The sequence below is a fragment of the Hibiscus syriacus genome, unplaced genomic scaffold, assembly GCF_006381635.1.
Source record: "Hibiscus syriacus cultivar Baekdansim isolate YM2019G1 unplaced genomic scaffold, ASM638163v2 tig00019914_pilon, whole genome shotgun sequence".
Taxonomy (NCBI): domain Eukaryota; kingdom Viridiplantae; phylum Streptophyta; class Magnoliopsida; order Malvales; family Malvaceae; genus Hibiscus; species Hibiscus syriacus.
Window position 1 is genome coordinate 1 of NW_024062479.1, and position 52,500 is coordinate 52,500.

The window sequence follows — 52,500 nt, forward strand, 5'->3', positions numbered from 1 at the left end:
TTTAAGTCCCATAAAATTATATGCAGTAAATCTCTTTAAAAGCGTTACCCTAGGGAACATCTTAGGGCATGAGAGCCTACCCAAGATAGATATCGGGGCTGTGGGCCTACCTAAGAACACATCTTAGGGCCGCAGGGCCTACCCGAGAATGATCTCAGGGCCGCAGAGCCTACCTAAGAGTCACATTAGTCTGTAAAATTTTCCAGCTTGATCAGAGCTGTACTTTATAAATTTGTATTCCAAAAATTTAATTGCACCGTGTTATAAATTCCATAAATCCATAAACATGGTAATCTATACCATTTCAAAACAAATATCAGATAACAGTCATAATCCATAAATCATCACATTAAATCGGGCATCAACAATACGGTAACCAAAGAATTCAGTGTACCACATATTAAAACAAATAAACCGTTCAGTAATAAATAGGGAACACACCTCGATAGTAGTTTCAAATAGTAGATCTACTGATTGCTAGTTTCACCACGCTCTGCTATAGTTTTCGAACCTATTTTGTAGAAACACTATATTACTTATGGGTAACATAAATAAATCTCTAAAATCATAAAATTTACAGGTCTTAGGTGTGAATACTGGCATACATGGTTAATGATCTAGAAGAGCTGGGTCGAGCTGTTGAACGATCCGGTGAGTTCGTGTACCTTCAAATAATAATAATTTATCAGCCCCAATCTTATTAATTGTTCAAAGCAAAATTCTTAAGTATATAAGCATTTTTGAGTTGACTATCAATTTGGGGTATTTCGAGTCTGAATTTGGCCAAACGGATTGCGGAATCGTAATCAGGACGTCGAAAAACATAAAGTATGACTTTCCGAAAATTCAGATTCTGGTCAAAGTTAAAGTCAACCACTTTGACCATCGATTTGGAAGCCTTAGGGTTTGAATTTGACAAAACGGACAGCGGAAACGGATTCGGCACATCGAAAACTATCAGGATAGGTATACTCAGAAAAGATAAACGGTCATTTAATGCTCGGTCAAAGCCATTTAAGTTTTGGTCAAAGAAAGTCAACGGTCAACGGTCGGGTCGGGTCAACAGTCGGGTCAGGTAGTCGGGTCGAGTCAGACCGGTCCAGACCGGTCAAACCGGTTCGAACCGGTCAAACCGGTTCAAAACTGGTCAAACCGATTTTCCAGCAGCTCACTCTCCCTACGACGGCGCGTGCGGCGCGTGAACAGTGCCACGGTGTCGGAAAATTCCCGGAAAAATTTCTAAAAATTATTTTGAGCGATTTCGAGATACTTACAACGATCGGTTCAAATTTTGAACGGCGGAGAGCTCGTATTCCAACTCGGCCGAATCTTAGACTGCTCCACCTCCTCACGCGCCGCCGTCAACGGCGAACAAGGTTGACACCGGTGGACTCGCAACGACACAAGGAACACGATGGTGCAGGAGATGTTGTAAACGGAGCAACGATCGGCGGTGAATTTAAGATTTTCCCGGCGATAGAGCTAAAAAAAACGTCGATGCTTTGACTGTAAATTCCCGACGTTTGGCAGCGTTTCACTTCAATTAATTTGAAGGGTTTGTTCCTCGCTCGATGATGAACACAATGGTGTTTTCAAACGACGATCGAAATTCGAACGGCGCTGGAATCAAGGTCAGAAACTAACTTAGGGGAAAGGGAATTTGGGCGTGATTTTCTGTTCTGAACAGAAAATCACCCCACGCTTATAACATATAATACCCAGCTTACCTAATTATTTGGGTAATTCAGGGCTTAATCCCTGAATTTTCTTTAACTCTAAAACAAGCTCCAAATTTTAAAATCTTTCAATTTAGTCCCCAAAATTTCGCCAATTTTCTCAATTAACCTCTAATTTCAATTAAATATATTCTTTTAGTAAAAATTCGGGTTGTTACAATTCTCCCCCTCTACAAGAAATTTGTCCTCGAAATTTACCTTATGAGAATAGTTGAGGAAACTGAGCTTCCATTGACTCCAATGTCCCAAGTAGCTTCTGAGGGGCCTCGATTACTCCATTGAACTTTGACTATTGGAATACGCCTATTCCGAAGAACTCGCTCATCTCTTTCTAAGATATGGATGGGCTCCTCATATGACAAATCAGGTCTCAGCTCCACCTCATCAACTTGAATGATGTGATCTGGACCTGGATGATATCGCCTCAACATTGATACATGAAAGACATCATGAATACGACTAAGCTCAGAAGGCAACTCAAGCTGATATGTAACAGGTCCTACCCTCTTCAAGATACGAAATGGTCCAAAAATCTTGGACTCAATTACCCTTACGTCCGAATCTCAATACTTTCTTCCACGGTGAAACTTTTAAGAAGACCTGATCACCAACCTCAAATTGTATATCTTTCCTTCTCTGATCTGCATAAGACTTCTGCCTATCAAATGCCTCTTTCAAACGGTCACGTATCAATCTGACTGTGTCCTCCGTCTCTCGCACTAACTCAGGTCCCAACGTTTTCCTATCACGCAACTCAGTCCAACAGATCGGAGTGCGACATTTACGCCATAGAGTGCTTCATAGGGTTCCATACGAATGCTGGTCTGATAACTGTTATTGTAAAAATTCAGCCAAAGGCAAAAGTTCTCCCAGCTACCATGAAAATCGATTACGCAACCCCGCAACATATCCTCAAGAATCTGAATCACTCTCTCAGATTGACCATCAGTTTGTGGATGAAAGGATGTGCTATAATCCAATCTTGTTCCCAAAGCCGTATGTAGCGCCTTCCAAAATCTCAAAGTAAATATCGGATCTCGATCAGAAATTATAGACAATGGAACACCATACAATCTGACAATCTCTGAATATACAATTTTGCCAGCTTGTCCAAAGTATAATTTACTCGCACAGGAATGAAGTGAGCTGACTTTGTAAGTCTATCAACAATCACCCAAACTGAATCTTTTTTCAAAGGAGTCATAGGCAAGCCAGTAACAAATCCATAGTAATACGCTCCCATTTCCATTCAGGAATCTTGATAGGCTGTAACAAACCTGATGGATGTTGATTCTGCCTTAACTTGTTGACAAGTCAAACACCTAGCCACAAAATTAGATATGTCTTTCTTCATCCCAATCCAATGATACCTCTCTCAAATTCCGATACATCTTATCTCCGGGGTGCATAGCATATGGACTACTATGAGCCTCAGTAAGGATAGTCTGCCTCAACTCAGCATCATCAGGCACACAATATCTACCTTTAAAACATAAAACTTCATCCTGATCAATTGCGTAATCTGAGTTTGTCCCCTGCTCTACTTGCTCAAAGATGGAAAGCAAGGAGCTATCAAGGGGCTGTTTAGCCTTGATCTCATCAACCAAGGTCGGCTTAACTTGTAATTCTGCTAATAAAGTGCCATTGTCATATAAATTCATCCTGGCCATTAAAGATCTCAACTCCGATATCGTCTTTCGACTCAAAGCATCCGCTACAATGTTAGCTTTACCAGACTGATAATCAATCACACGATCATAATCCTTCAGAAGCTCTAGCCAGCGCCGTTATCTCAAATTAAGCTCCTTCTGGGTCAGGAGATACTTTAAGCTCTTATGATCCGTGAAAATATAACACTTTTCTCCATAAAGATAGTGTCTCCAATCTTCAAGGCAAAAATCACTGCTGCTAACTCCAAATTGTGAGTAGGATAATTACACTCATGCGGTCGCAGCTGACGGATGCATAAGCCACCAACTTACTTCCTACATTAAAACACAACCAAGTCCTGAATGTGAAGCATCACTATACACTGTAAAATCCTTCCCGGACTGTGGTTGAATCAACACCGGTGCTTGAGTCAAAACCACCTTTAATTTCTCAAAGCTCTCTTTTTGTGCCTCGCCCCAGTCAAACGACACATTCTTCCTTAACAACTTTGTCAAAGGAGAAGCAATGATCGAAAAGCCCTCAACAAAACGTCGATAATAACCAGCCAAGCCCAAGAAACTGCGGATCTCAAATACGTTCTTAGGTCGTTTCCAATTCATAATAGCCTCTATCTTGCTGGGATCGACCTGAACACCTCGCACAGAAATAATATGCCCCCAAAATGACACTTCTTGAAGCCAAAACTCACACTTGCTTAGTTTGGCATATAGACGATGCTCTCTCAAAGTCCGTAGAACGATTTTCAAATGCTCGTCATGCTCTACCTCAGTACGAGAATAGATCAGAATATCGTCAATGAAGACCACCACAAATGAATCCAAATATGGTCGGAACACCCGATTCATCAAATCCATGAAAGCTGCAGGAGCGTTCGTTAAACCAAAAGGCATCACTAAAATTCATAATGACCATGTCTAGTGCGAATGGCCGTTTTTGCAACATCAGATCCTTTAACTTTCAATTGATAATACCCGAACGAAGATCAATCTTAGAGAAAACAATAGCTCCTCGCAGTTGATCAAATAAGTCATCAATCCTAGGTAGTGGGTATTTATTCTTGACCGTCATCTTGTTCAACTTTCGATAATCAATGCATAGCCTTAAAGACACATCCTTCTTTTTCACGAACAAAACTGGAGCTCCTCATGGTGAAGTACTATGTCGGATAAATCCTCGATCGAATAATTCTTGCAATTGGACCTTCAACTCTTAAGTTTCTTTGGAGCCATGCGATAAGGTGCCATAGAAATAGGTGAAGATCCCGGATAAGTCTCAATCTCGAACTCTACCTCTCTATCAGGAGGTAACCCAGGCAACTCCTCAGGAAAACATCAGGAAACTCGCTAACTGTACGAATCTCCTCGATTGTGGACAATGCACCTTTAGTGTTCAAAATAGGCAATGAACGTCTCATATCCCTTTCGGATCATACGATCAATTTCCATCGCTGAAACTATATTGGAGAGATAGCCACGCCGTTCACCAATTAACATAACAGTCCGACCATCTAAAGTCTTCAGGGTAGCCCGCTTGTACTCGCAATCCAGATTTACCTTGTGTTTATTCAACCAATCCATCCCAAGAATTAGATCAAACTCCTCTAGAGGAAGCTCCATAAGATCAGCGAGAAAAATTTCTCCCTGCACCTCCAAAGGACAACGCCGAAATACCTTATTCACTAATACTGCTTGTCCTACTAGACTTTTAACTGTAACAGTATTTTTAGTGTTCTCGATCGGAATCTGAAGGTTTCGAGATACTGAGCTCGATACATAGGAGTGGGTGGAGCCATTGTCCAATAGTGCAAAGTATGGAATGGAATAAATAGTAAATGTACCTGCAATAACCTCAGGCTCATCTCTGTCATCACGATATCTAGTGGCATAAACCAAGGCTGGATGTCTAGCCTCAGAAACTGTTGGCCCTCTATTTTGCTGAGGTCGGGCTCTATTGTCTGTCCTGGACGCTGAACCACGAGCCTTTACTTGGCTACAATCTCTATTTGGAGTCTGTACTGTAGTCTGAGAACGCACAGGAGTCTGGGTAGCGGTCCGCTCAGACGAAGCTAGCTGAGGACAATCCCTCCGAAAATGTCCACTAGATCCACAATGAAAACATGCTCCGGTCTTCCTATAACACTCTCCTCTGTGTCGTTTCCCACAAAAGTCACACTGAGGCACTAGAACCGGAACCAAAGAACCACCTCTACTAACAGCTGAAGGTGATGATGTTATAGGCCTGAAGCGTGTATTGCTCCTCTGAGGGGCTGAAGTACGAGTCCTCTTACCAGACTGTGCGGACGATTCAGTAGGGCTAAAAGATTTCCTAGATCGCTTCTGATCAACACGCTCTCTACCAGAAGCTAACGCCTCCATCTCCTCAGCATCCTTGGCTCTGCTTACCAGCACATCAAAAATCTCATCTTGAAGGGCTACCACCTGCCTACGTAGCTCGTATCTGAGTCCGAGGGCGAATTTACGGCATCGATCTCTCTCGGTAGGCACCAGACTGATTCCATACTTTAACAATTTCAAGAACTCTATCTCATACTCTGAAACAGTCATGTCACCCTGAACCAAGTCCTGAAACTACTGTCGTCTCTGGACTAAGTAGCACTCACCCAAGAAAATACTCCGAAAGCGCTCCTTGAAGAAATCCCATGTCAAACGATCAGTAGGAACACTACCGGTCACTGACTCCCACCATGTGTGGGCTTTGCCATCTAACATCGCTACTGCCCCCAAATATCTCTTAGTTGAGTCCAAACCCAACTGATCTATACGTCTTTTTGTATCCTGTAGCCAATCTTCTGCTTCAGTAGGAATTCCTCCAAGCTGTCCTCCAAAAGTCCTGACCCCATTAGCAATTAGAGTCTGCATAATAGGAACCTCAGATACAACACCAGCAGCTCTGACTGCTCCCTGTATCAACTGCAGAAACTGTCTACCAAAAGTCTCGTCCAAAGCAACTCCGGTAGATTCTGGCTCAATATCGGTCGCTCCTATGATCGGTGTAGTCATGCCAATATCATCGGTAGGAGGCATATTCGTTGGGGTCGAAGGAGCAGGATCACCTATCGGAGGTGGGGGATCTACTGTATCTCATCGATCAGATCTGCAAATCTAGCCACTCGACCTCGTCCACGGCTAGTTCGACGACCACGTCTAGCACTCATTTTTGGTGGATCTCAAGTTTGCTACAGAAGATAAAACTTAGGGTTAGATAAGCACTTGGAGTCTCGAACACAGTTACAAATTTAATAACTTTGTGACATGACCTTAGTAACTCGTTTTGTAAATATTTCAAAATCGTATTTTCAATTTGGACTCATACACAGTCCGAGGTTTAAAAACCAAAAGCTCTGATACCAATAAATGTAAAATCACATTATGATTCTTTAAGACATTTTTCCGAAACCGTTATTCAATCAATGTAAAATCACATTATAAATGACATGAAATTATAATAAATCATACTATCAAAACCTAACTTGTAAATATAATACCAATAAGTAATAAATTAATTTAAAACATATCTTAAAAATCAAATCACGATAAACCGAATAGTAATAGTAAAAATGTCATCATATTAAAATCCCATACTTTAAAATAAGGTCCATGTTAACAAAATAAGTCAACTTGCAAAGTAAAACATTACAATCAGATATACTTCAAGAGATATGTTGATCCTCCAAGTGCTCAATCCAGGGTATCTAACCAACAGTATCTGAAAGGGGGAAACATTTTCGAAAGTGAGCTAGGCTCAGTGTGTCCCAACATTCCATAAAATTACAATAGGTACACTAAACAAATCATAGTCCATTAAGTCCCATAAAATTATACTGCAGTAAATCTCTTTAAAAAGCGTTACCCTAAGGGAACATCTTAGGGCATGAGAGCCTACCCAAGATAGATTTCGGGGCCGTGGGGCCTACCTAAGAACACATCTTAGGGCCGCAGGGCCTACCCGAGAATGATCTCAGGGCCGCAGAGCCTACCTAAGAGTCACATTAAGTCTGTAAAATTTTCCAGCTTGATCAGAGCTGTACTTTATAAATTCGTATTCCAAAAATTTAATTGCACCGTGTTATAAATTCCATAAATCCATAAACATGGTAATCATATACCATTTCAAAACAAATATCAGATAATAGTCATAATCCATAAATCATCACATTAAATCGGTGCATCAACAATACGGTAACCAAAGAATTCAGTGTACCACATATTAAAACAAATAAAACTGTTCAGTAATAAATAGGGAACACACCTCGGTAGTAGATCTACTGATTGCTGGTTTCACCACGCTCTGCTATAGTTTTCGAACCTATTTTGTAGTAACACTATATTACTTATGGGTAGCATAAATAAATCTTTAAAATCATAAAATTTACGGGTCTTACGGGTGAATACTGGTATACGTGGTTTAACTGATCTAGAAGAGCTGGGTCGAGCTGTTGAACGATCCGGTGAGTCTCGTGTACCTTCAAATAATAATAATTTATCAGCCCCAAATCTTACTTAATTGTTCAAAGCTAAAATTCTTAAGTATATAAGCATTTTCTGAGTTTGACTATCAATTTGGGGTATTTCGAGTCTGAATTTGGCTAAACGGATTGCGGAATCGGAATCAGGACGTCGAAAAACATAAGTATGACTTTCCGAAAATTCAGATTCTTGGTCAAAGTCAAAGTCAACCACTTTGACCATCGATTTGGAGGTCTTAGGGTTCGAATTTGACAAAACGGACAGAGAAACGGATTCGGCACATCGAAAACTATCAGGATAGGTATACTCGGAAAAGATAAACGGTCATTTAATGCTCGGTCAAAGCCATTTTAAGTTTTGGTCAAAGAAAGTCAACGGTCAACGGTCAATGGTCAACGGTCAACGGTCGGGTCAACAGTCGAGTCGGGTCGGGTCAGACCGGTTCGAACCGGTCAAACCGGTTTTCCAGCAGCTCACTCTCCCTGCGGCGGCGCGTGCGGCGCGTGAACAGTTCCACGGTGTCGGAAAATTCCCGGAAAAATTTCTAAAAATTATTTTGAGCGATTTCGAGATAATTACAACGATCGGTTCAAAATTTTGAACGGCGGAGAGCTCGTATTCCAACTCGGTCGAATCTTAGACTGCTCCACCTCCTCACGCGCCGCCGTCAACGGCGAACAAGGTTGACACCGGTGGACTCGAAACGACACAAGGAACACGATGGTTCAGGAGGTGTTGTAAACGGAGCAACGATCGGCGGTGAATTTAAGATTTTCCCGGCGATAGAGCTAAAAAAAACATCGATGCTTTGACTGTAAATTCCCAACGTTTGGCAGCGTTTCACTTCAATTAATTTGAAGGGTTTGTTCCTCGCTCGATGATGACACAACGGTGTTTTCAAAACGACGATCGAAATTCGAACGGCGCTGGAATCAAGGTCGGAAACTAACTTAGGGGAAAGGGAATTTGGGCGTGATTTTTCTGTTCTGAACAGAAAATCACCCCACGCTTATAACATATAATACCCAGCTTACCTAATTATTTTGGGTAAATTCAGGGCTTAATCCCTGAATTTTCTTTGACTCTAAAACAAGCTCCAAATTTTAAAATCTTTCAATTTAGTCCCCAAAATTTCGCCAATTTTCTCAATTACCTCCAATTTCAATTAAATATATTCTTTTAGTAAAAATTCGGGTTGTTACATTGAATGTGTACCGATGCACACTGGTCCAGAATTCCAATTTAAGCACGAAAATCACGCAACTTAGCTCAATATTGCCATAATTCAACCCATTTCATATCCTTAACTTACATACTCTTACTTAAACCAATTAATACCCATTTATCTCATCTTAAACCTCAAAATCCTATCCACCTCTGGGATTCAAAAATTAAACTCAATTTTTCAACATGTTCTAAATCCATTTCTAACACATCATATCTCTTAATTCAATCATTGACAAGTCAAATTCAACTTCAAAATATACTAACTCCCTATATTCCAATAAGTCACTTAAAAACTCTTAATATTTAATCCTTCATAACTCATCCATTTTGAAGTTTCAACATGCTTTAATCTCTAAATAATCTTTCTTATCACCCCAAGAATCAAAACTAAGCTTAAAACTCAAGAATTAACCAGTTGAAATTAAACTTACCTTTGCTATGGAGCTTACGGAAAGAGAAGAAGAAGAAGGTTGAACCAAGTCTCCAGACTTTTCTATTTTCTTTTCTCCCTTTTTCCACGTGACATCTCTTATATAAAGGAGGAATAAAATCTTTCTTATGCAATTCCTATTATACCCTTCAAAATTTCCATAATTACCATTTAATATACACTGAAATTTTCCATTTAAATCCTTGAACTTTTAACTTGTTTCAAATCGAGAACAAGTTTCCAAAAATTACTTTTTAGTCACTAACTCTGATTTGGGATGTTACACTTAGAGTCATAGATTTATGGTGGATACATTGTATCCAACATAATAAGAAAATTAATTTGCCACAAATTATCTTTGGTGAGCTTGTCGATACTGTAAACGTCATTCATTCCAAAAATGTAGAAACCTTAGTTTACGGTTGTCTTTTTTCTAATCTTTTTATCAAGTTAGGGCTTAAGGTCTTCGTTGACATTCCCATGCCTCTCCAAAACCAAATCAACCTAGCTTCCTTAAAGAAAGCCGGATGGAAACAAGATAAGGTAACGAGTCAATGGGAATATAGACCCACTAAGCAAACACCGAGAGCTAGTTCTTTACGAGCTCCTCCAACACCTAGCTCTTCTCGTGCTCTACCTCTTCCGGCACCGACTGCAGATGATTATCCCGAGTTTCAACAACTAATGCAAGATATTGACGATGTCGTATCTGATGATGAGCCAATACAACATGGAGAATAAGCTTAGTAAGAGGATCAAATACCTCCTTACTTTCGATCATTTATGGAAATATTTGATCTAAGGTTTGCATCCATTGAGTCTCATCTCACGGCTATGGGAGCTCAACAATGGGAGATGAACGAACGTTTAGATGCGCTCACACTCGAGATGTGAGCACGTTATCCTCATCCTCCTCCCGACCTCCTTTGGTTGACTAGACCTATCTTGCTTTAGTTTCCTTTGATTGAATTTAGAACTTGGATTGATAAACATTTTGATTTTTTGGATTGTTTTATTTTGGATGATTGGATGTTTGAACTTATTATATATTTGGTTTGGTTTGAATTTTCAATTTAAGCTTAATGTTTATTATTTTTGCATCATTTATATATTAGTTGCATTATGACCAATTTTACCATTTCACATTATGAATATTGAATTCTGAAACTAATGGCTAACCTTTATCTTGATTGTGATCTTAACAGCTTCAGCTATATTTATAAGTATTAATTGACTATGTTTCAAAACAAAAATTTTCTTTAAAATAGTTTTAATAGAGTCTTTTTTATTTAACAAAAAGGGGAGAAGATGTTTTATAGTAAGGGGGAGTAATTTCAAAATTGATTTCACAAATAATTTTCATAGAAAATCTTAAATTTTCTCAATATTTTGTTATATAAAAAAGGGGGAGATTGTTGAAAACATTTTGATGTTTCGATATAACAAACTAAGATAAATGAATTTTAAGATTTTTCAAATAATTTTCTAAGTATATTAAATACAATTATTCGAATATCAAAATATTACTCCAAGTCTTTCAAAGTTTAATTTCAATCCTTACTAAAGTGTAAAATTGTGTTTTATACTGAAAATATTTTTGAAACAATTTTCACAAAGTATTTCGAACCAAAACTAGCAAAAAAATTCAATTTTCAAAGGGATGTACCGATGCACTACTTCATACATCGATGCACTCCTAATTTAATTGAATTTCGAATGCATTTAGTGCACTGATGCACAAGCCATGCATCGATGCACCCCTGAATATTTTGAAACATCGAATGCATTTAGTGCACCGATGCACAAGACATGCATCGATGCACCCTGGTTATTTTGAAACATCGAAGCATATTTGTGCACCGATGCACTTAGACAACCAACGGTCAAAATATTTGAATTTTACACTTGATGCACCGATTCACCTTGACTATGCATCGATGCACACGCGTTCCCAACTGATTTTATTAATTGTTTTCACACATACAGCTATATTAAATCCACTAATGATCCCCAACGTTCAGAAATGATCCAAGGAGTATTTAAACAAGCTTAGAAGCCATTGATAAAAACAACAATTATCAAGAATCAAGAGAGAATCAAAGAAAATATCAAACCTCAAGTTTGAGCATTTTCAAGCCTATTTCATTCAATATTCATTTTTGCTTTCAAGAACACTTGTTATGCTCAATTGTATTATTCTTGAGTGTTCTTTCTTTGTTCTAGAATTGTGAAAACATATTTCCTTGTGAGGATTTTCCTGTAAGTTTGCAAAATTTGTATTGTTCTCTTTGGGAGAGAGTGTTATCAAGAATTTGGGGTATAATTCTTGAGGGATTTGTAAGGTTACTCTTTGTCCTCAAAAGAAAGACAAATTAATGAATTTGTGGAAAATCCTTAGTGTGGATAGCTAAGGTAGTGGACGTAGACTTTGGTTGAGAAAGTAGAACCACTCTAAATCGATGTGCAAATATTTTCAATTTTCTGCAAAAGCTTCCACCAAAATTTTTATTGCCAATTCACCCCCTCTTTGTCTATTCCATCGATCGATTAACTGAACAGTAGACCTCATTTATCACTTTCACCCTTATCATATTTTCACATCATTTTAACATTTGAAGTTGTTCAATTGTATCATTCTATACACTGTGCTTAACTTAAAACCTTAAATCGTAAAATATAATCACATAACCTCTAGACCCTAAACTCAAATTCGAGATTTATAATTTAGAGTTTTAAGTTAGAGTTAGATATAAACTGACGCATTTAAACAACTTTGAGGCCTAAATTGATGCGAAATATGACTGGGACAAAAATGATAAATTTGATCTATTACAAGGACAAAGATGACCCCCTAAACCTAATAAAAATATTAGATTTATAATAAAAATAATAGAAACTTTACTTATGTTTTATGTTATTACATAAGAGATTATAAAAGTAATAATCTTATTGTAAGATTGAAAACGGTAACAAATAAAGTTTACTTATCTTACTTGTAATAAAAATATTAGATTTATAATAAAATTAATAGAAAACAATTAAAACAAATGAAATAATATATTTATAATAAAATTAATAGAAAATAATTAAAAAAATGAAATAATATTAGATTTGTAATAAAAATAATATATAGTTTATTTATATTACGTCTAAAACTTAACAAATAAAATTATATAATATTTTTTAAAATTTAATAAAAATATTAAATTGAAAATTGAAAATATTTTTTTAATAAAAATATTATTTCTTTATCAAATAGATAAATTTTTCATACAAGATCAATATAAAATTTTGATAATAAACTCTAACACACATTATAGTATCGTATTTGTGTCAAATTATCGATTTATCATCTCTAAATGATGATTTAATTCAAAATATTGAACGATTGAGAATTAAAATTAAAATTAAATGAAGAGATTAACAAACAAGAAGACATTTTTTTTTGAGAATATATTAATAATTTTATATATACTTGATTAAACTTATAACCAATTCAACCAGAATTGACATTATCTAAAGGTTGATCCAAATTAAAAATCAATCGATTCGACAAACAAATGACAATCGAATGACGCATTCGCCACTCTACTCATGTGGTAGATAATATCGCCTTCCTTTCTTTTCAATCCCTCTCTACATTTGGGTCTGCACTACCACTTCAGCAGGAAGCAGAGAGAAAAAAAAATATAAAAGCGTCGTCGTTTAGTTGCTCCTTCTTCTTCTTCTCGGAACATCCTCATTCTTTTCTTATCCAGATAAATCTGCTATCTTTCCTTTCATTTTACTTTCAAGTACACTGATCTGTAGATTCTGATGTTTTCACGATGGTGGAATTGAGATCTAGAATTCTAAAGGTTTTTATAGACTTCGAGTTAGCTTAATCTGCTTCTCTTTGGATCTGGATTTTTACTTTTCTAGTTAGCTTGATGCCTTGATCTGCTTTCTATAGTTCTTGTGAGAACTTTTTTTTACTTTATTTTGAAATTGATCTTCCTATTTGTTCTTTATTATAGATTAATGCTTTTATTGTGTGAATTTAATGCTTCTCCAAAGCTTTAGCGTAAGAAAAGCCTCTAATCTTGATCTTTGTTTCAATATGTTGTTCATCGAGTCATAGAGTATAGCTCGCTTATATGCTCCTGAAATGAATGTTGCCTACCATTTGAATTGATTGTACTTGGTTGCGCAACTACGGTGTATTTTCTGTATTTGAAGAGATGAATGCTGGCGTAAGCGTTTCTGGCTCTTTTTTAAAAGAGAAAACATGACTTGATTTGCCGAAGACTTTAATTTTTAATTGTTTAGATTATTTGAAGGGCCTTAGATTCCCGGTTGACAAATTATTTTGTTATACTCACTATCTCAGTTATTTTTGTAGTATTGCAAAAGATGGCCGATACTGAGGATATTCAACCCCTCGTCTGTGACAATGGAACCGGAATGGTGAAGGTTAGTTGATTCATAGACCTGAGTTGTGTTCTCCGTTATTGCCTATTTCATTATGGAGATTCTGCTACTTTGTTGTGGTTGATATGACTATGTTTATCACGCAGGCTGGTTTTGCTGGTGATGATGCTCCCAGGGCAGTTTTTCCCAGTATTGTCGGTCCACCCCGACACATTGGGGTCATGGTTGGGATGGGTCAGATGCCTATGTAGGAGATGAAGCACAATCTAAAAGAGGTATTATTACTTTGAAATATCCCATTGAGCATGGTATTGTCAGCAAATGGGATGATATGGAAAAGATCTGGCATCATACATTCTACAATGAGCTTGTTGCTCCTGAGGAGCATCCTGCTTCTCACGGAGGCACCTCTCAATCCCAAAGCCAATAGAGAAAAGATGATTCAGATCATGTTTGAGACCTTCAATGTACCTGCCATGTATGTTGCTATCCAGGCTGTTCTCATTGTATGCCAGTGGTCGTACAACGGGTTGTTCAAATAGAGACCTTACTGAGTTTCACACTTTTTTTTTATTGATTATTCAATAATCAAGCTGAGACCTTGGAACAGGTAATGTGCTGGATTCTGGTGATGGTGTTTCTCACACTGTGCCAATCTATGAGGGGTATGCCCTTCCTCATGCCATCCTCCGTCTAGACCTTGATGGCCGTGATCTTACCGATGCATGGATGAAGATTCTTACTGAGAGAGGTTACATGTTCACCACCACTGCTGAACGGGAAATTGTCCGTGACATGAAGGAGAAGCTTGCATATATGGCCCTGGACTACGAGCAGGAACTGGAAACTGCCAAGAGCAGCTCTTCTGTTGAGAAGAACTATGAGTTGCCTGATGGACAAGTCATTACTATCGGAGCTGAGAGGTTTCGCTGTCCTGAAGTCCACTTCCAGCCATCTCTCATCGGGATGGAAGCTGCTGGAATCCATGAAACTACCTACAACTCCATCATGATGTGTGATGTGGATATCAGGAAGGATCTCTATGGCAACATTGTGCTTAGCGGCGGCTCGACTATGTTCCCAGGTATTGCAGACCGTATGAGCAAGGAGATCACTGCCCTTGTTCCAAGCAGCATGAAGATCAAGGTTGTTGCTCCACCAGAGAGGAAGTACAGTGTTTGGATTGGAGGATCTATCTTGGCATCACTCAGCACCTTCCAGCAGGTGAAATATTTTTGCTCATATTTGGTTCATGCTTTCCTTTTCCTGTAAGTTGGCTGTCCAAGACTGACATTCTTCCTTTACCTGTTGCATCAGATGTGGATTTCCAAGGGCGAGTATGATGAGTCTGGTCCATCCATTGTCAACAGGAAGTGCTTCTAAGTTGTCTGCAAGTGATTTGACGGTGAGTTACATTTAATGTTTAGTTGGTTTCTCGTGTCCTGTGTCAAGTGAGCTCAAAGTCTGGTTTATGTGGGGAAATGGATGTAAGCCGTTTGTCTGTTATGACTTGTGAATCCCGCTGGTGTCACTGTGATAGAGATGATGGCCTTCTGGGGGTGGTGGTGGGCAGGACAATTGGTGCTTTCTTTTCATCTTTTCAATGCATCTTTCAACCATGTTTGTAGCCGGAGAGTGAGTGTGATGCTTCTTTATTATATTTTCTCAAATTTTCATATTCAAATTAAAATTTAGAACATTAATGTTAATAGCTGTTGTATGAACAAAATTAAAAGTTGATGCAGAAATTATATTTGAACTCGGTTTTGAAGTCTTGATGTGAACCTTTTTCTCCTAATTGTGAAGAACGTGGTTTGTTTTAATGCATGCGTTAGAATGAGAATTATGTCAGCTTAGTTGTGATTAATTATTGTTATGGACATTGAAGCCAATGATTGAAAGATGGGTATGCCAGGCCTGAGTGACAGTTATTTAATGACAGCATGTTCCACATTGTAAGTGTATTGTATGGTTGAATATAGAAATGGTAATGGGTCAGAATATCTGTAAATTTTGAATTATTTGAATTCAAATTTATAAATTTATCAAAGTTTTTTAATCTACTTTTTATCTGCAAACCATTTGAATATTAGTATTTGAACTTGTATTAAAATTGAACATTGCTATCCGTCAAATATTAAAGTTCGGGGCAAAATGATAGAATATATAAATTTTGGAACTAAAATTATATAGATATTTTTGTTTCAATTTTAACGTGATAATATTTTAATGGTTAAGAGTCCCTGTACTTTTGAAAAAAAAATGTAACCATCATATTTTTTTTCTTAATGTAATCTTCCAACTCATAAAACAAACTAAATGTGACATTTAATCAATGTTTTTTGTCGTTGATTGTTACAATACTAACGTAACAGTTTACGATACTGATATTATAATCCATCTGTCATGTTTGAGGACTATATTGATTTTTTTGACCTTTGATACGTTTTTGCCTATTTTAGTTCATGGAATAAATTGTAACTTTTAGAGAAATAATAACCTGTTTGTAACCAAATTAGTAATATCATTTGTATAATGAGAACAACAAGAGTAATTTTTCCTAGGAAAATGAATCAAAAGATTAATTAATCAACAATCACGATCAGATGAGAAACTCCAACAAAATCAAAGGCTAACAAAGTCGATGATGATGCTATTGGAAACTTAAGCCATCATCAGCAAGCGATGTTCCTTGGGAAAGCTGAAGTCTAGAGATCAACAACTTCAACTGCATTGATGCTTATGTATATAGATGGGATGCTACATAAAATCAGAAATTGATGTGTAGAGCTAGACTGTCTTGTTCAGATCTTTGTAAAATGAAGAGGTTCCCTTTGTCATCTCTTCCTATCCTCATCGTATCATCTACATATCTGCAGTTTCAAACTCAAGGAACAACCACCTCTCTCAAGTTTTACAATATTAATGAACTGCACTAGGTAGAAGGATACGTTATCTCCAGCCACCCCTCTGGATTGAAGATTCCAAGCAGCAGATCGTAATTTTTTGGAAACACGTTCATCAGCTATGGTTTCTCAAACAAATCAAAGCTTCAAGTTAGGATCAACTATGTTACATCACTTGGTGTAATAAATATCCTCAGCTTACCTGATCAGGAGTGATGGTTGAATTATCATAACGTATATCCACTCTCTGCAGAATTCCAAACAAGAACATCATGATCATGGTTTTTTGTATTTTGTGGCATTCATGAAAGAAAGAAAGAAAGGATTTGGATGCAATCTCGAAGGAAGCTTCGATTGTGAGCTTCCCATTCAACAATTTCAACCCTCTGGCATTGAATTTTATCACGTTAACTGCTTTGCTCTCCATTTTCCCATCACCAAATGCTAAAAGTTAGTAAAACCCGAATCCCATTACAAACACAGTTTCATATACACAAACACAATACACCTGAAATTTCTCAAGTAATACCTTTTGAATATCAATGGTCTGGAAAAACTCTCCCAGGGTGATGAAATCCCTCAACCCAAGCATTGTTCTCTTTGAACCCAAGATTGTAATAGAACTGTAAACAAGCTTCCAGCAACCACCTACCTTCATTCCATTTATAGAAACAAAACTGTAACTACATACCCTTCAGTTTATTCCCACAAAAAGAAATATGATTCCACCTTTTCTAGATTCAGGGTAGGATCCGGAGTTGGATTCTGGGATTCAAGCAGCTTCACCAGTGCTTCAATATCAGATTTCTTAGAAGATGCTACTCCGAAAATCCCTCTATTGATTCCTTGGAATACATACACAAAAGAAAACAACCCACTTTCAATATTCTAAGCTAAAAAAGAATGGGATGAAAGTGGCCGTGGTTATACCTTGGAGTTGCTGTAAGAGTTGAGATTTGAGGTGGGAAAGCGTATCTTCGCCGACTAAGCCAGCGTTGTTATCGGCGACTTTGGTGATAAAACCGGGGCTGAATCTATTGGTCGTAACCATTGGATGTATGTTTGAGATGAGGGTGTGAGGTTTGATGTTTTGTTTGGATGTGGATAGCCGAGGAAACAAGTGGGGAGGATGGGTTGAGGTGTGGATAAGCTTGTTGGAAATGAATGCATGAGACATTGGAGCAAACCAGGTTTGTTTCCTTTGAGCTTTGGTAATAAAATGAAGCCCACATTCATGGGGGGTATATAGTTCCAGTTGAGCTGGGATGGGATCAGATCTCTTTATCCATTTAGTTAAGAGAAAATCGCCTCAGTGACCAAAAATGCCTTATAATATATGATTTTAATCAACTTTTTTTGGATTTGCCAAAATGACCAACAAAATCGCAACGCGATCCCCAGAATCGCAAATCAGTTTCCAAAATCGCAACGCGATTCTTGAAAATCGCAATGCGATAGTACAAATTCGCATTGCGATTTTCCAGAATCGCAACGCGAATATGAAAATCGCAACGCGAACACATAAATCGCAACGTGTATCCGTAAATAGCAACGCGTATCCGTAAATCGCAATGCGTATCCGTAAATCGCAACGCGTATCCGTAAATCGCAACGATAATCCGTAAATCGCAACGAGAATCTGTAAATCGCAACGATAATCCGTAAATCGCAACGAGAATCTGTAAATCACAACACTGAAATTTTGGGTATATAACTACGCAACAGCAGCAAATCATAAACTAAATCCCTAAATCGCAACTCATTCCATCTCCATCTATCACTCTCTCCGGCGACATCCGTTCCTATATCCAACGACATCCTTCCCAATCCGGCAACAGGTTTTAGTTTCGCAGCTCGTCTGTTTAGTAAATTAATTTACAACCATGAAATCATCTAATGTTGATCATGTTTGGATAGATATGTGTTTTGGAGGGTCATGGGATAATGTTCATGGTGTTTTACAATATATGCCTTTACCCATGAATCTTCAACTAAAATTGTCTTTACAAAAGTTAACTTATGAAACTCTAATGCTACGTGTTTCACAAGATGATGTTACATTGTATGTTGTTGAACCTAGAAGTAGTATTGTTGGGTCAGTAGCGGGTAGTAATCAACTACAGAAGTTTATCGACAGACTTATGCCGAGATTGTCTACCCTATTCCACATCCTTCTGAGTGGGACATACCAGATGACTTACAAACAGTTTTGCCACCAGCCATGGACAGAAGGCTACCTGGCCGACCAAAAAGTCACGATCGTATACCGTCTAAGGGTGAAGAGAAGAAGAGATCGACATGTAGTCGGTGCAAGGAAAGTGGTCATACAAGGTTGACATGTGGATCACCAGTGCCATCACAATCATCTTTTCCTCTACCAAAATATGGATCCTCATCAAAATCCAAAGCTCATATGGTGTCAAGCAAAAGGCAATCATCTTTAAAATCCCAATCACAACTGGCTTCACCTTTTGGGACTGTTAACTTAGGTGATTTTTAAATGCAAACGTTGTATTATGTGGATTTTATGTGTGAACTTTTAACATTTTCAGTTGAATTAATGACTCAGGCCAACCATTTTGACTTAACCAACTCTTGTTATTCAGTTGTTATCACTTATTAGGCATGCATTTGACTATCGCAACACGGAAATTACAATCGCAACGAGAGAATCGCAATGCGAAATGAAAATCCCAACATGAAAATCGCAATGCGGAAATGAAAATCGCAATGCGAAATGAAAATCGCAATGCGAAATGAAAATCGCAACGAGAGAATCGCAATGCGGAAATGAAAATCGCAATGCGAAATGAAAATCGCATTGCGATTCTCTCGTTGCGATTTTCATTTCCGCATTGCGATTTTCATTTCGCATTGTGATTCTCTCGTTGCGATTTTCATTTCGCATTGCGATTTTCATTTCCGCATTGCGATAGTCATTTTTGCCTTCAACATAATGCAGATTGAAATCAACAAAATCAACCATTACATTTCAATCAATTAAACAAGCACAAATAAGAATTATGTTCGCATCAATTACACAAATCAACTTTTACAAATCATCTTTTACAAATCAATTAAACAATCAAAAAATAAGCAATAATTCTTATTTCCAATCATCTACTATTGAATCAACTTTTACAAATCAATTAAACAATCAAAAAACAATCAATTAAACTATTGAATCAACTTTTGCAGTCATACATCATTTTCACGCAGTTCACTTCTGAGATTAACCTGCAGAAATCAAACAATTGCTCAAACAACACTTTCTACACATCTAAAACCTACAAACAGCAAATTATTGAATTCTAGGTACTTAACCAAACATCATTTTGCAGCGATTTACGGATACGCGTTGCGATTTACGGATACACGTTGCGATTTACAGATACGCGTTGCGATTTATGTGTTCGCGTTGCGATTTTCATATTCGCGTTGCGATTCTGGAAAATCGCAATGCGAATTTGTACTATCGCATTGCGATTTTCAAGAATCGCGTTGCGATTTTGGAAACTGATTTGCGATTCTGGGGATCGCGTTGCGATTTTTATTTCGTGTTGCGATTTTGTTGGTCATTTTGGCAAATCCAAAAAAAGTTGATTAAAATCGTATATTATAAGGCATTTTTGGTCACTGAGGCGATTTTCTCTTTAGTTAATTTATAGGTTTGTGTTTAGGGTAAATCTATGATTTGCTACCTAAGCTTGTTTTTAAAGTTCAGTTTGAAACTTAAAAGTTTTTTTTTCCAATTAGATACTTGCACTTAGCTTTAAAGTTTATTTTGGTGCCTATTTAAAAAAAACAATTAGTACATGAATTTGACTTTTTAGTATTCACTTTTTAAAATCAATTTGAATTGAAAAAACCTAAGTTTAAGTGTTAATTTAAATAAAAAAAAATCAAGTACCTAGTCATACCAACAACAACAAAACAACTTATAATTTGAGATGTCTTTGTTTGTTCAAACATGAGATGCTTTTAAAACTCTCCAGTGTTAAAGAGAGAACATAAAGCGGTCTCTACTAGTCATTTAGGGATGGCTTCGTCCGTTCAACCATAAACAACCTAAACTGGAGTACTTCACTTTATTAAAAGACACGGAACTCCGTCCAAATTAAATGAGATGACTTTGTAAAAACATGAATACAATGGTTTACTAATAAAGCTAAACCTAGAAACAAGACAATTGATGGATACCCTCCAAGTAGATATGACAAGAATAAACTTAGATTATCAGGATAACCTAACATTATCATCTTGCATCCTATGTATCGAATAGTACATTCAATCAAAATTCATGATATTTGTTATTTTAGATATAGAAAAAACTTTTAATCACTCAAAATATCGAACAGTCTTCCCATATCAATAACTATTGATTTGTTGAGATTAGCCTCTTGTGGTTATTATTTTCCCTCTATCTTCATACATTACACGGTAAAGAAAATCTTCTTTTTTCTAAGCAAGAAAGTTAATCAAGAAACCATACAAATTAAGATATACACCTCTTCTTAGCCTATCCTTCTCTGAAGAAGAAATAAATTAATCATGAACCTCTTCTTAGCCTATCCTTCTCTGAGACCACTCGGCATCAGAGAACACCACAAACCTCATGACTTAGGATAGAGCATGGCATAGTGATTTGTATGCATCCACGCACTGCTTAAATTTCTCTTCGCCCATCTCCTGCATACAGCTCCACTAAATTAAGTACAAATTCACACACAATGACAGACCCAAAAAAATGTATATGATAAAACCATAGATTAAAATCCATAAAAAAATTGTTTGGATTTGGATGAGCAGCCAATAATTTTCTTTTTTGGAAATTCTAACCTACCTGCAAAGGACCTTGATGCTTATCAGGATGCCACTTCAAAGCTGATATGCGGAAGCTGCAACGACAATTTTAATGACTTTAGAATACATGCATGAAAAAGAACTGGAATAAGTGGGAAACATAAATACGTAATGTTTAATCTTCAAGATGACAGGCCTCTCAAATATCGAGTTCATACGCGTTCTTAACATCTTCAATCTTTAAGGGGCCTGTTTGAGGCAAACCAAGGATTTCTCTATCAGAACATGATCCTACAGAATATGGCTCATCATCCTCATCAGACTCGGCATCACTAGCACCCTCCCACCCTCTCGTTCTTTGATTTGTCCAGCCTGATTTTTCTCGCCACTCAAATCCAGATTCTGGATTCTTGAAAGAATGACCTTCCCCAGAAGACCAAGTATACCATTTGTTCCCAAATTTAGATTGGAAGATTCTCTCAGGATGATCAAATTCCTCAGAGAAACTCTCTCTTTTTTAACTTTCCTGGGCCATGTAACCAAGGACAATAAAGTTTTCAAATGCAGAAGCAAATTCTCCCATAAAGGAGGCATTTTTTCAAGTTTCATTTCGAGAAACAATAAAAGAAGGAAGCTCACTTTTAACTTTTTTTGTGGTTAGATTTCTGAACATGTTGTCCAGAAAACCTTGACCGCCGCTTCTTATCAGAACCATCTGAATCCTGGCCTTCTGTCCCCTCAAATTTCCATTTTGGAACTTCATCCTGGATAAAAGACAAAGGCATAACTTATATTATAATTTCAGGTACTAATGAAAAATGTAAGCTCAATCTTTTGGTACACTGTAACACAGAAGATACAAGGCATTCAGGTTTTATATACATCATTTGAGTCCAATGGTTTCCAGGTAAATAAATAAAAGTCTGGCTTTATGTACGTTTGAGTCAAACGTTTCTTGGTAAATAAAAAAAATTCAAGCTTTACATGCTTATTAAGTCCATTGAATTTTAAGAAAATTCAACTTACCATCACTCATCACAAAAACAACTGCAACCTCAGTTTTTCAAAGGCCTAACTTAAATCAAAAGCTTCTACTATACCTCAACACTAGATGCACACTTTATGGGAATATTCTATGAACCATAAACTTAAGAATTTTTATTAAAATATAAATGACAGAAATGCCAATAACGAAGACACTAAAACTAATTCCAAGGCTTGCACCTAAAATTGGAGTAAAACTATAGGTGTCAAAATATTTCCAAAATTGAATCATTGGTCCATTATTTCCAAAATATTTGAAAAACTCCTTAATAGATTAGAATAAGCAAATAAAATTGGAGTAAAACTATAGGTGTCAAACGGGAGAGTCGGGTTTGGTTTGAGTCACGTAACTTCAGTTAGGGAAGAAAATCGAGTTCCGCTCAGTTCAGGCTTAGGTTGTCTGGGGTTCAAATTGTTTAATTTTAAAGTAAAATCAGTTTAATGCAGGTTACAATTTTAGTTCATTCAGGTCAAAATCATCTCTGAATCAGGCTATTTTAGGTTCATTTGGATTGTTGACTTCTATGGTCAAATCAAGTTAGGTCAACTTCAGATTCCAGTAACTGGGAAGGTTTACAGGTTAGGGTTAAGTTTTGACAGCTCTAAACAAAAATGCATAAAACCAACAATAATTATATCACAATCTAACTACACATAATAACTATAATATAAACAATACATCAGGAAGACTGAAGTTCAAATCTTGAATAAGAACAGGGTTCTACATCAAGCAGGAGTCCAGAAATGTTTACCTGGAATGAAACCTTTGAGCAACCGCTATTATGGAGAAGATGTTTTAGAGCTGTCTTTGTGTCAGCACGCTTTTGATGTACTGTATATCTTATGTAGTTCTGCAATAATGTTTGAAATATCAGAGAGCTTCTCTCTTTTTCTTTTCTTAAAAAAGAAAGAACAAATAAAGTAGGAAGGAAACTGCCAGAAGATGACAAAAGAGTTCATAACAAAGCTACTTAGGTAGTATGAAATTAACAAATAGCAAAGTAATAAGCCATTAGAAGATGAGGTCCATCATCTGGTCAACATGAACATTCAAATAAATCATGGCGATTCCTGTCCTGAGATGTACAAGGTGTTTATTGCATTAAAGATTGCTAGGAATGTTCCTGGTCCAAATATAAGATAACTGTTTCGGCAATTGAGGTTGAAGAAAAGATCTAGAAATGGATAGTATAGCTCGAGCATACAGACTTGACCTGGAATTTAGTCTACTAAAAGTTCTGAAACGATTACCAATCTAAAGACATTCATATATGATATACTAGGAAGAAGATAATTAAAAGATGCATGCACTTAATTACACAAAATAGACTCCCAAAAAACTGCATACCTTAGTTGTTTGTTGTTTACTTCTTTCATCCTGCAAAAATAGGTTTAATTGCTAAGTTTTCTCATCAATGCAAGGCATATACAATTTATCCGACTTCCTAAACAAAACAAAACAAGAAAAGGTTGCAATTGATGGTGCTCCAGAGTGGGAAAAAGGGAGAAATACTTATTCACATAGAAGATGACTTAGTTTGATAAGAATCAAGAACAACCAATATGGGGCAAGAGGTTGAAAATAGCAGAAACTAACAACATTATTTTACATTAGCATTCAGAGAAAAGGACGTCATGCCACAAATTAAAGCTATTCAAGAACTTGAAATTTCAAAAATCCTATTTAAAGCTATTCAAACTCACCCACAGACAGCACTAAGCAGATGAGAATATTTATTTTTGTATAAACCGCAGAAAAAGGAAAGAAAATTGAACTGACAAAATTCCATTTGCTCTTCCATTTTTCACAGGTAACAGGCGTAGAATGAAACGAAGCAACGAGGGCAGCAGCAATTGTAGTGGTTGGTTTTGATGGTGACAAAGCTAGAAGCAATGAATTCTTGAGTAGCAACAAGTTTGGACATCTGGGTATCTGCATAATCGATGAAGTCAAGACAAAACCCGCTCTCTTCACGAATCGATACAGAGGGAGCTTTGGGTGGTAAAAAGAAAAGAATTTGCATCTCTCAAGAAGAAAGTAAGGATTTTTGGTGTTGGATTGGATCCTTTGTTGTTCATGGGCCATTGCAGAGCCCTATATAAGTAAACTCCCAATCCTACGACTCATATGATGTAACCCACCCACACGACCTAACCAATGTGCACTCTAGAATGGACTTGAACCAAGACGCAATAAATTGGATATTAGGTTTGGACTCCATGGATAAAACAATTGAGCTTATTGATCGAAACAAAAGGCCTGTTTGAGTTCAAAATTGAATCGATAGGGTTTTTCCCCCTAAAACCTTAAACGGGTTAATTATTTAAGGTATTGAGCTAAAATGGACTTGGATCAAGATGCACTAAATTGGATATTGAGCCCACATAGTTTCTAAAATAAAATCCATGTTGACCTCATACCCTAAATAATTAACTCGCTTGAGGTATTAGGCCAAAAAAAACTTGGATAGAGTCTCAACTCCTATGCGAAATGATGATCTCAACAATCCGGGATGGTCCGATAGGAACGATAGTTATTTTCTCTAAAAAAATTAATAGATTTTTTTTATGTATTTTCTATTAAAAAAATATTTTTGCTTTCATGAAATTTTATAAGTTTATCCCCTAAAATAAAATTATGTATATGTCCGTGTAACAATATTATATACATTGTCTCTAGGTTGATCCGACACCGTAAAAGTATAAGCTGTGATTCGGAAAAGCTACTTTGCTTATATTGAGCGTGTTGTTAGAATTATCCTTACCTAAGTATGCGTATCAAACTTTCGTATTTATTTGAATTGTACAGTAACTAAAGAATTGAAATAGTAAATTGAACCATATCATTGTAACCTTGGAAACTTAGTTGGAACACATGAAATAGGTTTGAGGGGTTTCAAAGACATAAACAATGGTTTTAAAAGGCTTAGGGAGATTATTATAGCTCATCATATCCATATTTTAATTTGATACATTGCTTTAAGAAAACATTATCTTTCATGTCAATATATGAAATGAATATTTTACATATAAGATAATCAAAGTTGAGTATGTTTGTATATTTAAAATACAAGTAATTTGTAGAAATATATTCAATGTTATTTATTTTACATTTTTATTCCAACAATACTACTCAAATATTTAATAATTATCAGGAAATAGTAGGTTTGTATTCTTATCATTAATTTAAAAAACGAAGCGATCCTTACCCAAGTCAGCCAGGAATGGCAACTACGTGGCTCACAACTACACGAAGGGATGAGGCAATCAGTTTTGAAAACCTCCAGATATTGAGAGGGTGGGGGATGAGAGTGAAGTTGGGGTTTGACATTTCTTTTTCGAAAAGAACCCTAGCTAATGCCAAACCCTCAAGGAGCTCCCACCAACAATCCCAATGCCTCGTCAGTCTCAAAGTCGTGATCATCAGGACATACAGTATCCATCTCTACTATATGTGTATCTTTGTTAGACTGATGAGTTTCCTTGCATATGTTGCTGTTTTAGATTTCTGTTGTGATGAATAAATGAAAGAAATGTTTTCTCTCTCTTGTGTTTTTGGTGTTCGAGTTGAATATGTATTCATATTCTTACTTCACTCGGACCGAATAAACTTGTTCTCATCAAATCTAAATCAAATACCAAACTAATAGATCTTGTAAACTTTACTTCCAAATCCAAATCTAGCTGAAGATTAAAGTAACCAACGGAAATATTTACAAATGATTAAAGGCTAAAGATTTTAGATCCAAACTGAAAAATCAATTTGGTAAAAAAATAAAAAAGGAATCTATGTTGAGGATTTTAAATATTTTGACTTTTTTTAATTTAAAATATTCCTCGTTGATAACAAATGTTGAATCTGGTCATTCAATATCGTTTATGTGAAACCTAGTGCATCATGTCTGAAACTTATCACGGAAGAAAGAAAGAAAACGTAAAAGAAGAAAAAGACACAAAAAAGAGAATGAAGCGGCGGCGTTACGAAAAAAGAAAGAACGACGAATAAAACAAAGAAAGAATTAGAATATTATAAAAAACCCTAAAATCTATTATATATAAGGATATTATTGTAACTATCTTAGAGCGAGTTAGTTCAGGTCCACCATAAATTTGACTTCAATCTGATCTTAATCACCTCTTTTGCACAATCCACTGCTCCCACCCATCTAATTCTAAAAAGAATCTATTTGAGATACTTTGAGAAGAAGTAGAAAATTTTGAGAATGTCTGAAGTTCAATATGACTGATGATAAATCAGTCATAAACTAAGGGAGCACATAAGAAAAGTTAATCTATGATATCACAATTGAAGGAATAAAAATGTATGACATCCTCCAAGAAAATGTACTAATTGGAAAATTTTCCAAATCATGATCTTACTACAAAAGTTTTCTAAAGCAGAAGTTAGACATTTCTTTCGAGGAACTAATCTATCACATGAAAGATGAGGAAATTTATCATCTTAAAGATGAAAATTTTATCACTATGGTGAATTATCTTTTAAAGCTAACTTTAGGTATTGTTTTTAAAAAATTGAAAGTCTAGATACTAAAATGGACTAAAGCTGATAGTTTAGGTACTAAATGTGTAATTTACCCTAAATTTGTAAATATTTATAATGTTAATGTGCTCATTGATTCTAATTTAAAAGACTTTTTTATAATCATATATGATATGCATATATATATATTTCTTCACATTTTTCATATACGATGTACAAATATCAAGGAGAGTTGAGGGGTTCAACTCGAACTTGAAAATTAATTCACTAATTAATAAAAATTTCAAGTTATTCAAGTCATATTTTATAACTCAAATCATTTAACAATGAATGCTCATACACCCGTAGCGCACAAACTCAAACTCAAGAGATAACAATAATATCTTAACTATTGAGATCGTTTAGTTCGTGCACATTAATTAAAGTATAAATAAAAAAGGAAATATATTATTTTTTTAGTTAATGTTATTCCTTCTTCAACCGAAAACAAGCAAAAGCCTTCCCATATTTGTTTTCCTTGTATCATTATAAAAGAGAGAAAATAAGAGACAGTCTGAAATTTTGAAGTGGATTCAACAATTTGATTAAGAAAGAATTTTATGATAGTAATTTCAACTTTTAAAGATAAAGAAGACACTGATAAGCAAACGATGACCAAGTGAATTTTGTTCGAGTTTTCTTCTTTGAAAGGAAATGTAAGAATCTTGAAACCCAAACTATAATGATGATTATTTATGATATTCTTTTGATACTTGGTAACATGGTATTGAATGTGTAATTTGAATCTTTTAAAATTACTAAAGAAGAGGTTTTGGAAATGAAGTTTTTTTCTGGGATAGACTCGCTCGATTGGGCATGATGGTTGATGAATCATGTGCCCTCTGTAATGGTGCTGCTGAGGCAAAGGATCACCTATATTTTGGGTGTTCTTTCTCTAGCACGATTTAGAGGAGGGTCCTGGATACCTATGGCTTGTAAAGGCCTATAGGTGGATGGGATTTCGAGCTGTTAAGAAGTTGAAATCGCTGTAATGCTTTCATTTATTTTGTCTAGTTCAAGAGAAATGAAAAAATCTTTGATAATCATGTGAGCAATGAGGATGTGTTTTTGAATCTATTAGGGAGATTGTTAGAATTAAAGCTAATGGTAAATGTTGATAGGATAAACTCTTCCCTTTGAACTGGATTTTCTGTAATAGATTCTATAATGAAATTAATTTATGTACCAGCAAGTTTTCGTTTTAAATGTTATAATAATAATGTCAACAAATCTCCTAATAAATTAATTTGTTGAGAATCCATGTTAGAAAAAGCTTAAAGAGAAAAAGGGGAGGAAAATGTGACATTAAATCAGTTATAAATTCTTCAAAAACTGATATTAAACATAAATTACTAGCTAATATAATATGGTTATTAATTGATCTTTTACCTAAAATTTCCTTTCAATTAGAGAATAACACCAACATTAATTAGTCAACAAAATTCTTTTACAGAGTATAGACTCGAGAAAGGCAAAGCAGCTTGGCAAACCCATAAAACAAAAACAAAATGGAGGGGAGAATGATTAATAGATTTAGAAACAGAATCAAAGAACATAGGTTTTGCGTAGATAACGATGGCCGAGGGTTGCTGCTACTAACTGCTGTTTCCTTTACCTGTGTTTGATCTTGAACAGGCAAACACCTCACGTTTTCAATGTTCTGTTCTTTGCTCTTTCCCCATAAACCACTGTAAAAGGCTTATCACTAACATGATTGCCCCCACAACACTACAAAAACATAACATATATCTCAAGAATTAAGCATCTCCTTCCAAAAGATGGTTAGGTAAAGGTGTTTAATCACCTTACCTTCCTAGGTTAATGGTCTCGCCTAAGAGGAGCACTGAGCCAAGAATTGTCATCACCAGATTCGATGGCGTCATCACTGCATGAAAAACTGGCCCTTTCTTTGATATCACCCACGCTTGCAAGTAGTACGCAACACCCGTCACGAAAATCCCCTATCGCAGATTCATGCAACCGGTAAACTATACGAATTTTCAGCTTAAACCATAAGAATATTCTGTGTTTGCTTACACAATAAACAACTGCGAGCAGCCTAAAATCCCAATCCAGCTTCCACTGCTGAGGATCTCTTTCCAAGGCAATAGCGACAAGAAATGACTGGACAGCACTCGACAGACACTGAATGCTCTTGAATGTAAGCTTGGAAGGGTAGCTTCTCAAAATTTGACCCTGTTTTGCCTCGTCAATTCCAAATGGGAAGTAATGCTAGCTAATACAAAAATGAACAAGAAAAAGAGGAAAGGTACCTGAAGTACAAGCCATAGGGCCCATCATATGCAAATGACCAGCAAGAGGAAACATCCAAGTATCCATTTTGAGGGAGAAGAAGCATGGCCATGGTGATGCCCATCATGTTGGAGAGGGAAAGAATGAAGATGGAAAGGAGGTTTCAAAACGGGACCTTTGAAAATAGAAAGAGTGACAACCCCAGCCATGCACACCACTATACCACCAACTTTTGCAATGTCAGGGACGCTCTTCACTCTCACCGTCCTGTTAAACCAATCACATGGTCATCCATGTTAGTATTAAAAAGGGTAAGATTCGAACCCTAAACATTAGGTCTAACCAGAATTAAATAATTAGAATATAAACCTTTTTATAATATTAATTATTGCGCTACTATGGAAAGGACATTTCACAAGCTATATTATTCGTTATCATTCTAGTAGGGGAAAGGTTATATACTTTTCAATCTATTTGTGCAAAATTAAAAATAAAACACTATAGTAATTATACATTTCTCTCATCACTTTTAGCCATTAATGATCTCCATCCATCACTTTGGGCAAAGTTCCTGCGGTACGAGTCTTGTTGCCAATGCCATAATCTCCCTTATACCACGAATGTTTTTCAAAGTATGAATTATCTATGTACATCCTTTTGTAAAATAAAAATGTAAAATGAAGACAAACCATAGTATTAAGTAAGACAGAAGGTAACTAAACATGCCTGATTAAAACTGCAAAGGCAAATGTTATGACGGGAATGCAATTAATGGTGGCAGCACCAAGACTTGCAGATGTGTAAATCAGAGCTACTCCGTAAATATTCAAAGTTAAGGTGATCCTGAATCCAAACCGAATCAATTATAAGAAGAAGAAAACATATAACTCTTAACGAAATTCATCGGAGATTTTGAAAGCATTTACGTACCCCAGCAAAGCAAGCATGAAAATCTTGCAGAAAGTCACTATTGAAAGTGGCTTCGCGTTTTTCCTGGAATAAGGAATAGATATGGGAAATTTTTAGTTTCTTAACTAATATGAATGTTTATGAAGAAAAGATAGTATTACCCTTCGAAAATCATTGCGAAAGGGAGCATGAAAATTGTTCCAGCAACTTGTCTGTAGAAGATGAACACAGATATGCTCATACCCATATTGAATACAGCCTTGGACAATAAGATCATGCCAGAAGAAAGAGCATGCACCAGAAAAGCCACAAAGAAAGGTTTCTTTGACCCCATTTGCTTTGACTATGATTAATTAAACTTGTAATAGAGCCCCTTTATCAACACCTTCAGGCTTCAACTACAAGTGTTTGACATCAATGTAGCATCCCCATTACCAAATACAGCATAGCAATACTAAGAAAGCATATGCTTTCTCTGTTGTAAATGAAATTATATGCACAAATTTCTTGTTAGTGGTTCATCATAATGGTGTCTTTTTATTTTATTTTATTTTGCTTTATTTCCACCTAAAGAAATAACCAACTGTTTCTGGCAACTACTTGGATTTCTTAATGTAAAATATTAGTGCTTAGAGATCAGCATAAACAACTTTTATAGGTCAACTCACACTGTTCCTTGTGACTTAACATATATTGGATGGAGTATAGCATGCACGAGCATGCAACATGTGATGGCTTAGCTTTGCTTATCAGCTTATGTTAGTTTGTAGCATAACTGCTTTCTGTTATAGATGTTATAGTTGTTAAACGGTTATCAATTTATGTTAGTTTGTAGCATAACTGCTTTCTGTTATAGCTGTTATAGTTGTTAAACGGTTACCACTTCATGTATAAAAAGAACGGTTGTATTACTTGTATTGCAATCAAGAAATAACATTTAGATCACGTTAATTGAGTTTTCCATTATGGTATCATTCGCTCAGTTGGTTCTGGGATAAGCTTCTTCTCCTCTTCTGCTACGTGTTACATCTTGGCAAGATTTCTAGATCCATCCTTGCAAGAACTGGTGTCATGGCGTTCAGCGGTTCTGGAAACATTCTTGGAGGTTAAGAATCATTAAGGCCTAGCAAGATGTTTACTAATAAACACGTAAACATCATGTTTGATGAAATGAATTTCCTTCGATGGAAGCAGCATGTCCTCTTAATAGTTAGAAGTCATCGGCTTGAGAGATTACTCACCGGTGATCTTAGCTCCCTTCCTGAGAAAATACTTGATGCAAACGACAATCTTGTAATCAATGAGGAATATGATGTGTTCGTGGCACAAGACTGTGCCTTGGCTTCATGGCTATTATCCACCATCAGTGATCATCTTTTTCCACAGTTCGTTGGTGCTGAAACTGCTACTGAGGTATGGGCTACAGTTCTTAAATTCTTTTCAAATCGATCGACTACAAGCATTATGAGCTTGCATTGTAAGTTACGATACATCAAGAAAGGAGATGAGAGCATGCGATCATACCTTACTTCAATCAAAGAAGTGTGTGATGCATTAGCAACGTGTGGCAGTGTCATATCTAACATCGATCAGGTTGCCACAATTCTGAATGGACTTTCATTTGAATATCAACCTATTGTTGTTGTTATCACAGCAAACAAAGATGCCTTCACAGTGGATGGCGTCCAGTCTACACTAATTGATGCAGAAGCTCAACTTAAAAGCTTTTAAGTACAGTCTCAACCACTTCTCAGTGCCAACGTTGCACATGTTCAAAATAACAATCCAAGGAAATTCTCCGATCAATCTACTGATCAACAGTACACTGGAAATGAAAGAATCCCACAGCAGTACTCTCGTGGTCGAATAGGTACACGAGGTCATGGAAGAGAAAGAGTGAAATATCAATTGTGTGGAAAAATGGGGCACATTGTGGATCGTTGTTAGCATCGGTTTGATCAGTCATTTTATGGAGTTTTGGCTGACACTCACGAGTCTTTCTACACACAGGTAACTAACTTTGAAAATGAATGTTATACATGTGCGAGTAATGGATGTTTTCTAGTACATACCTCATCTTCATCACCTTCCAACTCGGATAAATGAGTTATAGACACAGGAGCTACTCACCATATCACCCCAGACAGCTCCAAACTTAACAATGGATCTTACTATTCTAGACCAGGTAAGTTAGTTGTGGGAAATGGACAGAATCTTAATATATACAAGACCTTCTCATCTCTTATTCAAACTAGAAATCGAGCCCTTTACATTAATAATTTACTGCATGTTCCAGATGTCACTAAAAATCTTTTATCTGTCTCTAAGTTTGCTAGAGAGAATGGAGTATTTTTTGAGTTTCATGCGAGTCATTGCCTGGTGAATGATAAGAAGACTAGATAAGTACTGCTGCAAGGATGGGAGATGATAACTTCGTAAAAGGTCATATTTTGGGACTTTTTCACTTAAGTTATTGAGTGTCTAATAGCTCATTTAGGATCATGTAGATGCATTTAGAAGCATTTAGTTGCATGTGGTGGATTTCGGTTTGCCGTGGCATTTTATTTTTATAGCGGTGTAGCATTATGAGAAAGGTGTTTGTCTGATGATGTGCAGGTATTGAGAGTAAGGAAAAGAGGAAAGAAAATGTCATGACATAAGGAGATTATTGAGCAAAATTAATTTGCCAAGTTCAACCGGCATTGCGAAAGTGCGAGAAAATTTTTTTGAAGCCAGCTGTATCCAACTATCCGAGAGCTCTGCCCGAGAAATCCACCTCGAAGATCCGCCTGGAGGGACCGACACTGCAACCGCCGGTTCTACTGATGACGCCGCCTGACCCTGCAGATCCTGTCGGTCCTTGGGCGCCTGTAACAGGATTATACCGGTCACTCATGCCAGCTACCCAGGCTGTATCATCTGTAACATCCCAAACTAGGGGTTAGTGGCTAAATTGTAAAGTTTAAGAATTTGATGAATTAAGTAGAAGAATGGAATAATTCGATGATTTATTTGGAAATAATTCCTAAAAGTTGTTAGTAATTATTAAAGTAGATGAAGGGTAAAATGGTCATTGAACAAAGATAATATTAAATATTAATAAATGGGTATTATAATATATGAGAGGTATGATTGAAAAGATAAGTTTTAGACTTATCTTCTTCATCTTCATCTTCTTTCAAACGTGAAGAGCCAAGCTTGCAAAGGTGAGTTTCTTTGTTAGTTGGTTATTTGCTAAATTTATGGTTGGGTTTTGATCATTAGATAATAACTAAGCTTAAGGAAAGCTTAAGTTATCTTAAGATTGAAAGATAAAGAAGTTATGAAAGATTAAAGAAAATGAGTTTTTAAAGGAAATTCTGGAAAAGAGTTAATAAGAGATTTTTTAAGATGGAATTTGACTTGTCATCAATAAGAATAAGAGATTTATGAAGTTAGAAAAGATTTATAACAAATTTGAAAGTTTAGTAAGATTCTTAATTTTAATAATCTTGATGAAATATGGAAGATAAATATGATTTATATGGGCATAAGTTGGTTTCAATAATGATAGTTGAGTTTAAAGTCATAATAGGGGATCAAAATAGAAGAATTAAGGGAAGAGTTGATGATTTACGTGTTAAAATGTCAGTTCTGGGCAATGTGCATCGATGCACATTCATTGTGCACCGATGCATCGATGATAAATACCAGAAATTATTTAAGATGCATCGATGCACATGCAGTGCATCGATGCATGAATTTAAATAGAAAACATCGAATAGGATTTATGCATCGATGCATAAGGAGTGCATCGATGCATCCCCATTAAATAAAAACATCGAATGCATTTTATGCACCGATGCACAAGTAGTGCATCGATGCATACATTCATTGAAAGAGGAAATGGGCTTTTCTCTTAGCCTAAGAAGTGACAGTTTAGAATATATCAATTGGAATATTGATATGAATCTATGTATTGTTATGTAGAGATAGAAAGTGATCCGTTTCGGGACAATTGAGGAATTAGAATCGAATCAAAGCAAAGCTAAGGTGAGTGCAATTTATTTTGTACTTATTGAATTAACATTGACTTGTGATGAGCCAGTGATGGAGTTACTATGGTAAGAAGTAACTTCTAAATTGTTATGTGATTACCATGTATGCATTAATACATAGAAATAGATGGATGCTATGTTATATGATTTATATGCTTAAGTGAAAATGCAACATATGATATATGTTATTTGACATGACATGCATGGTTACATGAAAGAAAGCTATGTGACTACATGTATATGTGAAAGAAGCTATAAGCTTATATGCACATGTGATATATGTGATATGAATTATATGAAATGATTTACGTGAATACATGTATATATAATACATGTGATATGATATGAGATATATGGTTACACATACATGTGGTATGTGACAGAAGAGAAAGAACAAGTGATACGAAATGTATAAATAAATGCCCATAGTATATGATACGAGAGCTATAGGTATAGTTGGCATGCCAAGAGTCGAGGGTTTACCTATGTTGAAAGGAACATATGGATAGTTGCCGAGGATCTTTATGACCTCTGGATAGTTACCGGGGTTCTTTGTAACCTCTGGACAGGTCCTTCGGGACGAATACTGAATGAATGTTCGGTGCCCCATGAGGGAATTTATACGAGCTGTGGTGACAGCATTAGTGCACAACCTCAATGTACTCACATACCTCTATTCTCAATAATATACATGGGCAATGAAATTGACAGACAAATGAAAGTGAAAGTGATAAAAGAAGGTAAGTTGCATGGGTGCATGACCTGATTGTATATTGTTATCATACAATAGATTCATGCATATTGATATGTCATGATTCAATGATATGAATGCACATACATGAATTATATGATGTTATGTGTGTTTCTGGGTATAGTGATATATGTGTTATGATGAGTATATGGTAAGTGGAAATGATTATTGATAGTGTTTGCATATGTATGTCTTTTATTTATATGAAATGATATATGGTTATATTATATGTTTTATATGCCTCACTAAGTCTATGACTTAGCGTGTAAGTGATTTACACGTAGGTACCAAGAAACGAGAAGTGAAAGAATAAAAGTGGCAAAGACAGTATCACTACTAAAAGATCAGATCAGAAGTATTTGACAAAGTATGTATTTGGTTATGTATAAAGTGTTGGCATGTAATAAGTCATTAAGTACGAGCACTCTGATCAAGTCTGTATTTTGTTTTAAATAAAGTTTTAAATTTCTCGGGATTTTTTCTTAAGAGTCAAGATTTGAAAAGTCAATGTGACACGTCGGACTCGTATCCGGGTCGGGTACGGGTTGGGGGTGTTACATCATCACCTATCTTGCTCGACTCCCAAGCAAGTTAACCATGGTTTGGGAAAGTCAACTCTTAGTTCAAGGGTTAATTTCCCCATATAAATAGAGGATGAAGCCACATTGTTAGAGACTTTAGTTCTACCCGATTTAGAGCTTAAAAAAGTTAGAGAGAGAAGGTCTCACTTTTCTCAGTCAATCCTACTTGACGTGGCATTTCTCCTTGACAAGCCGAAGGGAGTGGCGTTCTAAGCATCCGAGAGGAGCTAGTTCGCTAGAAGCAGTTCTTGGTGGTTGAGGAAGGCATTTGGAAGTACATGTTGAAGGCTTTTTCTCCTTCCCTTAGTTCTTGCTTTCATATTTTGTTGTTGGGTTGTAAGGAACGAATGAAACTTGCTTTTTGCTTGTTTATTTCGAACCTCACCATGAACTAATCCTATTTAGTGGGAGTTCGCTTGGATGTTTAAGTTTTTATTTCAATGAATGGTTGCTTTGCTATGCTTTATTCTGCTTTATTTGTGAAACTTAATGCCTTAAGGTTGTAAGAGCTAAGAGAGTAGCCTTTCCTTAGGAGAGCTTGAGGGTTCGAGAGAATGCCTTGGCAATTTATCCTTAGTGTTCGAGAGAAACTAGAGGGGAACTACATAAACAATGGGTTCTAGAGAATAACTAGGCCTAGTCCACCTTAGAGATAAGGATAGGACTTCATTCGACTAAAAGGAGTTGTGCAAAAAAGATAGGTTAGATGTTAATGCTGTCGCAAAAAGGTATTGTCGAGACATATCCTATTATCTGGACCAATAGGATCACTGCAGGGGTTGACGCCAATCGGTTTTGCCAGGGCATCTTTAACCTGTCGAGTCCCTTACTAGAGATAGATTAGGTCACCTTAGTACACTTTATCGGGCAGGCTAGGCATAGAAGAAATATCATTCAGAGAAATAGACTTAGGTTTTCCTAGCGACCCCCATAACTCATTCTCATAGTTGCGTCTGAGAAAGCTAAAGTCCTATATATTGAATCTAGTATTTGCATTTTTATTTTGCCTTAACATTTCCATTTGTTTGCACTCAACACAATTTATTTTGCCTTGACATTTCTATTTGTTCCCCACGTATTACAATTTCGTTTGCCACGACATATCCAATGACTACCACACCACCATCATTCCGTTTCCACAGCAGTCATTCCATTTTGCCACAACATTATCATTTGTATATATCATCACTGACTTTACTTAGGTGACAAAGTAAAGTGCCTTAACAAACCCATTTGACTTCCCCAATTCCCTGTGGAGATGATACTCTACTTATCACTTTATTACTTGTTCGATTGTATATACTTGCACACATATCCACACTCATTTTATAGAAATCACAAGAGTGGACAAGTTTTTAGCGCCATTGCCAGGGAATTGGCAACTGGAAGTTAAATTGATTTGTCATAGTATTTTTATTTTACTTGTTCATATTTTCTTTTTAGTTAACTTTACTTGTTACTTTCCTTAATTTTTCTTCATTTAATTTTTTAGGTACATGACCCGAAGCAACCCTGAAGAGCCATTAGAACCGATTGATCCTGAAATCGATAGGCTTTTTAGGTAAAGAAGACGCGCTCAACGTGTAAACATGTATCAACTCGGAAATCAAGGCATTGGTCATGAGGATGATCAAAATGTCGGGGCAAATTTAAATGCTGGGAATGCAGCCAGACCTCGTGTCATTCGTGATCACTTAAACCCGATCTTAGATGATTTAAATCCTGGAATAGTGGCCCCAAAAATTCAGGCAACCCACTTCGAGCTCAAACCTGTCATGTTCCATATGTTAAATTTAATAGGACAGTTTGGGGGCATGCCAAATGAAGATGCCAGACAACATATTCGTAACTTCTTAGAGGTGTGCAATTCTTTTCGCCAACAAGGGGTGCACTAAGATGTTTTGAAGATAAAATTATTTTTCATATTCTTTGCGTGACCGAGCAAGGGCGTGGTTGAGTGGCGTTCAGCAGGTTCAATGGAGTCGTGGATAGATCTGTACAAATTTTTTTTGCTGCAGTATAATCCTCCGAATATGAACACCCAACTGAGGAACGACAATGATTCCTTTCATCAGGCTGATGACGAGTCGATGTATAAATGTTGGGATCGATACAAGGCATTGTTTCGTAAGTGTTCAAACCATAGTTTTCAAGATTGGACCCAAGTGGTGATGTTCTATAATGGAGTAAATGCACCTACGAGGATGATACTAGATGCCTCGGCAAATGGGACGTTACTTGACAAATCACCAGCAGAGGCATTTAACATTCTGGATAAGATTGCCACTAATGATTATCAGTTTCCATCCATGTGGCTTGGAGCTGGGCGCAAGTCACACGGAGCTTTCGATCTAGATTCTAAAGATAACGTGTCCGCCCAACTTGCTACTATCACTAACATGTTGAAGAATTTACAAAGGCCAAGTGAGGTGAGAGAAGTGAAGGCAGCTCATTCAGCATGTTTTATTATGCCATGGCAATCACAATGAGAGTGACTGCCCAACCAATCAAGAATCCATCAACTTTGTGGGAAACTTCAATCGAGGCAACAACAACCCCTGCTCCAACACATATAAACCTGGATGGCGTCAACATCCAAACTTTTCATGGGGAAATCAAGGAAACAACAATGCCCATCAACCAGTTAGGCAGCAGAATTTCAATGACTCCCAGGGTTATCAATCAATTATGCCATGTCATAATTCTAACAAGGGAGGGCCATCTTCATCAAACATAAGTTCTTTGAAGGCTACAATGCAAGAGTTTATTACAACTACGAAGACAATACTGCAAGATCATACGACCTCCATAAAAAATCAAGGAGCCCTGCTTCAAAGCCATAGTTCGTCGCTAAGGGCGTTGGAAAGTAAAGTTAGTCAAATTGTCGCAGTATTACAAGAACGCAAACCAAGACATTTGCCGAGTGACACTGAAGTCACCAAACCTCATGGCAAGGAGAACTGCAGTGTGTTAACTCTCCGAAGTGGTACACAAATTAATGTTGAAGATAAATTTGGGGGAATATCGAAGAATGATTCACCCCCTATAACCAATCAAGCTGATCAAGAAGTGCAAGAAGAAGCACCAGTGGAAGAGGGAAAAGGCTGATGAGTCATCAAGTAAAGAAACTGAGGGGGCAAATAAAAATGTCAAGGCAACTTCTGTCTGCACCCCGTCAGTACAGGAAGGCAGACCTCCACATCCATTTCCACAAAGACTGAAGAAGCATAACGAAGATATTCAATTCAAAAAAAATTGACATTCTGAGTCAACTTCAAATCAATGTTCCTTTTCTAGAGGCTATGGAAGAAATGACGACATATGCCAAATTTCCCAAGGAAATTGTTACTAAGAAGATAAAGGTTGAGCAGTATGAAACAATTGTCACGGTAAAAGAATTTTGCTATTCCTTAAGTAAGCTGCCACCAAAGAGACATGATCCGGGCAGTTTTATCATCCCATGTTCGATAAGAGACAAATTTGTTGGGAAGACATTATGTGACCTTGGCTCAAGTGTGAACTTGATGCCTAAATCAATATTCGTTAAGCTGGGGATAGGAAATGCGAGATCCACCTCGGTTATCCTACAATTAGCCGATCGTTCACATGTTCGACAAGAGGGGATAATTGAAGATGTCATCGTGCGGGTTGACAAGTTCATTTTTTCTGTCAATTTTTTTATTCTAGACTGTGAGGTCGACGCCATAGCGCCCATCATATTTGGGAGACCCTTCCTAGCTACTGATCGTATTCTCATCGACTGTGAGAGGGGTGAGTTGACCATGTGAGTGGCCGATCAACAAGTCACTGTGAATGTCTTCCAATCTCTCAAGTACATGGATGATTCTGAAGAATACCAGAGCATTTTTTAAGTATATACAATATTTGCAAAAGAATCAAATCAATATTGCCATGATATTTTCATTCAGCTAGATGATAATGAGAGGCTACTGGAAAACTTAAAGGCCGGAGAGCCTAATGATTTTTCATCCGAGGAACAACAGGCTAGCTTTCTCAAGGCTAGCCCAAGTACGCATTTTGAACCTCTTAATTTTGAATAGTTTGTTCATCTCAAGCCCTCATTACAACATGCTCCTACCCTAGAACTTAAGAATTTGCCACAACATCTTAAATATGCTTATCTGGGTAGTAATGAAACTTTGCCTGTGATTATTTCCTCTGCCCTTACTCCTAATCAAGAAATAAGTTTGTTAAGTGTTTTGTCGTAGCATAAGAAAGCGTTAGGCTGGATGATGACATACCTCAAGGGAATAAGTCCAATAATCTGCATGCATAAAATCCTGTTGGAAGAATGCCACTACAAATCCATAGAGCCACAACGAAGATTGAACCTAATCATGAAACAAGTTGTGATGAAGGAGATTCTCAAATGGCTTGATGCTGAAGTAATATACCCTATTTCATATAGTTTGTGGGTGAGTCCAGTTCAATGTGTGCCTAAAAAGGGAGGCATGACCATGGTGACAAGCAAGGACAATAAATTGATACCTACTCGCACGGTCACCGGGTGGTGAATTTGCATGGACTACTGAAAGCTTAACAAGGCCACCAAGAAAGATCACTTTCCTTTGCCTTTCATCGATCAAATGCTGGATCGACTTGCCAGCAAGGCATTTTATTGTTTCTTGGACCGCCGTTACTCAGGGTATAAACCAGATTGCCATCGTACCAGAGGACCAAGAGAAGACCACGTTCACGTGCCCCTATGGCACTTATGCTTTTCGAAGAATGCCTTTTGGAGTCTGTAATACCCCGACAACTTTTCAACGCTGCATGCAAGCAATTTTTTCAGACATGGTTGAGGACTTCTTGGAGATTTTCATGGATGATTTTTTTGTTTCGGGGGACGACTTTAAAAAATGCCATTTCATGGTAACCGAAGGCCTTGTTTTAGGACATAAAATCTCAGCAAAGGGCATTGAAGTGGACAAGGCCAAGATTGAGGTGATCGAAAAGCTCCCCCCACCAAATTCTGTCAAGGGTATTCGGAGTTTCCTTGGACATGCTGGATTTTATCGAAGATTCATCAAGGACTTCTCCATAATATCTAAGCCCTTGTGTACCCTGCTGCAACATAATCAACCATTTGTGTTTGATAAAAAAATGTCATGGCGCATTCAAAGAGCTGAAGCAAAGACTTATCTCTGTGCCAATTGTAGTTCCTCCAGATTGGACGGCACCTTTCGAATTAATGTGCGACATAAGTGATTTTACCGTAGGAGCTGTGCTTGGGCAACGTAGAGGTAAAATTTTTCATGTGATTTATTATGCTAGCTGTACTTTAAATGATGCACAATTGAATTACACGACAACTGAGAAAGAATTATTTGTCGTGGTATTTGCATTTGACAAGTTTAGGCCATACTTGATAGGCACAAAGGTCATAGTTCACACCGATCACTCCGCTATAAAATATTTAGTGAACAAGAAAAATGTCAAGCCTAGACTGATTAGATGAATATTACTATTGCAAGAATTTGACTTAGAGGTAGTTGATAGGAAATGTACTGAAAATCAGGTTGCAGACCATTTATCTAGGCTAGAAAACAATTCAGAATACCATGACATTGTTGATATTAAAGAAGAATTCCCTGACGAGAAAATTTTATATGCCACGGTAATTCCGTGGTACGCTGACCTCGTTAATTTTCTTGTTAGTGGTGTTTTTCCTTATGAACTAAGCAACCAGGGCAAGAAGAAGTTTCTGCATGATGCCAAGTTCTATTTATGGGATGAGCCGTACTTGTTCAAGCAATGTGCTGATCAAATGATTAGACGGTGTGTTCCCGAAGAAGAGCAAAGTGATATCTTACACCATTGCCACACAATAACCTGTGGAGGGCATTTTGGAGGTTCGATGACTGCTACAAAGGTCCTCCAATCGTGCTTCTATTGGCCATCACTATTTAAAGATACCCACAAGTTTTGCAAAGCGTGCGACAGATGCCAACGCACTAGAAACATTTCCAGACGACACGAAATGCCGCTGTAAAATATTCTGGAGATAGAACTTTTCGATGTTTGGGCATTTATTTCATGAGACCATTCCCATCTTCCTTTGGAGATTTATACATTTTGCTTGCAGTGGACTATGTTTCAAAGTAGGTTGAAGCAATTGCTACGCCGAGGAACGACTCTAAGACGGTGCTCAAGTTCCTTCACAAGAACATAGTCACTCGATTTGGAGTGCCAAGAGCCATCATCAGCGATAAGGGAACCCACTTCGATAACAGATTAATTACCAAGGCATTACAAAAATATGGAGTGCGACATAAGATTTCCACGACATATCACCCGCAGACAAATGGGCAAGCTGAAGTGTCCAATCGAGAAGTCAAGCAAATCCTTGAGAAGGTGGTGAACCCTCGAAGAAAAGACTGGTCCCCCAAGCTCGATGAAGCATTATGGGCCTATAGGACGGCATTCAAAACGCCTCTGGGAATGTCACCTTTCAAGATGGTATATGAAAAAGCCTGCCACATCCCGGTTGAGTTAGAACATAAGGCATACTGGGAAATTAAGAAATTAAACTTCGACGCACAACTTGCTGGGGAGAAACGATTTCTTGATTTGAATGAAATGAAGGAGTTTCGAGCGCAAGTATATGAAAATGCCAAGCTCTACAAGGAAAAAACCAAAGAGTGGCATGACAAAATTCTTTTGCCACAACATTTTCATGTGGGCCAAAATGTGTTGTTTTTCAACTCAAGGCTCAAACTCTTCCCTGGCAAACTGAAGTCACGTTGGTCAGGACCATTCGAAATCCATCATATTTACCCATATGGCGCTGTTGATATCAAGAACATGGACGATGGATCTATATTTAAAGTCAATGGTCAGTGCTTAAAGGCCTAACAAGGAATCCCACCTGCGTGTGACAAGTCGGCGTTGCTCTTGCATGATGTCAACACTGGTCCGGCATCTTAATGATGCCCTGACATTTTAAATTTACTCCTGTACATAAATAATTTTACTTTACCATTATTTTAGTCCTTCATATTTTTAATTAATTATATTATTTTATTTTTGTGCAAGAGACTTCCCACATTACTAGCACGTGAAGAGTATGGATGAAGCTTGTGAAATTTGGGCGGCAAAAGTGAATAGTAAAAGGAGGGAACTTTTTCACTTTTACTTAGGATTAAATATTTTTTAACTTTTGATTTTTATTTTCTTCCCGCCTAGACCCCACCATTTCAATTTTTTATACCCCACATAATCTCACTTTTGTTTTTATCTTCATTTTCTTTTCACTTTTCCTTTCACTTTTTCTTATCCCATCTTCTTCTTCTCTCCTTAACCGAAACCACCATAACAATCCAAAGCTTCAAGCCTTTTCATTCTTTTCTCATATTCTCTTTTAACGATGGTCCGTTCCCTCCCTTTTGCGCCATCTTTGCCACCAAGGTTTGTGGATGATTCTGCCTGCGAACGGTTCCGAATAATAAAAAACTGCCGCGTCTTTTTCGAGTTGAGATTTGTCTTCTATGATGAGGAAGATGCTGCCTTAGGGAGTGAGGTTCTCGACGTTGTCAGCAAACATAAGTGGTAGAAATTTGCCAAGCATCTCGCCGCTGTCAATGCCACTTTAGTGAAGGAGTTTTACTCCAATATCATCGAGCCAAATCAACATGCCGTGGTGGTTCGCAACATTTCTATTCGTTTTACTCCTTCTGCTATTAATCGTTATTTTAAACTGCAGGTTACTGAAGACCACCATGCTAGTTTCGCTCAAAAAGCTGAAAACGAAACTTACCAAGGCATCCTAGAAGGCCTCTGTCTTCCCGACACGCAATGGAATAGTTAGCAAATGAACCGCAAGACCGTGAACCGGGAGAGACTACTTCCACAAGTGAAGTTGTGGAATCATTTCATGAAGCACAAATTCTTACCCACTTCCCACAACACCATCGTGTCCTGCCAGCAGATGCTCTTGCTGTACTCAATCATATTCGGGCGAGCCATCGATGTAGGGAAAATTATCATGGAATGGGCTCATTTATGCCTGAAGTGGCCTGCAAGTGCCCTGGTATTTCCAAATCTCATCACTGCCTTATGCCGTAAAAAGAAGGTCCCTGAAGAAATGTTTGATGAGATTTTACCGAGTATTACTGGAATCACCAAAGAGAAAATCCCCCAGTTGTTGGGGTACAAGGAAACCAAAGGGAAGGCAAAAGAGGCGACCACATCTCGTGCTTCGCCATCTCCACATGCCAAGACAAATTCAGATGCCCTGGAACAGGCAGTCCAGCGCACTCAAGAGCATGTCAGGCTGCTGTCTGACAAACTGATGACATAATTCGCCTATGCCAAACAACGAGATGAATTTCTCACCAGCGCCTTGATGGAATTCCTCCCACACACAAACTTCACCATTTCTGTCTTCCCTGACATACTCGTTCCACCGCATGAGGATGTCGAGGCATCTGTAGAAATACCTCGTCCTGTCAATACCGATGCCCTTCACTCACACGGTGCAAAGAGTCCCCAGCCTGTTAAACCTGAAGAACCTACTGAAGCTGAAGAGCCTGATGACCCTGATCTCGTCCATGTTGTGTCACTTGATGCCGATCAAGAAGCCAACATCTAACTCACTAATATCCCGGAAATAGCACAACTTGTTGAACCCTTTGCGGTAGAACACCCTGATATAGTGCAACCTGCTGCACCAATGGAAGAAGAGCAACTTGAAGTACCACAACCCACGGAGTCAACCGAGGAGTCATAATTTGAGATGCCACAACAAACTCCTTTGCATCAGGAGCCCCCGCTCCCAGCTGTTCTAGAAGGACCTAGCACTCCTCTAGCTGCACCTGCGTCTGAGTCTGAACATTCTAGCCTCGCCAAGCTAAGAAAGTGCACTTGCCATGCAACTGCTGCACCACCACTTGCTTAAAGCCAAGGTACCTTGCATTTTCATTGCATTCATAGCATGTAGTTTCATTTTCCTTAGTTTTAGTAAGCATTGGGGACAATGCTTCTCTCAAGTTTGGGGGAAGTATGGTTCTCGCATCACTTCATGATAGTAGTAGTAAAATATATATGCCATGACATTAGTAATTGCCTGAATAGTTTTCTGGAATTAGTTAAGGATGCTCGATGATGATGAATTGGATGACTAGGATAGAATGTGCATGACTGGTTGAGGATGATAGAACCAACTCTAGGACTTTCTTCTTTGAAACCCTTGATTACACGATTGTATGGTTTCCATGCTTGAGAAATTTAGGAATTTTTTATAAGAGAATTCTTAAAATGTCGTGGTATAAAATTTTGAATTATGAAAAACCCACTAAAAAAGAAAAAAAAGAAAAAATGAAATTGTGAATAAATGCCTCGGCATATCTGTAAAGGGACACTCCGCTATGCCAAGGCATATGAGTGAATGAAAGTAGTCACGGGATAACTCTACCTGACTAGCTCGGGGGTGGAAGGTATGCTCCCTTTCACTTAGAGTGTGGGATGGTAAAGTGATGGGTTGACTCCCCTCGTAGCAGAAATAAAGGAAAGAAAGCAAGGTGGGAGTAAAAATTTCTAAATGTCATGGAAAATTAAGAAAGCTTGCTTAGAAAATTTTTAAGTTTGTTAAGCATGGACTGGATACAACACGCACACACCCACGCAAAGAATCTTTCCCTAGAGGACAGTACTAGATTTCTCAAACCTAGTCTAGCATGTTGAAGCCATATGTGCTGAGGGCTGAAATTTTATCCCATAAGATTATTCTGCTTATGAACTTGTCATGGTATTTTTGTTTTGCTTATTACTATCCATTGCTTGAGGACAAGCAATAGCTTAAGTTTGGGGGTATGATAACTCCGTAAAATGTCACATTTTGGGAAATTTTCACTTAAGTTATTGAGTGTCTAATGGCTCATTTAGGATCATGTAGATGCATTTAGAAGCATTTAGTTGCATGTGGTGGATCTCAGTTTGCCATGGCATTTTATTTTTACAGCGGTGTTGCATTATGGGAAAGGTACTTGTCTGATGATGTGCATGTATTGAGAGTAAGGAAAAGAGGAAAGCAAATGTCGTGGCATAAGGAGATTGCTGAGCAACATTAATTTGCCAAGTTCAACAGGCATTGCGAAAGTGTTTAAAGTGCGAGAAGATATTTTTGAAGCCAGCTGTATCCAACTGTCCGAGAGCTCTGCCCGAGAAATCCACCTTGAAGATCCGCCTGGAGGGACCGGCACTACAACCGTCGGTTCTGCTGATGACTCTGCCTGACCCTGCAGATCATGTCTGTCCTTGGGCACCTGCAACGGGATTATGCCGGTCACTCATGCCAGTTACCCAGGCTGTATCATCACCTATCTTGCACGACTCCCAAGCAAGTTAACCATGGTTTGGGAAAGTCAACTCTTAGTTCAAGGGTTAATTTTCCCTATAAATAGAGTATGAAGCCACATTGTTAGAGACTTTAGTTCTACCCGGTTTAGAGCTTAAAAAGTTAGAGAGAGAAGGTCTCACTTTTCTCATTCAATCCTACTTGCCGTGGCATTTCTCATTGACAAGCCGAAGGGAGTGGCGTTCTAAGCATCCGAGAGGAGCTAGTTCGCTAGGAGTAGTTCTTGGTGGTTGAGGAAGGCATTTGGCAGAGCACGTTGAAGTCTTTTTCTCCTTCCCTTAGTTCTTGCTTTCATATTTTGTTGTTGGGTTGTAAGGAACGAATGAAACTTTCTTTTTGCTTGTTTATTTCGAACCCACCATGAACTAATCCTATTTGGTGGGAGTTCGCTTTGATGTTTAAGTTTTTATTTCAATGAATGGTTGCTTTGCTATGCTTTATTCTATTTTGTTTATGAAACTTAATGCCTTAAGGTTGTAGGAGCTACGAGAGTAGCCTTTCCTTAGGAGAGCTTGAGGGTTCGAGAGAATGCCTTGGCAATTTATCCTTAGTGTTCGAGAGAAACTAGGGAGGAACTACATAAACAACGGGTTCTAGAGAGTAACTAGGCCTAGTCTACTTTAGAGATAAGGATAGGACTTCATTTGACTAAAAGGAGTTCTGCAAAAATGATAGGTTAGATGTTAATACTGCCACAAAAAGGTATTGCCGAGACATATCCTGTTATCTGGACCAATAGGATCACTGCAGGGGTTGACGCCAATCGGTTTTGCCAGGGCATCTTTAACATGTCGAGTCCCTTACTAGAGATAGTATAGGGCACCTTAGTAGACTCTGTCGGGCAGGCTAGCCATAGAAGAAATACCATTCATAGAAATAAACTTAGGTTTTCCTAGCAACCCCCATGACTCATTCCCATAGATGCGTGTGAGAAAGCTAAAGTCCTATTTATTGAATCTAGTATTTGCATTTTTATTGTGTTGAGTGCAAACAAATAGAAATGTTAAGGCAAAATAAAAATGCAAATACTAGATTCAATATATAGGACTTTAGCTTTCTCACACACATCTATGGGAATGAGTCATGGGGGTTGCTAGGAAAACCTAAGTTTATTTCTATGAATGGTATTTCTTCTATGCCTAGCCTGCCCGACAGAGTCTACTAAGGTGCCCTATACTATCTCTAGTAAGGGACTCGACATGTTAAAGATGCCCTGGCAAAACCGATTGGCGTCAACCCCTGCAGTGATCCTATTGGTCCAGATAACAGGATATGTCTCGGCAATACCTTTTTGTGGCAGTATTAACATCTAACCTATCATTTTTGCAGAACTCCTTTTAGTCAAATGAAGTCCTATCCTTATCTCTAAGGTAGACTAGGCCTAGTTACTCTCTAGAACCCGTTGTTTATGTAGTTCCTCCCTAGTTTCTCTCGAACACTAAGGATAAATTGCCAAGGCATTCTCTCGAACCCTCAAGCTCTCCTAAGGAAAGGCTACTCTCGTAGCTCCTACAACCTTAAGGCATTAAGTTTCATAAACAAAATAGAATAAAGCATAGCAAAGCAACCATTCATTGAAATAAAAACTTAAACATCAAAGCGAACTCCCACCAAATAGGATTAGTTCATGGTGGGTTCGAAATAAACAAGCAAAAAGAAAGTTTCATTCGTTCCTTACAACCCAACAACAAAATATGAAAGCAAGAACTAAGGGAAGGAGAAAAAGACTTCAACGTGCTCTGCCAAATGCCTTCCTCAACCACCAAGAACTACTCCTAGCGAACTAGCTCCTCTCGGATGCTTAGAACGCCACTCCCTTCGGCTTGTCAATGAGAAATGCCACGGCAAGTAGGATTGAATGAGAAAAGTGAGACCTTCTCTCTCTAACTTTTTAAGCTCTAAACCGGGTAGAACTAAAGTCTCTAACAATGTGGCTTCATACTCTATTTATAGGGAAAATTAACCCTTGAACTAAGAGTTGACTTTCCCAAACCATGGTTAACTTGCTTGGGAGTCGTGCAAGATAGGTGATGATACAGCCTGGGTAACTGGCATGAGTGACCGGCATAATCCCGTTGCAGGTGCCCAAGGACAGACATGATCTGCAGGGTCAGGCAGAGTCATCAGCAGAACCGACGGTTGTAGTGCCGGTCCCTCCAGGCGGATCTTCAAGGTGGATTTCTCGGGCAGAGCTCTCGGACAGTTGGATACAGCTGGCTTCAAAAATATCTTCTCGCACTTTAAACACTTTCGCAATGCCTGTTGAACTTGGCAAATTAATGTTGCTCAGCAATCTCCTTATGCCACGACATTTGCTTTCCTCTTTTCCTTACTCTCAATACATGCACATCATCAGACAAGTACCTTTCCCATAATGCAACACCGCTGTAAAAATAAAATGCCATGGCAAACTGAGATCCACCACATGCAACTAAATGCTTCTAAATGCATCTACATGATCCTAAATGAGCCATTAGACACTCAATAACTTAAGTGAAAATTTCCCAAAATGTGACATTTTACGGAGTTATCATACCCCCAAACTTAAGCTATTGCTTGTCCTCAAGCAATGGATAGTAATAAGCAAAACAAAAATACCATGACAAGTTCATAAGCAGAATAATCTTATGGGATAAAATTTCAGCCCTCAGCACATATGGCTTCAACATGCTAGACTAGGTTTGAGAAATCTAGTACTGTCCTCTAGGGAAAGATTCTTTGCGTGGGTGTGCGTGTTGTATCCAGTCCATGCTTAACAAACTTAAAAATTTTCTAAGCAAGCTTTCTTAATTTTCCATGACATTTAGAAATTTTTACTCCCACCTTGCTTTCTTTCCTTTATTTCTGCTACGAGGGGAGTCAACCCATCACTTTACCATCCCACACTCTAAGTGAAAGGGAGCATACCTTCCACCCCCGAGCTAGTCAGGTAGAGTTATCCCGTGACTACTTTCATTCACTCATATGCCTTGGCATAGCGGAGTGTCCCTTTACAGATATGCCGAGGCATTTATTCACAATTTCATTTTTTCTTTTTTTTTTCTTTTTTAGTGGGTTTTCATAATTCAAAATTTTATACCACGACATTTTAAGAATTCTCTTATAAAAAATTCCTAAATTTCTCAAGCATGGAAACCATACAATCGTGTAATCAAGGGTTTCAAAGAAGAAAGTCCTAGAGTTGGTTCTATCATCCTCAACCAGTCATGCACATTCTATCCTAGTCATCCAATTCATCATCATCGAGCATCCTTAACTAATTCCAGAAAACTATTCAGGCAATTACTAATGTCATGGCATATATATTTTACTACTACTATCATGCAGTGATGCGAGAACCATACTTCCCCCAAACTTGAGAGAAGCATTGTCCCCAATGCTTACTAAAACTAAGGAAAATGAAACTACATGCTATGAATGCAATGAAAATGCAAGGTACCTTGGCTTTAAGCAAGTGGTGGTGCAGCAGTTGCATGGCAAGTGCACTTTCTTAGCTTGGCAAGGCTAGAATGTTCAGACTCAGACGCAGGTGCGGCTAGAGGAGTGCTAGGTCCTTCTAGAACAGCTGGGAGCGGGGGCTCCTGATGCAAAGGAGTTTGTTGTGGCATCTCAAATTGTGACTCCTCGGTTGACTCTGTGGGTTGTGGTACTTCAGGTTGCTCTTCTTCCATTGGTGCAGCAGGTTGCACTATATCAGGGTGTTCTACCGCAAAGGGTTCAACAAGTTGTGCTATTTCCGGGATATTAGTGAGTTAGATGTTGGCTTCTTGTTCGGCATCAGGTGACACAACATGGACGAGATCAGGGTCATCAGGCTCTTCAGCTTCAGTAGGTTCTTCAGGTTTAACAGGCTGGGGACTCTTTGCACCGTGTGAGTGAAGGGCATCGGTATTGACAGGACGAGGTATTTCTACAGATGCCTCGACATCCTCATGCGGTGGAACGAGTATGTCAGGGAAGACATAAATGGTGAAGTTTGTGTGTGGGAGGAATTCCATCAAGGCGCTGGTGAGAAATTCATCTCGTTGTTTGGCATAGGCGAATTATGTCATCAGTTTGTCAGACAGCAGCCTGACATGCTCTTGAGTGCGCTGGACTGCCTGTTCCAGGGCATCTGAATTTGTCTTGGCATGTGGAGATGGCGAAGCACGAGATGTGGTTGCCTCTTTTGCCTTCCCTTTGGTTTCCTTGTACCCCAACAACTGGGGGATTTTCTCTTTGGTGATTCCAGTAATACTCGGTAAAATCTCATCAAACATTTCTTCAGGGACCTTCTTTTTACGGCATAAGGCAGTGATGAGATTTGGAAATACCAGGGCACTTGCAGGCCACTTCAGGCACAAATGAGCCCATTCCATGATAATTTTCCCTACATCGATGGCTCGCCCGAATATGATTGAGTACAGCAAGAGCATCTGCTGGCAGGACACGATGGTGTTGTGGGAAGTGGGTAAGAATTTGTGCTTCATGAAATGATTCCACAACTTCACTTGTGGAAGTAGTCTCTCCCGGTTCACGGTCTTGCGGTTTATTTGCTAACTATTCCATTGCGTGTCGGGAAGACAGAGGCCTTCTAGGATGCCTTGGTAAGTTTCGTTATCAGCTTTTTGAGCGAAACTAGCATGGTGGTCTTCAGTAACCTGCAGTTTAAAATAACGATTAATAGCAGAAGGAGTAAAACGAATAGAAATGTTGCGAACCACCACGGCATGTTGATTTGGCTCGATGATATTGGAGTAAAACTCCTTCACTAAAGTGGCATTGACAGCGGCGAGATGCTTGGCAAATTTCTACCACTTATGTTTGCTGACAACGTCGAGAACCTCACTCCCTAAGGCAGCATCTTCCTCATCATAGAAGACAAATCTCAACTCGAAAAAGACGCGACAGTTTTTTTATTGTTCGGAACCGTTCGCAGGCAGAATCATCCACAAACCTTGGTGGCAAAGATGGCGCAAAAGGGAGGGAACAGACCATCGTTAAAAGAGAATATGAGAAAAGAATGAAAAGGCTTGAAGCTTTGGATTGTTATGGTGGTTTCGGTTAAGGAGAGAAGAAGAAGATGGGATAAGAAAAAGTGAAAGGAAAAGTGAAAAGAAAATGAAGATAAAAACAAAAGTGAGATTATGTGGGGTATAAAAAATTGAAATGGTGGGGTCTAGGCGGGAAGAAAATAAAAATCAAAAGTTAAAAAATATTTAATCCTAAGTAAAAGTGAAAAAGTTCCCTCCTTTTACTATTCACTTTTGCCGCCCAAATTTCACAAGCTTCATCCATACTCTTCACGTGCTAGTAATGTGGGAAGTCTCTTGCACAAAAATAAAATAAATATAATTAATTAAAAATATGAAGGACTAAAATAATGGTAAAGTAAAAATTATTTATGTACAGGAGTAAATTTAAAATGTCAGGGCATCATTAAGATGCCGGACCAGTGTTGACATCATGCAAGAGCAACGCCGACTTGTCACACGCAGGTGGGATTCCTTGTTAGGCCTTTAAGCACTGACCATTGACTTTAAATATAGATCCATCGTCCATGTTCTTGATATCAACAGCGCCATATGGGTAAATATGATGGATTTCGAATGGTCCTGACCAACGTGACTTCAGTTTGCCAGGGAAGAGTTTGAGCCTTGAGTTGAAAAACAACACATTTTGGCCCACATGAAAATGTTGTGGCAAAAGAATTTTGTCATGCCACTCTTTGGTTTTTTCCTTGTAGAGCTTGGCATTTTCATATACTTGCGCTCGAAACTCCTTCATTTCATTCAAATCAAGAAATCGTTTCTCCCCAGCAAGTTGTGCGTCGAAGTTTAATTTCTTAATTTCCCAGTATGCCTTATGTTCTAACTCAACCGGGATGTGGCAGGCTTTTTCATATACCATCTTGAAAGGTGACATTCCCAGAGGCGTTTTGAATGCCGTCCTATAGGCCCATAATGCTTCATCGAGCTTGGGGGACCAGTCTTTTCTTCGAGGGTTCACCACCTTCTCAAGGATTTGCTTGACTTCTCGATTGGACACTTCAGCTTGCCCATTTGTCTGCGGGTGATATGTCGTGGCAATCTTATGTCACACTCCATATTTTTGTAATGCCTTGGTAATTAATCTGTTATCGAAGTGGGTTCCCTTATCGCTGATGATGGCTCTTGGCACTCCAAATCGAGTGACTATGTTCTTGTGAAGGAACTTGAGCACTGTCTTAGAGTCGTTCCTCGGAGTAGCAATTGCTTCAACCTACTTTGAAACATAGTCCACTGCAAGCAAAATGTATAAATCTCCAAAGGAAGATGGGAATGGTCTCATGAAATCAATGCCCAAACATCGAAAAGTTCTA

The 52,500-nt window shown here is 37.8% G+C and overlaps 1 protein-coding gene, 1 long non-coding RNA gene and 2 pseudogenes across 2 annotated transcripts; 1 reads left to right on the forward strand and 3 right to left on the reverse strand.

Annotated features, from left to right (window-relative positions):
* Positions 1–13,207: 13,207 nt before the first annotated feature.
* On the forward strand, positions 13,208–15,414 carry LOC120209719 (annotated as a pseudogene).
* Positions 15,415–16,564: 1,150 nt separating this feature from the next.
* LOC120209721 (fibrillin protein 5 homolog) lies at positions 16,565–18,096 on the reverse strand. Its single transcript, XM_039208650.1, has 6 exons — positions 17,798–18,096; positions 17,597–17,712; positions 17,397–17,519; positions 17,070–17,114; positions 16,913–16,986; positions 16,565–16,834 (listed from the first exon to the last, which is right to left on the reverse strand). The coding sequence occupies exons 1-6, from the start codon at positions 18,042–18,044 to the stop codon at positions 16,732–16,734; spliced, it is 708 nt and encodes a 235-aa protein (XP_039064581.1). The 5' UTR covers positions 18,045–18,096; the 3' UTR covers positions 16,565–16,731.
* Positions 18,097–21,258: 3,162 nt separating this feature from the next.
* LOC120209722 lies at positions 21,259–24,707 on the reverse strand. The gene is made up of 7 exons (XR_005524431.1): positions 24,495–24,707; positions 24,063–24,092; positions 23,467–23,565; positions 22,310–22,434; positions 21,889–22,196; positions 21,711–21,765; positions 21,259–21,556 (listed from the first exon to the last, which is right to left on the reverse strand). It is a non-coding gene; the product is annotated as an uncharacterized LOC120209722 (long non-coding RNA).
* Positions 24,708–28,701: 3,994 nt separating this feature from the next.
* Positions 28,702–30,750, reverse strand: LOC120209723 (annotated as a pseudogene).
* Positions 30,751–52,500: the final 21,750 nt, after the last annotated feature.

Bases quoted from the DNA above. Each gene is read 5' to 3' on its own strand.
- LOC120209721 (XM_039208650.1), bottom strand. From the start codon at position 18,044: ATGTCTCATGCATTCATTTCCAACAAGCTTATCCACACCTCAACCCAT. The intron at 16,987-17,069 runs GTAAGCTGAGGA...GAGAAACCATAG, and splicing joins CAACCATCACTCCTGATCAG to CTGATGAACGTGTTTCCAAA. The intron at 16,835-16,912 runs GTATCCTTCTAC...TTGAAACTGCAG, and splicing joins GAGGGGTGGCTGGAGATAAC to ATATGTAGATGATACGATGA.